Source organism: Diadema antillarum, unplaced genomic scaffold (assembly GCF_040938485.1).
Source record: "Diadema antillarum isolate AM-2024a unplaced genomic scaffold, OU_Dant_1.0 scf00000154, whole genome shotgun sequence".
NCBI lineage: Eukaryota > Metazoa > Echinodermata > Echinoidea > Diadematoida > Diadematidae > Diadema > Diadema antillarum.
Genome location: NW_027271043.1, coordinates 1,015,571 through 1,087,659, shown reverse-complemented (window position 1 = coordinate 1,087,659; position 72,089 = coordinate 1,015,571). Strand labels below are relative to the sequence as shown.

The 72,089-nt window shown below is 38.8% G+C and overlaps 3 protein-coding genes and 1 pseudogene across 4 annotated transcripts; 2 read left to right on the top strand and 2 right to left on the bottom strand.

Annotated features, from left to right (window-relative positions):
* The first annotated feature begins 2,537 nt into the window (after positions 1-2,537).
* Positions 2,538-22,203, top strand: LOC139721989 ((E3-independent) E2 ubiquitin-conjugating enzyme UBE2O-like). The gene is made up of 18 exons (XM_071633316.1): positions 2,538-2,738; positions 3,798-3,968; positions 5,017-5,175; positions 5,720-5,863; positions 7,260-7,366; positions 7,784-9,408; positions 9,715-9,814; positions 10,540-10,684; positions 11,419-11,514; positions 12,754-12,908; positions 13,561-13,732; positions 14,317-14,539; positions 15,401-15,498; positions 17,299-17,361; positions 18,101-18,304; positions 18,697-18,876; positions 19,815-19,894; positions 21,696-22,203. Exons 1-18 carry the CDS (start codon positions 2,538-2,540, stop codon positions 22,201-22,203), a joined length of 4,431 nt encoding a protein of 1,476 aa, XP_071489417.1.
* Positions 15,609-16,222, bottom strand: LOC139722009 (uncharacterized; annotated as a pseudogene).
* Positions 22,204-30,877: 8,674 nt separating the features above from the next.
* LOC139722003 (ADP-ribosylation factor-like protein 6-interacting protein 1) lies at positions 30,878-44,487 on the top strand. 2 transcript variants are annotated; one of them, XM_071633331.1, is made up of 6 exons: positions 30,878-31,100; positions 35,171-35,310; positions 37,628-37,747; positions 42,824-42,941; positions 43,516-43,600; positions 44,200-44,487. In XM_071633331.1, the coding sequence occupies exons 1-6, from the start codon at positions 31,092-31,094 to the stop codon at positions 44,313-44,315; spliced, it is 588 nt and encodes a 195-aa protein (XP_071489432.1). In that variant the 5' UTR covers positions 30,878-31,091; the 3' UTR covers positions 44,316-44,487. The 2 variants fall into 2 exon arrangements, with proteins under 2 accessions (XP_071489432.1, XP_071489431.1); XM_071633330.1 differs by lacking the exon at positions 30,878-31,100 and having other exon boundaries at positions 35,114-35,310.
* Positions 44,488-55,238: 10,751 nt separating this feature from the next.
* LOC139722002 (probable flavin-containing monoamine oxidase A) lies at positions 55,239-65,972 on the bottom strand. Its single transcript, XM_071633329.1, has 12 exons — positions 65,925-65,972; positions 64,092-64,226; positions 63,634-63,721; positions 62,872-63,049; positions 62,055-62,169; positions 60,940-61,097; positions 59,795-59,975; positions 58,362-58,462; positions 57,788-57,961; positions 56,980-57,066; positions 56,430-56,527; positions 55,239-55,608 (listed from the first exon to the last, which is right to left on the bottom strand). The coding sequence occupies exons 2-12, from the start codon at positions 64,216-64,218 to the stop codon at positions 55,239-55,241; spliced, it is 1,677 nt and encodes a 558-aa protein (XP_071489430.1). The 5' UTR covers positions 64,219-64,226; positions 65,925-65,972.
* Positions 65,973-72,089: the final 6,117 nt, after the last annotated feature.

The following is a 72,089-nucleotide window of genomic DNA, read 5'->3' as shown; positions in this document are numbered from 1 at the left end:
AGACATAATGGGCCAGACTTCTGGAACGCACTTCCAGATTATCTTGAATAATGTAAAACGGTGTATATTCGTTTAAGAAAACTATCATACTACAATCTGTGAACATAGTTTTTGTATATTGACATGGCTCTTTCTTACATTTTGTGAATTCAATTTAAAGTTCCTTCGAAATATGCACAATATTTCTGTGACTACCCATTTCATTTTGTCACCATCACTTTCATCATCACCACCATCACTGTCATCTTCATTGATTATCATTATTTTCATTCATCATCACCCTGCTGTCATCATTATAATTATAATTTACCATGTCTTTGTTAGTATTTATGCACTAGAATATAAAGTCTATAATGCATAATTTTGTTTATACTACATAATGCTAAACAATATGCTCTCGCCCTGTCCCCTCCCCTCTTCCCCCGTTAGGTACATGGGCTGCCACGTGTTAAAACAACCGCTTGTATCAGTAAACTTGCTTGTATGATAGTGACAGTCCTATACATAACTTCATAGTTAATATTTTGCTAATTTTTGGTATGATATGAATTTTGTCGGTGTAATTTTTCTATACATTCATGTACTTTCTTTGAATCATGTACATTGTATATTGACGTTTTCGGTTATGTTACTGAAACGAAAATTTGATTAATATATGAAATTATGTTGAAGAAAATCAAGTTAAAATCAAATCAAAATAATTCATGCCCATGCACGATCGTCAAAGGTGGCAAAATGATTAATTTTCTTGTGGAAGGTGGCGAATATATAGCAGTTCCATGACATATTGTTGGTTGCTGTGTTTTTCTTTCAATTTCAAAATGTAATTTGCATTATTGCAAGCTCCATTAAATTATAAGGGAACACTCTGTCTTATTAAAATGGGTTTAATTATCTATATCTCCGAAAACTGCAATGTCCCTGGGCGAAAAAAAAACTACAATAACATGACGTAATGTCGATACTTTGCCCTTTATGTTCTGAAACTTTCGGGTCACTATTTTTTGTTCTTTTTCTTTTAACGGTGAAATGGAATACAGTATTGAGAAAGGGCTTGGTAAGGACGTTTTGTTCTGTTCAGAAGGTTACACTCATGAAATTGAGCCAAATCTATCATTTTTTTTTTTGTTATTCATGTTAATGATTTCTTGTTTCTGTTTTGAAGTCATTAACATGTCACATCCTCATGAAAATACAGAGCAATCTGAAATATCATTATTTTATGAAGAAAAAAAAACAATCACTGTAAACTTGTACAGGCTAAAAAAAAAAAAAAAAAATGTCTGCACTCATCGGTCAAGAAGACAGCCTTTGACATATTTCTGAAGGAGTAATTTCTTCTTAATGTACTCACAAGCATTTTTACAATTGATATGGATGTTACAGCTGGGGTGTACGTTCCTGTCTGGAAACTTCAAAACTATAAGTGCCATGAAAACATATCTAAGTCTAGATCTGTGAAGAAAATTGTGTTGCCCCGACTGTTACAGTGGCATATAGGTGCCGATTCACGCGGAGAATGATCACGCATTGTCTCAATTGTGTTTTGATAAACTCATAACCTTAAAGAAAATGTGACATGGCAGAATAGAAAGTTAAACACGATCCATTGCAAATGTTTACCTATTGTATGTTATTTTCTTGTGCGAGTGAGCAGTGACTGCACAGAAACTTTAACAATTCATAACTTTTTAACAGATTGTCCGATTCTCCTCAAACTTTTACTGATGCGTTCTACGTATATTGCTCAATCTCAATCCACATGTTATATGAAGGTGAACTTGTCCTTTAAACATGAATGCGTAAATAATCCTTTAATAATTGCTTTAAGGTGTATAAATACAGCAGAGACAAGACTAACAGAGAAACAAAAAATATATACAAGACAGGCACAATCATTATCATGAGCTACACACCGAAGTATACCAACAAGAACACTATGCAAACGAAACAATAGAACGAAAATTGGGAAGGGCGTTGAAAAAAGATAAAAGGAAAAAAATGGTAGAGTCATTCAAATGCTCAGAACAGGCATTTGTTTGTTTGCTTGATAAGTTATTCATAATATGTTATTCATTATTTATTTACAAAGGCATTTATATATGGCATATGTTACACACAAATATAATCTGAAATATTCATGGCGATACAAGAAAATGAACAGATTTCTGTTTATCTATAGGCCTACCTACCTACTTACTTATTATACCTTTATACCTATCTATCTATCTATCTATCTATCTATCTATTTATCTATCTATCTATCTATCTATCTATCTATCTATCTATCTATCTACCTACCTGTCTGTCTGTCTGTCTGTCCGTCTATACGATCTATTATCTCTAGCTATGGTATAATATTCATCATACCTTTCTCCATAATATGAACCTTCGGACATGCATATCAACGTCTATATAATATTCAGGATTTAAAGATATAGGTACCACGGTACATTAATAAAATATTTTCTGATTGTATGATGTCATATCACGCTCTGAATGTACACGTGAGGTCGTCGTACTTTTTAGTTGTAAACATGGCGGCGACCTTATCTAAAGAAGATGTGGTGAGAAGGAAACACCGTGGGCAGATCCAGCTGGGACTTGTTACTTACAGCTACACAGGAGACAGCAGCTCCGAAGACGATGACGATGACGATTCCGATGTCGTCAGAAAGGGTGAAGTCCGCGTCTCATGGTATCCAAAAGGTCGTGTTGAGGTCCTCGCGGAAGATAAGGTGTGTTCAGTGCGAGGGTGAAATGTATACCGGCTGTTCGCAGTGTGGTCCCATACGTTGGGTAAATTGTTGGCAACTTTACTGCCGCCATCCATACCGTGCATGTTATGTCCAACGGTGGTCCAATGTCGGTGAAATCAGATGTAAAGTGATATCCTTTGCCTTGATTCATCACCGTATCCATGACAATTCATTCTAGTAATCTACGAAAGTAGATTTAGGGCACTGAAATAGTTTCGTGATCATTGACGTTGTGTCATTGTACTTGACATTGTAGGGTCTAATTTTATACTCCTGCTGTTTCCAGATCAGTCGGTTCCGGGATGGAAACCCGCTCATGATCATGCATGGATTCATGAGGGGGGCCCTGCCTGCTCTGAATTAATAATGATCCCTCCTCCTCATGAGCATGGCCAGGGTGCTGATGAAGCCCTCGGGGTGATATCATATGCTCATGTAGCCCGACCAGACACTAGTGTTACGCTATGCGAAAACAGACGTACCATGTACAGCGACTGGGCTGTGTATAGTTAATGCTCATGATGCACATGATGAGGCCCCTTGACGTTGTTCACTTATCATCCATCTCACATCTGACATAAAAATCGTTGCAAGTTCACACAGACTACACAGTAATTTTTGTTACACACACATACAATATGTATGTCCACTCTCAATGATGAAATGAAGAAAAAAAAATTCTGTCTGCGCTACTTGACAAAAATCAAGTTTTAATCAACTCATGTGCAGCGACCCACAGAAATGCAGGTGTCATCCCCATTCGGCATTGGGTTCACTCAATGCAGGGCTGCCGCACCTGTTATTGACCTGATCAGAGTCAAATTTTTGGTGCTTTTTTCTGTGTGTGAATTATGAATAATAATATGAAATTTTGGGGGAATTCTGTGTCTATTGTTCCACTACTGTGACATCATGGACTGTTGTAGGGGGGCTATACCGCTCAAGAAGGGAACAAGAAGAAAAAGAAAAAGAAGAATTACTGTCAAATGATGACAGGAATGTCTAATGCTGTGCATGCTTTCTGATATCTCAAATTAGGTAACACTGCATGACCGTTCCCTGCTGCCAGGAGACATTGTGAGGTACAACGTCGAGGACCAGCCTCAGAAGGGACTGGTGAAGACCATTCATGTCAACTGCCATCTCCAGGTTCTCAACACCAGACAGATGGTTTACAACATTCCCAGCCAGCAACTTACTCCCATTGAGGTGAGAGCTGTACAATTAACCCTCATGGCCCAGCTACTTTAAAATTTGTACGCAGTAAAGTTGCCAGTAGTAGTGACAGACTTAAACCCAGCAGAAAGACAAACAAGAATGGTATTGGCAGCATTGAAATTCCAGTGGTGAATGATATTCATTGAAAGTATAAAAAAAAAGCATAAACACAAAAACAAAAACAAACCCAAAATTAAAAAGAGCAATTCAAAATTCTGTGATATTTAGTCTCTATAGTGATGTTGTGTACCTTCTACACAGGAACCTTTACTTAGCTACTACTGTAAAACATGATATATTCGCGGCAAGAAATTTTCGCGAATTGGAGCCGAAGGCCTTTTTCGTGGCATAAAATTTTCGCGAATTGCCACTGGCATTCAATGCATATAGTGTAGATAAGTAATTTTGCATGCATTTTAATTTCGTGAATCTTGGCACTCGCGAAATTAAAGTGCATGCGAACATTCCTCGTTTTACAGTAATCTATTGAGATCAATGTTATGTCAATATCTTGCTTTTTGAGATAATGTAGACGTAATGAATAAAATAGAGTGTACAGGGCGTTCCTGTTACAGTGAAGTAAAAATTCAGGTTCCAAATTTTGATATAATGAAAACTGCTTGTCCCGAGGACTTTGCTATATTATGGGAGTCAACTGTCAGTATGCTGTAGGATATTGTATGCATCACATGTCCAATGAAGATGCCAGGCAATGAGGACAAGTCACACTTTTCCATGTTCGTCTTTGAAAGTTTATCTTTTTCCTCAAATAATCTGTATAAATTCTTTGCTAACACTGGAATTATCCGTTTTTGAATTCCTATCTTGAAAAATATTTATTAGTGTATAAAAAACAAAGTGTATATTTAAAAACAATCAGGCAAAATCATGATGTCTTGATAATTTTTGTACCTCTGCCACAAAGTGTTGCTGGAGGCAGTATTTCATATAATTCCATGAAACTGCTATTCAAAATCTATGACAAGACAACCTTGTTCATAGATGAATGAATAATCTGTCTTTTCATCTGTCCATACAGCGATTCCAGCCCAGTGACCATGTTGTGTTGGACGACTGGGTGGGCATCGTAAGGGACAACTACAACAGCATCGTGACAGCCTTCAAGAATGGGGCCCGTTGCGTTTTGTCAGACGAAGACGCGTGCCGACTGATTGACATTCATGACAATAGCGATGAGGTAATGTCTCCTTCGGGGTTTTTCCGAAATCATCTGGTATGTTGCTTGATTGTTCTGCATTTATCTCACTATGCTATATTGTAGGGAGATAATCGTAAGTGTACTATACACAACTATATGCACAAATTTAAAAAAAAAATAAAAAAAAATGTAAATCACTAGTCATTTACATTTTCTATCTATCTATCTATCTATCCATATATATCTATCCACCCATCTATCTCTTTATATGTTTGTAATTCAATCATTGATTTGCCATCTAATGCAACAGCAAATCAACTTTTGTGATGTCCTAATAAAAAAAAAAAAAAAGCAAATAAAGGAGCATACTGTAAAAGTGGAAATTTTCACGCATTTCATGCAACCAGAAGCTAGCGTGAAAATAAAAGCACATGAATATTTTTGCATGCCATATATTCCAGTAGTTAATGTCCTGATCGAGCTGAATTAAAACACCCCAAATTCAACTTACCTGGCTAGCACAAAAAATTACTTGCGCAAAAATATCCACTTTTACAATAGGTGATGTCTTCATTACCCACAGGATTCTGTTTTTGGAGAAGAGGTGGGCTTCTTTCCGGGCCAGACACTCCGTGGACCTTCTAGTGTCTTCAAGGGGGCCAAGTGGCTGAGTGGACCCCGCCCAATCCTTAGCAGCAAGATCAAATTCAGGGTCATAGTGGAAGAGGTTAGTCTTTTCTTTCAGGAAAATGATGCACTTGTGTAAAAAGTTGATTAAAAAATGTTATTTTGTTATACACTGCATTCTCCACAGACAATTGTCAGAGTTTATTTAGTGCTGGACAAGAGTATGAAGTAGCAATAGCATGATAGAATTCACTTCTTTAAAAGTGAAAGACAGCGGAATAGGATGAAGTTCATTTTCAGAGGTGAGTTGTCATTATGGAAAGTTTGCATACATTACATGGTGCATGGAATGGATTTGTGCAGGAAAAACTTTTTTTTTTTTCCCATGGGTTACCATGCTCCCACAGTCTTTTGCTATGATACTATATAATTATAACAGCTTTTCAAGGAAGTGTTGTAGTAGATAATTGATATTTAAAAAGACACACTGGTAAGAATCATATTCAGTGTTTTCATCTTATATGTTGCTTTCATTTCAATGTTTGCATATTATGTAACATATGATATGATGATATGTACATGTACCAGCAGGACTCTTCATTAGCCTGTGCAACTGTCACCAGCTAATATAGAGGACACCCGACACCAGAGTAACATGTGTCCAACTCTATTGCTAATTATTTACATCTTGAGCATTATCTCATGCAACCTATTTTGCTATGCTTTTATCTATATCTTGTAACCACATCAAGCTCCTGTAGGATATCTTATCGAGCACAAAGTTCTTGTGAAACCAGAGAAATGTTATACTTTCTGTCTGATCTGTATTAAACTTAAAGTGTTCATGTTGTGTGACTTTTTTCAACATGATTTGGTGTTCCTCTTCAAGAGGAGGTTTCCATAAAAATGCAGGTGGATTCAATGAGCATAGAAAGATCTCAGTGAACCACTCATTGAAAATCTATGGAATAATTGAGAATCACCTCCTTTAAAGGGTTCTCTTTTTTATACCCTGCCTTAACATTGAAACATCAAATGTAAATTAAATCAAATTCAATTCAATTCAATTAAATTCATTTCAATTTCTCAGCATAAAAATCATGACAAGTATAAAAGACACAATGCAATGTGTTATACAGAAATGTATAGATATTAAGTAAGATTATAGAATGTCATTACATTTGTACTATGTGGTCATTCATTGTTTCAGATTACAATTGGCCATTTTCCATTCCATAATCCCCCTTCCACTTTCCCCAGCCATTGGCTATAAACCTTCCAGAAATAATTTTCCCTCACACATACGTGTAGGGATTGATGGGGATGTTTAAAGTGACCATTTAGTATTTATTGAGAGTGAAATTTGTAAGTACTGTTATTCATTCATATATCCATTCATATTAAATGTTTATCTCTTTATTCTTTCATTGATGAATTCATTCCTTCAGATATGTATTCCTTCATTTTAATTGCTTTGTCTGTGATCCACATTCAAGGTGAAAATAGTCGGGGTTGATGTGCAATGGTGTACAAGGGCAGTCAGCAAAAATGCCAGTGATCTGAAACCACCTCCATCTGTCATCAAGGGCAAGAACCTTGAGAGGTGAGTGAATAATCTTTTTCTTTTGGTACACACCCTGGTTTGAATGCAGGGCTGGCTGAATACTTTGTTTTGTCATTGTATTTGTGGTCCCACCGCCCCCCCCCCCCCCCCCCCCAAAAAAAAAAATAAAACAAAAACAAAAACAAAAAACAAGGCTACGATCAGATTGAAGCAAAAGAAATGTTAACAAATTATCCTCTTTTATGTGTAGGTCTAGTGCTACCACACTTTCAGAACTGAGATGATTTCATTCTTGAACTGTAGTCACATCAGTTTGACTCTGTGTGTACTGATCTCTGTTCAAAGGCTTGTATAATTAGTTCATTGTGAAAATAATGACAGCAAAAACAACAGGTGAAAGTGGGCCGAGTTTGATTTCTGAAATCTGTTTTGATCCTTTTAACATTGACTTGACAGGTTAAAGCTTTTAAACTTCAGTGCACATGCCAGTGTGCAGATAGGGGACAAGTGCATGTACACCCTGGATGAGGGTGATCTCGCCCATCCAGATCCTGTGTCCAAGGGCGGGGCCCTTTGCTTCAGGAGGCCGGACGAGGCAGCCACCTTTGATGCCCTTTCTGTGCCGGAGGAGGGGGATGCCGACATGGAGGTCTCCCAGCCAGACCCAAGCCTCGTGCTGCAGCGGCTGATTCGCAAGTACAAAACTGTTGCTGCAGGGAGTGGAGCCAGGACAGTCTCTCCTCTCTTGTCGTCCCTTCTGAGACTGTTGATGCCCAAGGAGTTTGAGCCTGGGTCAGATGGCAGGACAGGTGGTGATGGAATGGGGGACGATGGTGTCAGCGAGATGCCAAGACTGCAAGATGTGTCGTCATCTGAGCTGCAGAGTATTCTCACAGAGGTTGTTAAGTCTGATCAGGAACACACTCATGTCAGTGATACTGTAGACCAAAAGACATTTGATAGTTTAGAGAGTAAAGATGAGGAAAAAACCGATGCTCAGAGCCAAAGAACATCTGGAGGTCAGACTACCACCAACCCATCTGCCTCTCATGACTGTAATGCAATGGAAGATCAAACTTCTGATGATGGGATGAAGTCTGCATGTGGTGCATCTGGAGGAGAGATTGAGAAGCGCAGTAAATTCAGCATCAATGACAAGCATCTACATGATTTGCAAAGTTGTCTAAGTAGCTACATGAGCAACTCCAGTCTCTTTGGAGATTTGGCATCAACGGCGACCTCTGACAAGCCACTGCTGAATGGCGATGTTGAGTCTGAATGTGACAAGTCCAGCAGACTAGCTGCCTCTCAAGACTCAGATGCAACTGCCCTGCAGGCACTGTACAAAGAGCTCCAGGAACTGTACCAGGATGTCGACAAGCTCCGCAGTCCAACTGCAGCTGAATCCAAGAGCGACGCGAGAGTAACCAGAAAGCTGCTGGTGCAGATGTTGAGAATGATGTATGGGAAGTTGTCAGGCCAGAGTCAGGGATCCAGAGACTCTATCCCCTCACCCAGACCACCTCGATCCAAAGTCTCTTACAAGAGACGAGGGGAGCAGACCGTTGGCAAGGGATCAGCGAGGAGTGAAAGAGGTGGCAGTAAGAGGTCCTGTATGACGAACAAGAGTGATTCCTCAGCAAACGAAACTGATGATGACGAAGATGATGATGATGAGGAGGAGGCAAAGTCTGATACCAGTGATGAAGAAGAGGATGATGTGCTTGCAGATGATGCCCTTGATCAAGATGAGGAGAAGGAGAAGGAGGGGGACGAGGAGGAGGCAGAGGATGGCATCGATGGAGTTAAGCCCTCAGCTCCAAAGACGTCCAGCCACGGGGCAGCGAGGAGACCAAAGGCAGCTGCCCACCTGCAGAAGAAGCGAAGGGACCCCGGCAATGTGGGGCCGTTGAAGGCGGGCCAGTCGGTCTGCGTGGAGGTCACACACACTTTCACCAAGGTGGATGTCCTTTGGCAGGATGGTTCTTATGAGAAGGGCATCATCTCTACGGATGTCATCCCGTGTCGGCAGCTGGACGAACTGGAGTTCTTTCCTGGTGACTTCGTGACACAAGGGAAAGGTGAGCCAGCTTCTTTCTTCATTTTCATAGTACAACTGAGACAAAGAAAACAAGGTTTATTATCTGTCAGATTGACAAAGGCAGTAGAAACCCTGCAGCATTGTTAGATATTCTGAAATTGGCTTCATCTCCAAACAAAGTAGTGAATTGAATGATTGATACTCAGAAGTGTACATCGGGTACCTCGCACATTGGTCGTAGGTATTTTATTAATCATCACATTATTCCTATTGATTCTTAGGGCATCAGCATTTGCACTGATGAAGTATGCCTGTGTATGTACTTGTATATTGTGACTGTTCACAGGAACTACTGGCCATGTGTATGGAGTGGTGACCAGAACAAACAACAAGGAGAGGACATGCGATGTAAACTGGGTCAACAGACAGGGTGACCCCACATCAGAGTGAGTTTTCACTTCCCACCAATGATGGAGTAAAGCGCTTGTCTAGTTAACAATTGCTGTAATAGGTCTATTCATTGAAAGAAAAGACCCCTGAAAAGCAGTGTAAAACAAATAAATGAAAGCAGAAAAAGCAAACAAACGTGGAAATTTCAGGGCCAAAGCCAAACCCAAAGCTGTGTACTGGTGTGAGTGTATTTCTAGCCTTGGATATGCATTGTCAAACCAGATTGTAGGTCATTATATCGAGTAATCATTTTAGGCGTTTTGTTTGTACTCCAGTATTAGTAAAATCAGATACAGCATCTGTCAAAATATAGCCCAAATACTGGGTTGGACAAAGATTTAATAAAAAAATTAGGAATGTAATATTTCTAGTTTATTTTATGTCCATGTAATGATGACATTTTCCAGTCACCATAAAATGAGGTAAAATGCTACGTTATAACCTGAACTTCTAAGTTCCTGTGTGTGTACAGTGCAAATTGTCGTGAAAGCCACAGTAAGATCATTTATTCATTCCTTGTGACACTCCATGTTTTATTTTGATTTTGAATTCGGGCTAGTCCTCAAGAAATGGTTTAAAAAGAAAAAAAGGATGAGAGCTACTAAGAAACTCAAAAAAGCAAGGTGTTGTCATTGCCATTTTTTCTGGGAGGATCTTTTATGATCAAGATGTCAACATAGTGTCACCATTTTTAAAATGTATCCAATTGCTCTCCCAGTAGACTGGACATAAAGACGGAGGAACTGAGCGTGTACGAACTCACCCCTCACCCCGACTTTGTCTTCAGTGTGGATGACGTCGTTGTGAGGATAGCTCACAACGTCGGGGAGGACGACGGTGATGGCAGTCTTCCGCCCGCTGGACAGGTATGGGTGGTATCAGAGCCTCCACTGCTGCCCCAGTTGAGATAGTTTTATGGGACGAGATTGATAAGGGAGTTCCACTGAAAGTCCTAAGCTTGAGTGAAGCAATCCATCCATGAATTGTAATGTGCTGTAAAACCACAGATTTTTGCAGGACGAAACTTTCGCAAATTGTAGCCAACAGCCTTTTTCGCAGCATGAGACTTTCACAAATTGATGACTGGCATTCAATGCATAATGTAGATGAAAAAAACTTTAGCGTGCATTTTACCTTCGTGAATCTTGCTCCTCAGAAAATTCATGAAAGTTTCATGAACACATTTCATGTATTAGATTAATGTTGATTTTCATGCCATGTGGTCAAGTGAATCATATCACTCTCTGAGAGCAGTAACCATCGTTCTTTGAGAGGTGTCATGAGAACAAAATTTCATGATGAAGAGATGAACAAACTTTGTCTCTGTCTCCGTAGCTTTCATTTCTATTTGATGAGATGAGAGCAAAATGAGACAACAGTTCTCTTTAACCCACTGGTTTGAACCACTTCACCAAACAACCATCCATTTACAGAAAGAGAGGAGAGAGAGAGAGAGAGAAAAAAAAAGGGGGTAGGTTTGTGAAGACGGTAGGAAGATTCACAGTATGAATTAAAGAGTTTGGCTGGGTGTATCTTGAATATGCAGAACCAGGTCGATGCTGACCAGCTTTTCACTCTTCAATTTGTTCTTCCCGGTCAGGTCCAGGAGGTGAACTCGGATGGCAGCATTTCTGTGCGGTGGGTTGACGACACAAGGTCAAAGGTCATGCCCCACCTACTCTACAGAGTTGAAGAGGTGATTGCGCTACAACATTACCAGCTTGTGAAACAAGTTTGAAAGGGGATGGTGACTGCCCTAGTAGTAAGAAATTCCCTGTGTGTACAAAGAGAAGGAGAAATCTTTGAGAGTCTAAACAACATCACGTAATTGCTAATAAAGTTATGATTTTGCACTTGTTGGGATTTTGTATAATTTGTTGTGGTCTACAGGAGTATAACATTGACATTAACATGAAACAAATCTATTTTTGTACTTTATTCTACAGAAATCATATAATGGCAATGATTATACATCTAACAACAGCTGTTGTTATGACTTCTACTGATAATGATAAGAGAAATAATTCCTGGTCCTTGTGATTATGATATAGTTGTGCCGTAAACAATATAATACTCATTTTTATCATGGTTATAAGCTAGTTCACAGTTACAATTTTAGCATTTGTAGATGAAGGTCCGTTGAAATTGCCTTTTTACTATGGTGTTTGAAAACTTACTAATAGGTCTTTATGAGAACTATGTTATAGATATTCATGTATGAACAGGTACATATTGGAATGTACAGGTGACTGTGTCTTCTTTTCAACAACACAAACAAAAAGCAGCACTTACTCATCTCTTTTTGCTTCAATTGCTCATCTATCCATATTTCAAAAAGTTTGCAGTTCAGAGGTCATTACAGACTATTGCTAACTGTGAACTGGCTTATAAGCCAGTTTGTAATTGGCTCATGTGCACATAGGTACAAATGACCGTTCCTTTTTCTCAGTTGGTTGGGCACTTCATTCATTTTAAAAATGATGTAATGCATAAGGTTGTCTGACGTAACAATTTATGGAATTCATGTTCAAACAAAACTTGTTTAGACTAGGTGACCAGAATGGTCTGTCAATAAATGACACTGAGGTAAGCATCCTTTTCATTGTTTTACATTGAATGCATTGGCAAACTTTTTCTGTTAATCTCGCCAAATACTAGGTTTGCTATCAGGTGGATGTGCTGGCAAGCATCATTTTAAGGGATAACATGAATAATCATAGCATCACAGAAATGCTCATCTCGGTGAATTTAAAAACCATCATGCCTGTTGGTACAAATGACCTTTTTCTGCTCATGCACAAACTGGAACTACAAACTAGCTTATTGTCAGTGTCGTCATCTTGCAGTTATTCGTAACGTCATAATAACCATCATGATCAGTCATCATCATCATGCTCATTCTCATCGCCTGTATGCCACACCCTGTTCTCTACAGGACTTTGACTCGGAGATTTCCTTCACCGATGACAAGGAGGAGGATTGCAAGGAGAGGCTGCTGGAGGTTGGAGTGAACCACGATGGGACGTCCTCCGACAGCAGCTGGGAGACGGCCAGTGAGGACTCGGGTTCTGGGGAGGATGGACCAGACAGGTAGGGCTCTATCAGATGTTGAGCTAGTGCCTCATCTGAACCATTTTTTTTTTTCAAGATTGTCTTTCGTGGTTGTTTCAGTGAAATATGACATATGTATTTAGTATGTTCTGCCAGATCCTGGAATTCAAAGAGATGACCAGTCTTGTCTGGTCTGCTTTACTTCTTTGAAAATGGTATTTTATAATTGATTGACAAATTGCCTTACATCGTCATAGATGAACACTGATTATTCAGTGTTTTAGGAGTAGCCATGATAAAAAAAATGGACATACCTATTCAATTGGTAATTGGTAATTTACAAATAATGAAGCACAAATTAATTAATCAATTAATTAGTCCAAGGATGTTCCTTTCGCAAATGAAATGGGCCGTAGCCAGTGGCGGATCCAGAGGGGGGTGCACCGGGTGCACGCCCCCTCTTAATTTTTTTTTTTTGGTCAAAACAAAAGACATAAAAATAAAAAAAATGGGGGGGGGGGGGTGCCTGCACCCCCTTTTAATTTTTGCAAAGGCGCCTCCCCTTTACGGAATCCCTGGATCTGCTCCTGATACCCCCCCCCCCACTTTGTGAAGACAACATTGCACATACCACTTTTGCACCAATATCAATATTTCTGCTATTCAATATGAAATATGCTTTCATCTTCAGTGACAAAGAGGACATCTCAGCCAAGGAAGACCCAGATGGCGGGGATGAGGAGTCGGCCGCCGGGAGCAAGATGGAGCCCCATGACGATGAGGCAGAGAGGACCGGTGAGGTGGAGACAGGAGACCAGACAGAGGAGCCCATCTCCTCCACCAGCGACTGCTCCGTACTCCAGGTGAGTCCCATGAGTGGGTATCACCCCCCACCCCCCAAGTTTCTCTTCCGCTAGTACAGTCAACCAAATCTATTTGGACTGAAGAAATAGCTTCAACTTGGAGAAAATTTGACTCATGAGGGATTGAAATCAACAGAATATAAAGAGAAGAGGACTTGAAAAGACCTTTGACTTAGGCAATTATTCAACTTATGCAAGGTTGACGTAAGCAAGGTTGACTGTATTAAAGTTTTGATATTGCGCTTCATTCATTTGCCATTCAACAATTCTCTTTGTTTATTGTGTACATAAAATGACCTGAGCTAAACCCCTTGCTCTTCTGTTGCCAAAATAAGGCACAACCTCTGTGTTAGACTTATGGAAGATCACTTTACCTGATATGTCTTTACAGAGTCATGAAGATAGAGTAGTTTTTTGAAAATATTGATAATAGTAGCACACCATCAATGCAACAAATGCAAAGGATATCATTTGAAATGTTATTGAACGAGATCCTTAAAACAATAGATTTGCGTTGCCAATGAATCTGATGCATTGCCACTGAATCTGACGGTAAAACATTATTTACGTCATACTCTGTACAGCAATCCATCACGGAAGTTTCAGAGCAGAGGAGTCTTGACCAAACCACTCCATCCGAGGGAGTGCAGAAAGATGGGAGTGAGGATGTCAAACCAAAGACACTGAACAAGGATGGATTGAGAAAAGTGGATGGACTGAAGGTTGGAGAGCTGCATGCCAAAGAAGGAGAGGGAGAGACTGCAGAAGCAGAGGACGGTGACCTGCAGAGTCCAAACGCTGCCAGTAGTGAGTTGGATTTTTACTAAGTTTTCTTAGTGTTGGTCAGCAATTACATACTGTTTCCATAATGTTAAGGCCATCCTGTGGCAACCTGAAAGCCTACTCTACAGTTTGTAGTTTAACCCATTAGAAGCTGACACACCCAAACCGCCCGTCTTATTACTCCCTCCCTAAACCGCCAGAAACCGCCTGTCCATTTTTTTGAAGGTTTATGCTTTACCATTCTTTGTTTTCATGTAGAATATGTAATTCGAAAGAGGTCAAAGGTCAACAAAAGTATGTCAGACTTAATTTACTTCTGTGACACACCATTCTCTTTTATAGTAAAGTCTTAATAGGCTCTCAGATAAACATAACTTATGATAGACAAAAATAAACATGCAGTGAGCTATTTTACATAATTTAGAAAGTTGTCGAAATGAGAGTAATATTACTGTACCTTCCAGGGAACCATAGGCCATTATGTACAGAATTTTCAGTTGCTAAAAGATTAAGGCTTGCCTGATGATACCATGACAAATGTGAGCAAAGTCCAAATTAGAATTTGAATTGAAATTGATTCTGTGCAGGTGAATATGAATGACTCTTTTGCAATATGCCATGCACCCTGTGATGTGATTACATTGGTGACAATAGTTGTGTTTGCATAGTATTTTCCTTCAATTCTTTTCATGCCTCCTTTCTGAAGGGTGTCAGAAGCATTATTTACAAACAATGCCAGCATTTGTATATTGCCTCTTTTTCATCACCAAGAACCTTTCACATTCAAAATGACTTTGTTGGTGATTAAAGCATTGCAATGTCTGAACCAAGAGATAATGCCAGCAGCATATTGATTCTATTTCTATTTATTTCATGTTTTAACAGGATTCATCATGGAGGGTTCCCTTCCTAGCACACACTACTTCAGCACTGCCCTTCAGCCCACAAACAGGAAGCAGTTCCTTCAGATATGGAAGAAAGAGGTGAGGCATGGCTCCTCCTCCCCTTCCACCTTCCCCTGCTCTTCTCCCTCATCTTCCTTCTCTTCCTTCTTCCTCTCCTCCTCTTCCTTCCCCACTTCCTCCTCCTCCTCCACCTTCTCCTCCTCCTCGCCCTCCACCCCCTCCTCTTCCTCCTCCACCGCCTCCTCTTTCCCCTCCTCCTACTCCTTCTCCTCCGCCACCTCCTCCTCCTCCTCTTCCCCCGCCCCCTCCTCCACTTCTTCCTTTCCCTCCTCCTCTTCCTCCCCCTCTTCCTCCTCCACCTCTTCCTTTCCTCCTCCTCTTCCTCCTCCTCCACCTCCTCCTCCTCCTCCTCCTCCTCCTCCTCCACATCCTCCACCTCTTCCTTTCCCTCCTCTCCCTCCTCCTCCTCTGCCTCCTCCTCCTCCTCCTCCGCCTCCTCCTCCTCCGCCTCCTCCTCCTCCTCCTCCTCCTCCACCTCCTCGTCTTCCTCCTCCACCTCTCCTGTTCCTCCTCCTCCTCAGCCTCCTCGTCTTCCTCCTCCACCTCCTCCTTTCCTTCCTCCTACTCCTCCTCCACTTCCTCCTCCAGACCTCTTCCTCCCTTCCTCCTCCACCTTCACCTCCACCTTCTCCTCCTCCTCCTCCTCCCTCTCCTCCTCCTCCTCCTCCTTTTCCTCCACCTTCTCCCTCTCCTGTCCTCTTCCTCCTCCCTTCTCACTCTCCTCCTTCTCCTCCACCTCCACCTCCTCCTTCCGTCTTCCTCTTGTTCTTCTCTTTCCCGTCCCTCTCCCTCTCCTCTTCCTCCACTTCCTTCTCCTCATCCTTCTCCCTCTCCTTTTCCTTCTCTCTCTTCTTCTTCCACCTCTTCCACCCCCTCTTTTTCCTGCTCTTTCTCCTCCTTATCCTCCTCCTTCCCAATCTCCTCCTCCTCGTTCTACCTTTTCCTTTTTCATTTACCAATTATCTTTTCTGTAATGCAGTGTGTGCTGAGTACTGTATACGCTATAATTTTTGCGTACATAAATTTTCGCGAATTGCCGCTGTCACACATTATCGCGAGTGGTTAAATTCGCGATTGGGGGACCAGAGAAAATATGAAGTGGCAAAGAAAGTGTGAATTTTCAACTTACTAGCAAATAAGAATGATACTAGTTATACACTGCATGAAAAAGACTTGCCAAACTCTGCGAACTAGTAAGTTAGAATTCAACATTTTTGAAGTGGTTAAGTCCATCGCGCTAGATTTCTGACGAGTGGTCCCCTTGCGATAATGGATTGGCTCTCTACAGTATTCGTAAGTAGACGTGGACGTGCATAAACAAGCTTAGCCAGTATGGTCTGTTCGGTAAGCCGTGACATGGCATACTAGTACATGTACTGAAATGTTCGTATCATCAAGGCAAGGGATTCATTTTGGAAAGTAATATTTTCGCGTGTTGTTAATTTCGCGAATAGCTCCCAACTCGCGAAATTTGCGAAAATAAAACCCCCACGAAATGTATAGCGTATACAGTATATGTGTTATGTAATCATTCTGTATTTGTTTTCATGCATTGATAAGAGTGCGAAAATGAAAAGATACTAAGGTAGACACTCAGTTTTCTATTGTCTATGAAAATTGTCATAATTAATGCAGTCGAAGTTAGATCACAGGAGTCAAATGAGATTATATTCAAAAGTTGAATTATTCACATATGAACAGATTTAAACGATGCTTTGTATGGACTCTTCCTGCTGCCTTGCATGATTTGTGTTTCCACAAAAGTGACAAACTGTCATGATGAACAGAGAAATTTGTATTTCACTGATCAAAATTCAGGTTCGTCTGCTCCAGACGGCCCTCCCCCAGGGAATCTTGGTCAAGGCTTTCGAGGACAGAATGGTAAGACTTGTGCACCATCTCCTATCTCACTGAGGTTGTCACCCACTTTGTTTGTAATGGTAGTTGAGTCACCCACACTCTTCAGCAGTTTTTCACATACTGGTTTAATACTGTCGATGCCAGGTGTCTGATTGGCTAGTCTTGTGAGTTTTAGTGGTGATGCAGCTCTAACTGCTTTGAATGAACCACATTATCTGAACTTCTTGGAACGATTCAGTACTCATAATTCTGAGAGTAAAAACAGGATATCATCTTCTTTTGTCACCTCTACAGTCATAGATTGTTTTTTACAGTCATTTCAATACAGTCTGCTCTCAATTATCCAGCCATCTCTTAAAAAAACTTCTGTGCTATCCTGATGTGTTCGTGCAGTGAAGACCAAAAAAAAAAAAAAAGAAACAAAACAGTGATTCCAATCTCAATTAAAACTCCTACCAAACTCACATGATTCACATGTAATATTCCCAACAGAAATGTATTTGATATACATTTTACATTAAGGTGTTGCAATTTCTGGAAAAAAAGGATAACAATTTTGATAGGCTAGCAAAGCATTTAGATAACAGCACTTTTGCCATGTGTGCTTCCTTACTAGCTACCTCTGGGTTGGCAGCTACATGTACATGTACATAAACAGAAACATTGTTTCTCCCATATCCGGCCATATTGCTTTATGGCCGGATAACAGCGCTCGGACTGTACGTCATAAACTTTCCTATTGGTATGTTTCCTCACCCAGGACATGTTCTCGGCCATGATCGAAGGTCCAGCCAACACCCCCTATGAGGACGGCCTGTTCTTCTTCGACATCCGGCTACTAGGTGACTACCCCCACTCCCCTCCCAAGGTGCACTACCTGTCGTACTGCAGCGGGCGCTTGAATCCCAATCTCTACAACGATGGCAAGGTTTGCCTCAGCCTCCTCGGCACATGGACTGGAAAGGTAGGTCCAGAGGTCCCAAATGATGATTGGATGATGAGTGAGTGTTAAAAAGTAGGAGAAATTTAACCAAATACAAAAAAATTGTGGTCCTTTAGAGCTTAGGCAACTTGCTATGCTCTGCAGCGTATTGTGTTTGAGTGCATACAGTATTATCACTCTGTAATGCAAACAAACAAAATTTGTCTTATTTGGCACATGGTGATAAAATCAACTGCAAAAATGTATACTAGCCAGTTAAGTCACAAAGAGTTGAGCTCACTTAATCCTTCACTTGATAATATCTTAAAACGTATGGAATACAATGCATGTTATATCAAATGATGGATGATGCAGTGTTCACTATATGTGCTTACTGTGTCTCTCTTCTATTACTACGCCCTGCCCATTGCCAGGGAAACGAGATGTGGACGGCATCGTCAAATCTGCTGCAGCTGCTAGTCTCCATTCAAGGCCTGATTCTGGTCAATGAGCCGTACTATAACGAAGCGGGCTACGAGAAGCACCGCGGCACGATGGAGAGTTTGGAGAACTGCCGCATGTACAATGAGATGGTTCTGGTGAAGATGGTGCAGGTATATATGTGCCTCTGGTCAAAACTCTTTCTGACCAGTGGTCAGTTAGATTTCTTGAAGGTCAAAGATCATAGGTGTCATAAAGGACATAAAATAAGTTTAATCTCTCAATAATTCAAGAGTGGATAATCAGATTTTCACTAAATTGGCAGGGTGTGTTTATAATGAAGTAAGAAAGAAATATACTGTATGCGCCATATATTTAGCGAGTCTAAATTTTCGCGAGTCGGAACTTTCCGACGATTTCGCGAGTGGTTAAATTCGCGATCGTGGAGTCCTGTACTGAACGGGGAAATGTGTACTCGCAGTGTATGTCACATTCATAGCGTGATCAGAGTCAATATTTTTGCGTGTCTTTAATTTTGCAAATAGAACCTGACTCGCGAAATTCGCGAAAATGAAAACCTCGCGAAATATTCGGCGTATACAGTATGTGAATTTGGGGTCATGAGGTCAAAGGTCATTTGGGTCATGAATATTCAACAATGGATGATCAAATTTTCCCCCAAACTTACTTCTGAATGTATTGGTAAATGTCCCTACACCTCTATGTTTTTGTTAACGATGCTACTCATGAAATGGTGATATTTTTATCATGGCTGCTGGGCGAAGGTCTGCTCTCTCAGAGTGCTCCTCCAATTCCCTCATGACTTTGCCTCATATTGTGTTGCAATATCAGATGCAGTAAACATTACTTGAGCAACTATAGACACTGCCATATATTGCTGGAACTGATTACCTTACATTATGAATAGTACATTTATCCCTTCTCCACCTTCAGTCTAACAGAAACCTGCAGAGCACTAACAGAAGAAACAATTCTATGCAATGCTCATTTATCTCAAGATGTCCTTCCAATTCTCAATTGAGCTCACATGATCTTTAGCTGTGTATTTTAATGCTCCATGCATCTGTTTGTTTTTCTCTTGTCAATACAGTGTATGACCAATATACTCAATTCACCACCTGAACTATTTAAGGAGGAGACTGTAAGGTTTTGCAGGAAGCGATGCGTCAGGTAAAACAATAGAATTTCACTCTTTTTGTAGTTTTGCTTGTGATACATGTATGATGTTCTGTTCAGCCTGCTGTTCATGGTTTTGTTTGTTCTTTCCTGATGTTGCCTGTTTATGTGTACATTTCAATTGGTCTTTGCATATTTCATGTAGTAGGCATTTAAATGTGTGAATATGGGAGTCAATTTCAAACTCTTGTAAATGACAGTTCTATGGGAGTTTTCTTCTTTTTTTTTCTCTCTCTCTAAAGATATTACTTTTGCTAAATATAGTGATCTAGATGAAGTTGATTGCATTTGGTTATGGGAGAATTTATTGTGTTAAGGTATCTGTTGATGTTTTGTTGTCCCCGCCGAACGAGTTCGAGCAGGGGACTATGAAACGGGCTCCGTACGTGTGTGTGTCCGTGTGTCCGTCCGTGTGTCCGTCCGTCCGTCCGTCCGTCCGTCCGTCCGTGTGTCCGTGTGTGCGTCCGTGTGTGATCAAAATCTTCAATTTGCTACTTCTCTGTCATTTATGAGCCAATTTTGATTCTGTTTGCTTTATATGATAGCACTACATGGGAGCTTTGAAACTTCTACACAGAATTTCAGTCGTGACCTTTGACCTTGACCTTTGACCTATATTGTACATTTTGCTACAAAATGCTACTCCTTCGCCATTTCTAACCCGATTTCGATTCCGTTTGCTTTATGTGATGGCACTAGGTGAGGGCTTCAAAACTTCTACACAGAATTTTGACCTTTGACTTCTTTGACCTTTGACCTTGATTTTTGACCTGTATTGTACATTTTGCTACAAAATGCTACTCCTTCGCCATTTCTAACCCGATTTCGATTCCGTTTGCTTTATGTGATGGCACTAGGTGAGGGCTTCAAAACTTCTACACAGAATTTTGACCTTTGACTTCTTTGACCTTTGACCTTGATTTTTTGACCTATATTGTACATTTTGCTACAAAATGCTACTCCTTCGCCATTTCTAACCCGATTTCGATTCCGTTTGCTTTATGTGATGGCACTAGGTGAGGGCTTCAAAACTTCTACACAGAATTTTGACCTTTGACTTCTTTGACCTTTGACCTTGATTTTTGACCTATATTGTACATTTTGCTACGAAATGCTACTCCTTCGCCATTTTTAACCCGATTTCGATTCCGTTTGCTTTATATGATGGCACTAGTTGAGGGCTTCAAAACTTCTACACAGAATTTTGACCTTTGACTTCTTTGACCTTTGACCTTGATTTTTGACCTATATTGTGCATTTTGCTACAGAATGCTACTCCTTCGCCATTTCTAACCTGATTTCGATTCCGTTTGCTTTATGTGATAGCACTAGGTGAGGGCTTCAAAACTTCAACACAGAATTTTGACCTTTGTCTTCTTTGACCTTTGACCTTGATTTTTGACCTATATTGTACATTGGCTACAAAATGCTACTCCTTCGCCATTTCTAACCCAATTTCGATTCCATTTGCTTTATGTGATGGCACTAGGTGAGGGCTTCAAAACTTCTACACAGAATTTTGACCTTTGACTTCTTTGACCTTTGACCTTGATTTTTTACCTATATTGCATATTTTGTTACAAAATGCTACTTCCGGCGGGGACATATGTTACGCACCGCGTAATTTCTACTTTTCCTTGTTTATCCTTGGTATAAAAAACTACAGCATTGTAATGATTTGCACATCCAAGCATTCATATGTTTTATCGTACGTACTATATTTTGAGCTTTCTTTGGAGCATGAAAGATGTCTTATTGCAAAGGACTATAAATGATTGTCTTTTATGGTACACAGACTCTTGAAGCGCCTGGAATCCTGGTTAGAAGGTGCCTCAAGGCAGACAAATTATCCGGACTCAGAGGGGCAGTCGTCTCGACTGATCAAAACAGAGAACAGTTTGGCTGCTGGCTCTCCATGTCCTGCCGACCTTCCTGTGGAAAAAAGAACAGATCAACTTGACTCTACACCAACCCCAGTCTCTGGGTCAGACCAGGCGCTGCTACCCACGACAAAACCCACATCTCAACCACCATCAGACTCTGCCACATCTAGCCCAGCAGAGACCCCATCAATCTGTCCCTCAAGCCCAAATGATACAGCGCCCTCGCTGGCCAATCCAGTAAATGCCAACTCACAGCCAGTAGACACAGGGAAAGCCCCTGATGGGACTGGGGATGTAGATACGACTCAGTCCTCCCCAGCCCCCTTTATACTCTTCCCTTTATCCAAGGGGTTCATCATAAGCATAAACCATGCCCTAGAAGAATTCAGGGCAGCGCTGACAAAGGCAGGCATAAGTTAACCCCTCCCTACTCATCCACATTAAACCTTTGAGCCTGGAAAAGATTGCCCTGATAGATTGAACTAATCCGTGAATTTAATTTTGATTTGACCCTTAATGTTTTTTTCTGTCATTTTCTCTTGCAGTGATTTTACCTGTTTTCCATTGGGAAAGCAAATGTGTGTGTGCTGCATGTAGAGTCAATTTGAGCGAATGTTGATTTTGTTTTTGTTGACTTCTCTCACCGTGTCATATTCCATAGCTTTGTTTTGATATTTGTTGCAAAAACATGTAATTGCATCATTTTCTATTTACACTGATTTGCCTTAAGTCCATCTTGTGATGGCTTTCAGATGCAATTGGTTATTCAAAGTCATAAACCTGAATTCGCAAAGGTGATTTGAACAGAAATCCATGGTTCAAATATAGTGCATGGAGGAAAGCAAACATGTGTCAGTGCGTGCTCATTAATGGATTTCTGTTGGTCCACATTAAATGCATGCTCATTTATGCAGTCAAAATTTGCATAATCCATGGACTACATACAAACAACCTTTGTGAATTGCAGCCATTTTTGTTTAAATGTACATTATTTTCTTCAAGTTTGTCTGTTGTTATAATGATATAGACAAATATATCTTTTGCTCATAAGTTGTGAGAGATACTTTATTTTGTTCTGCATATTTTTTGAACTCTATTTGTAAGGAAAATGTATTGCCTTGTGTGATTTTGGGTTTTACAGCACCTCTCTACATAATGAGGTATAGGTTCATATCATCTTCCTATTGACCCAAGGTTTGAAGACATTGTTCCCATGTACACTATACTCGTCATATAATCTTGTAACCCCTTTGATATATCAAAATGAGTCGCATCTGCCATCTTACTTTAATTCACAAAAATAAGTGGTGGATGGCTGAACAGAAGTGACAAGACCTTGTATCTCAAAGTTAGGTGAAAATCACTTTTTTGGGGGGATCAATTGTCGAATATTCAATTAAGTGATGTCCTGTTCACATCCAAGCTGTCTTACACCAAAAACAAAGTCGCCACGGCATGCCAAAGGAAAGGTGATCCCATTTATTAAAGTGTTTGGCTGCCATGTTTGTCGCTGTGCTGAACATTTGACATTGAGATCCGAGGTTTTGTCGCCCCATCAGTGATATGCTGCTGTATCACATACAATCTGGCGGAAAAAAACATACCCTCGACCTCATGGTATGACTAACCCTTGGGCTGGCCCCTGCCATCTGTACTAACTACAATGATAATGATGCAATGGTTTAGTCATATAAAGGTAGCCTCTTTGAAAAAAAAACAGAAAGAAGAGAGCAATGTTGTCCCAGAGGGCACTATCATTACTATTTTCACAGCACTGCTACATATATGCTTTGGTCAAGAGAGACATTTATTTATGCATTATTTATTAAAATATCATTCAGGACAGCTTGATCAGTGTTGCTGATTTGCATCAAGGCCCTAAGATATAAGCAATAGTGTACTGTATACGCCGAATATTTCGCGAGGTTTTTATTTTTCGCGAATTTCGCGAGACAGGTGCTATTCGCGAAATTGAAGACACGCTAAAATATTGACTCTGATCCCGATGCGAATGTGACGTACGCGTGTACACTTCTCCGTTAAGTACGGGACTTCACGATCGCGAATTTAACCACTCGCGAAATCGACGGGAGTTCCCGATTCGCGAAAATTTAGACTTGTGAAATATATGGCGTATACAGTAGTAGAAATGCGCACGTTGTAATTTTACATAAAATTTCACCAAATCATCTGTAGATTTGACTATAGCAATGAAAAAAAAAAGGTTATTTTTGAATGACAACAGTTCTGATAATTATAGATTAAAAAAAAGATCCTGATATGTCTTAGCTAATCGCAAGAAATATTCTATATTTAAATTCACTCTGGAACCAGGTATGTGAGGTTGAGAACAAAATGTACTCACAAACACACACTAAGCACACCCATTATATACATACTTTATTTAAGACCATTTTTGGGATGAAACATCTTGTCAAAGGTTATGAGCACCAGGTAGGAAGTAATCTCCAGAGCTAGAATTTAGAGCCTTATCTACTGTACAACAGAGCTTTTGCCCCGGGGACGTATACTCTGAGAACTTTGTGGATAATTCTGCAAAGTTTGATAACAACTACAGGGTACAAGAAATATACTAATTTCTCCTGTCTTTTATATTCTGTGTTTTAAACAAAAAAAGAAAAGAAGGAAAATCTGTGAAGGTAGCATCTTAAAAAGTAGCTGTCTAATCAGCTGTTTTTCAGATACGTATGCAATGTCTTTTAAAGCACTGGTTGCATGTTGCTTGTAACGTCTGTGAATTTTGCATGCTATCCTGCAGATTGTGTGCACCAAAACGTTTTGTAAGAAGTTTCCCACATGGCCCTACATACTTCATGTGGAGAGTACTGTAGAAATGATGCAAAAGACAACTTTGTATGTTGTCTTTTCTTTCTTTGGGTAAACTAGGTGTAGTGTTAAAATGAATAGGACACTGATATTCCTTGTTGATCAGATGATAATTTATCGTGGAATGAAATGATATTTGCATATTTTTCACTATAATATATTCACCTTTTGCACACAAATGAAAGATTTTTTCTTCTGATTATCAGTGAGTGTAAAATGATGAAATAGTTCAAAAATGATAGACAAGACAAGTGCTTTTATAATCACACAACAGAAAGTGTTTTACAAAAGTTTTGGTGCCAAATATTTGTCGGTAGGCTGGACGTTAATGTCAATGTGAAAACGTAAAACTGTAGCAAAGTTTAAATTCTGGGGTGTCATGATACGAAATGGCACTTATAATTTGAGAAGAAAATGAGTTGCTCTTTCCTGTAGTAGTACTTAACGTTTCGTTAATATGTGCAGTACTATTTGGGGACCAGTGACATACAGTATATGCCATGTATTTAGCGAGTATAATGTTTCATGCGTTGGGATCTGTGAGATAATATTTGTGAATGGTTGAATTCGAAACCCAAAATCACATTGATGGAATGAAAAAATAAATATCATCCCTTTGCAAGAGAAAAGTTGTTGATTTTCCATCTTGGAGAAGATATGAAAATACATATGTGCTACAGGATGCAAATATTTCCCGAGTTCTTGATGTCAGATGACTTCCGAAATTCAAGAAAATCTAGAAATGCTGCAGCATGTACCGGGCGTACAGAGGGTGAGGAGTGTGCTGGTGTAGTGTGAATACTAATAAATGTATTCTGTTGTCTCTAGTTATTTGCAGTCCACTTTGCACCAATTTTTTTCGGGACAAATATTTGTCACAAAATGGGCCAACTCATTTGACGGTCTGATCCATTGTGTTACCAACATGTTATCGTGCAAATTCACTACACTTGTAATTGGAACATTGAGTAATTGATTTTGATTTTTTTTTTTTTTTTTGGACTCATGGTAATCTCAGATTGAATTTGGTACATGGTGAGCTCACAATCACCGTTGCCCTCCCCATCATCAGGGAAATGTTCAGAAAGTACTTAAATACAAGCAAGAAGATGAAGTTGAAGATGCTTCATCATGAGGTTGGTTCTAGAGTAATCAGCTCTCAAACATGTCATTATTGTCCACTGTTGCAGTGAAGTTGCGCTGTTACAGTGAAGACTTTTTCATTTTTTGATCCATAATAGTTAATGGAATATTTTGAGTGCCTGTGATTGAAATGCTTGTGGTTAAATTCGTGTCACATGCTTCGCTGTAACAGTCATTCATAATTCAGTCATTGAGGTAAAAAGAAAAAGTCTTATGGAGGACTATTGATGTGGAGCTACAGAGGAAAAACTTGCTAGTAATATGTGATATGACATACTGGGCATTTCTTTATACAGTGTATTAAGATGGTTATTTATCTGGGTGTGATTTTGTGTGAGCAATTTATTCCTGTTGTTGAAGAATGTTGGCTTCCTCTGTGTGTCTGTTTACCTGTGTATTGGTCCATTTGTCTTCATGTTATCTGTAGTATCTATCCATTCATCTGTCTATTCATCTCTCTCTATCAATCTGTCAATCTATCTATCTCTATCTATCTATCTATCTATCTATCTATCTATCTATCTATCTATCTATCTATCACTATCTGTCTGTCTATCTATCTATCCATGTATATATCTATCTATCCATCTATCTATCTATCTATCTATCTATCTATCTATCTATCTATGTATCCATCCATCCATCTATCTATCTATCTATCTATCTATCTATCTATCTATCTATCCATCTATCTATCTATCTATCTATCTATCTATCTATTTATCTATCTATATATATATATATATATATATATATATATATATATATATATATATATATCCATCTATCTATCTATCTATGTATCCATCCATCTATCTATCTATCTATCTATCTATCTATCTATCTATCTATCTATCTATCTATATATATATATATATATATATATCCATCTATCTATCTATCTATCTATCTATCCATCTATCTATCTATCTATCTATCTATCTATCTATCTATCTATCTATCTACCTATCAATCTATCTATATCTTTTCTGTCTATCACTCTACTAATCTACTTCACCATCAGTTTATTTATGTCAACATGTATTTGTATCTGTCTATCTATTTATCTATCTTTCTATCTGTCTGTCTATCTCTATCTATCAATATATCTATCTATCTGCATTTCATATTTCCTTGTTGCATCCCTCTATGTTTGGTGCCACTCATTGATTATTCTGTATGTTCTATCATTGTCTTTCCAGTCTTCGTCTTTTTCTGCAACACTTCTAAAAATGTGCAAGATACTCTGATGGAGGGAATCCTACAATTATGAGATATCTTAAAAGTATTCCACTAGTACATGATTCATTCTTGAGAGTATTATCTGATCATCTGTGTACCACTTTTAAAATGTAAAAACATGGTAGATGTGAATGTTGTTTGTTATGTACTCATGCTTCTACGATCTCATTTACTAGTCATTTTCACCTTTGTAAATCCATTTCAAATGACGTCATTTGGAATTCTACTGTTGAGTTCAGACGAATCACAAAATTCAGCCTGTGACTCGTCCTGCTACTGAGCAAGTGTGCAAAGCATGCAAACCAATACCAAGCCATTCAGCAGGATGTAGATTTCTAGTGTTGATGGACAGGGTAGATTTTTTAATGTCATCTTCATAATTCTTATCTAATGTGCATAGGTCTTAGCAGAGCACAGAAAGGTATCGTCTGTGGTGGCTTTATCCTGTGTTGCTGCTAGCTGTTTACAGTTTCAAAAGTCAAATATTTACACAAGTAGCTCTCAGGAAAGAGGACCTGGCTGCACTTGGATTATCGTGTAACTTTCAAGCCAGTCAATTACTTTGTCAGAGTTTTGTTTTGTTTTGTTTTTTGTTTTTTTTTAATCTTCAGTCACAAGAAAAATGCATGTATGACCCATGTATTCATTGTGGCATGAATTGTGGTCATGACAGTAATACTGCGACAATATTTTCTCGGCATGAAATTTTTCATGAATTGGAGCCATCAGCCTTTCTCGCAGCATGAAATTTTTTCGTGAGTTGCCTCTTGACATTCAATTCATAAAGTGTAGACAAAAACTTTTGCGTGCATTTTAATTTTGCCAATCTTCCCTCTTGCAAAATTTGTGGAATGAAAATGCACGCGAGCATTCCTTGTTTTACAGTGTGCAGGGGAGATGCATTACACTTTAGTTGTTTGTTTTCTCTCTTTTTTTTTTGGGGGGGGGAGGGGGCAAACCTTGGGTAACTTGATTTCATTTAAATCTAGTACTTACAAACAAGGTGTGGAGTTGTACTGGAGGATATTTGGGCTCTGTGTACTTAAAGCACATTAGGATATATATCTGCTGGAGTATCTGCATCTCACAATATAACCTTTTCTTTCAGAGTCAACCAAATTGTAAAAGGAACTTTCAAATAAACCATAGCCTTTTTTGTTTGTTCATTTTTGGGATTTTTTTCCCCTTGCACATATATTTCTGATGTAAGATGAGTAGGAATATCATATGACTTTTTGGAATCACATGTGTAAGAACAACATGTTAGGCATATTTCTTAGAAAAGTCAGGTTGGCCACCAACCTGTCTGTGGTGACCACCTAGTGCCTGTTTCATAAAGAGTTGTGATTGATCTTACGCTCGATTTATTGAGCATAACTTTGTGAATCGAGCGTAATCTTAATATTGAGCGCAAGTCCTGATTCTTAAAGACACGCTTGATTTGAAGAAAAATCAAGCATATCTTTCAGTAGACTGAGCGTTACTTGCGATCAATCACAACATTGTTTATGAAACGCAATTTGTGATTGATTGCCACTTACGCTTAATCTTTATGAAACAGGCCCCTGTTATGATATCTACATTTCATGTTTCCCTACAAGGATTACATGATGCAGCTTTACTGTAACTTTCACCATTCAATGACAGGCAAAGTTATACTCATGCTTCAAATCTCCATGTGCAATTCTTTGATGACATGACGCAATGTGTTGATTTTGTATTGACTGATTTTTTTTTTTTTTTTACATTTTCCCTACATTAATAACTTGTATTAAGATATGTGTAGGAATTATAATAAATTAACACTATTTATAGTAGTACTCTTGCATTGTGCTAGGTGTAGATAGCCAGGATTGAACCGATAGTTTGTTTCACAAGTATTTAAAAAGATATTGCAAGAGGAGATATAACTACCTATCAGATGTATCCTAAACAATTACATGTGCTGTCACTGCAGCAAAAAAGGCTCTACATTAGTTTGATGGTACTGCAAATTAATTGTGTATTGCAACAAATGCATCATGTGGTTTGAGATGTTTAAGTTTACACATTAAATGAATTGTGATCAAGACAACAATGTTTGTGACATAATCTCTCTGTTATGATATTTGTGAAGACAGACTAATTAAGTTTAGAGCTAGAAGAATGTTACTGTTCTAAGATTGGTGCACAATTATACTTGGTCACTTAGGTAAAATATGTCACAGCTCGGAAGTGGCCAGTTGTTTATGATTCTACATTTCGATTAACCTTAGAGGAAACCCAGATCCAAAGAGAAATGTGGATTGAGTGAAAGCAACAACATTAGTAGAACGCATTAGTGGAAGTTTGAGGAAAATCAAACAATCGATGCAAAAGTTACAAATTTTTGAAGTTTTGGTGTTGGAACCACTGGAGAAGGAGACTACTTAAGTTTATGACATGTGTGGACAACAATAATTGTAAAGAAAATATAAAGAAAATTTAACATGCTTTCAGTTTTTTGGCATTATGAAAGGGCACTTTACTAACTGCTTTTAGAAAGCAGGGGGAATCATTACTACCCTTAACAAATGTCAATATCAAATTGATGGAATGTGTAATTTTCATGAAAATGAATTTTTGTGGAATTCCCTTTATATTTTCTTTATATTGTTGTCCACAATGATGTCATAACCTCCAGTACCCCTGGTAGTCAAAGTTGTTGATTATAAAATAAGACATCTGGGATGGGTGGATGGATGTGAAGATGGATTGAGAGATGAAGGGATGAATGGATTGATTGATGGATGGATGGATGGATGGATGGATGGATGGATGGATGGATGGATGGATGGTTGTGTGGCAAAGCTTCTGAGGTGAATAGATTAATGTTTGATGTACATGTATTTTTTTTTCTCTCAAAAGAGATGTGGAGATTGATTAATTGGTGGATGGATATAAGAAAGCATAGAATGAAGAATACATGGTTAAGTGACTGTAAGAATTGATTGGTTGATGATGGATAGATGGATATCTTCAAGATGAGGGGTGTTGGTTGCATTTCCAATAAATATCCTCATAGAAGGATAGAAGGATAGAGCAGCTAGGATATTGCAAAGAAAGATTTTTATGGTCACTTGATGGTTGGAAGGATAGATGGCTTGCTAGATAAATAATTTCTGGATCGACCATTGACAGGAACATTAAAATAAAGGACAGACAGTGTTGAATGGACAGATTGGTAAAATGAATCGAGGGGGAAAATGTTTGGTTGAGGTGGTGGGATAGCAGTAATAGATGAATGATTATTTTTAGGTAATCGATTTGCAAAAAGAAAGGGAAAAGAGTGATTAATAGAGACTGAGCAATAAATATGTTACAGGATCAATGATAGGGATAACTGCATGAGAAATTGAACTAATGCTTTTAATATGCTGATATTTTTTAATCAGGGCACTACTGCAGCTGGGTAATCATGTACGTGGACATGATGTTCATGAGTGAATAGTTTTGTTTTTGTTTTTGTTTGTTTGTTTGTTGTTGCTGCTTTTTATTAAGTAGTAGTTTTGATTATGTGTAGGCGCAAGGTTTGTCATCATCACTTCAGTGGTCATCGACATCACCACCAACGCTAGCGCGTTTTGTGGCTTATACACGTCCAAGGCCGGAATTTTCATAGCGCCATCTGTGAGTACACAGCCAACATTCACACCGGCGTTTACACATCAGCTGTGTGCATCTAAAACTAGCTCGGCGAGTGTTTACTGTGTGGGTGAGTTGAGTGTAAACAGTGGCTAAGTGTAGATATTGAGTATTACAGTTGTAAACACTGCGAGTCGACGTATACGTAGGACGCTAAAAAGAATACTGACTTCATATTCAGTGGGCCAAAAGTCAGCGAGTTGTGCGTCATCCGTGGACGGACGGTAACATTTTAAATTAAGTTTATTTACTTCGCCAGTGAAACTTCTTTTGCCTTCCTCCAATTTGTCATTGATCAGCGCGCTTGCGTAGCTTGCTTGTCGACCGAGAGGTGGTGTAGGCTGGCGCCTACCGTCTGTTTCACTGTTGCAACAACATAGAAGAGAACTAAATCTAGGAACAGCTTCGTAATAATGGTACCGGTAAGTTTTACAGCTATCAGCAGGACAGTACCAGATTATCAAGTAGGCCTAGAACCTCTTTAACAGTTAATGAGACTTTTGATCTTTTGAGAGAACGAAGGTTGAAAAATGTAGATAGTTGGGACACAACCACACATAATTAATGACTCCAATGTAACAACAGTGCTGTGCAAGGTGAAGTATAGACAGAAAGATCCGTCTGTCCGGAGGACTCTTTTATATTTTGCCATTAACGCTGTCCTCCGTAGACAGACGGAAGGTTGCAGTACCCATTGCTGTGTGGATGTTCTTAACCACTGTCTCTATGGAAAATTGGGTGAGGTACCTCACCCTTCTCGATTGCGTCTAATTCACGGCCCTAGGTCGGCAAATTTAAGCTTGTATGGTGAATTTATTTTTTTAAGAATACGTTACACTCACCAGATTCATGAATAATCCAACATTTTAGGAGAATTTTCAACGTAAAACACAGCCTGTCGCGTCGTCACATTCAAACTGCAGAAACATACACTATGAATCTATTACCGTGAGTATTAGCCAATCACATGCGAGGTAGTTTCTACGTGTTTGTTTTACTAAAACACGTACCTCGCATGTGATTGGCTTAGCAATTGTTATAGATTCAAAATGGCGACTTACTGCTCGCGAACGGCGATGTTGCGATATCGATAAAATTTCTGCATTATAACCGAGGTTATGTGAGTATTTCGATTGCACAATGTGAGAAATTTACCCCAAATATTGCTGCATAATGTGTCGTGTCATGTCATACTTGTTTGAATGTAAAAAAGCTGTCTGAAATTTGGTTTATCGTAACGTTAGATCTGTGCGCGACTGCTCCACACAGGAGCCGCAATCATTGACTTCGGTCTGTATATGGAGGGGATCCGTGAAGCCAGACGCAGTCTCCGCGGAACATTCCCCGACGGACAGATACAGACCGATCTTTCGGTCAAGGTGAAGTATAACCCCGGCGCGGGGCGCTGTAACTTAGTAGGGTTGGACCTACTACTCATCGACCGCCTAATGTTTATTTGCTTGATAAGAATATTTAACACTGAAATTCACGTAAAAAACTTGACTTACGTGATTGAGAAAATCCAGCTCTATCAAATGCCGTTGTTCCCGTTTCGATTTGAAGTTTCAGTGCAAAAATATCGCCGACGAACTAGCGTGGCCTCGTTTCAGCTCCCCGCGGTAAATCTCGTTATTAGGATCAACCGCTGTTTTTGCATTGACAATGCACGCAAACCGAGTTGTATTGAAAACCGTGTTGTAGAAAACGTCTACGAAGCTTTTTAGAAATTTCCATAGACATTACATTGTGCTGTCATTACGATTCGGTAAAAATATTCATTCGAAATTTTGTCCTTGATTAAAACCATTATCAAGGCATTAATGAACAGTGAATTATCGCGTCTTCCCACACCATCCTCATCTACATTCAAAGCCAATCCATTTTTATGTGCTTTGCGCGCAGAGAAGTGCGTACTATGTGTTCAGTGCACCAATTATACGCGGTTGGTTTAAAAGAAGGTGGTCGATATGTAGTAGGGCTACCATACATATTGGGGTCGCTGCTGCAGTTACATTGTAGGTGAAGTGCAGTGATGATGTGGGCAACCCAGAAAGGGCCCACACACAATTTTGACCTCTAACGTTAGCACATGGTTAGTAAGATATTATATTCTCACATGTTTCAGCTTTTTTAAAGATGTCAGTACGAACGAAACAACTTTGGCCATAAATAATATTTCTACTGCCATACCGGTAATTATTGCAATAAACATTGCTGCGTGAGCATGCGCATGCAGAAATAACTAGGACACTTGAGAGTAAAATACTCCGTTTGCAGCAGGTTGAGGGTTTTTCCACACTGTAAACAACTCAGGCAAATTATCTTCAACCATTTCATATATCATAGACAAGATCATTCATTAACGCTATTGTTTTCATAAAAAATTTGATCAATGACAAACACAGTTTTCATGATTTACCAGGGCAAAACCCGGCACAATTTTCGCCGATAACTGTAGTAGCTCTGCTTTGCGGCATGATGTACAATTCCTATGCAATACGCGTGTGTTCCGCGATCTTCAGCTGAACGCCTTCACATGTCTCGCGAACATTGCGTAAGCGCCAATTCCCATTGCGAAAGCACATGAAAATAGCGGGCACACATGCACTGGCTGCAAAGAGGATCGCAATTCTGGCAGTGTTGTTGATGTGTTTCTCGTGTTTTACTAATTTTTTTTCGATGGTAACATCCACTTTCCGAAAAAAATGGCGGCCCACATCGGCTCACGAAAGTTCTATTTCACGTGAGGATATGTTTTCAAAATCCATGAACATTGAGAAAACGACAAAAAAATCCAGTTTCTTGGACCATTGTTTCTTAACTGTTTTGTTAAGAAGTACCGAATATATTGGATGCGATATGTTGTCATTTAGGTGAGAAAATTTCACTTTTGTCGGAGATTGTGCCTATTTTATCGGTTGGTTTTCATTGATTGGTAGTGTGTTAGTATATGTGTAGTGTGCATGTAACAGTGCAATACTGTGTTTAGCGGTATATTACCGAGTATGTTGTACCTGCCGCGAACGGGCGCATGGCTGCATACTGCAGCAGTTACTCTAGTAGAAGTAGAAATAGAATTAGAAATGTGTCTAACCAGTTTGACATTGGGGTTCATTCATTACTCATCAACATCGTCATTGTAAACACAACACTGCACACTGGTCCGACAGTCCAGGACCAGTAAAAATCACTGTCGGACCAGTAACTTTCAGGAATGGACCAGTAAAAAATGGACTAATTGGGTAGGCCTACCTAACACTGTAACAGTGATACTGGTCCGACAGACAAGTTGGACCAGTAGCTTACATAGCCATAGGAAAAATGGGTTATAGTGAAGCCCTGCCTAAATACACGTTCCAGCTGCATATTTCTGATGGAGGTGCACATTCTGCTGAAAGCCAGCAAATGTGATGAATTATCAGGGTATGCTGGCTTCTGTACAATGCTTCTGGGCCCCCATTGGTAGAAACATGACTTGCGATTAAATGCAACTTCACAAACGTAATCATGGTACATTTTGTAGTTGTGTCTAATTAAAAGACAAAGTGTCACCCGTAACTTCGACTGCATTTGATCAGAATCAATTACAATGCTGCATTTGATTCATCCAAATTGCATTCGATGTTTGCATTTGAAATTAAATGCTGGTCCTTTCAGCAATAGAATTGTGTTTAAAAAGCAAAGAAAAGAGAAGATTTGTAGATAATTGCACTCTTAAATACTATAGTGTTTGAAAGGGCATCAAGTGAATGCACATGATATGCTAATGTTGCAAAATAGACATTCTTGTTAGCAATATATGGATTGATCTAAATCTCTGGTACGCCCTGAAACGTTGTGCATGTACAATGTATGTAGTAAACTAGATTTAGGTCTAGATCTGAATGTCTAGTCACACAATTCTCCATTCCATATTGCTACATTGTATGTGGAATACCCCCCACCCCACCCCCCCCCCAAAAAAAAAATTAATAATAAAATTTAAAAAAAGAAAAGAACCCACAAAAAAAATCATCAAAGGAAACAAAATTACCAGCCTAGATATGACTTTGTTGGACTTGCCATGTGCACTTGTAATACAGAAATGTGTTTTCACAGCTTTGGCCTTTTAAAAGAATATTTAAAAAAAAATAATAATAACAATAATGATAATAATAATAATAATAATAATAATAATAATAATAATAATAATAATAATGATAATGATAATGATAATGATAATGATAATGATAATGATAATAATAATAATAATAATAATAATGATAATGATAATAATCATCATCATCATCATCATCATCATCATCATTTTTTTAATCTGAATTTTGTACATTTTGTCAATGTAAGGTAGCAAATTTAGCAAGGACATAGGTCGAATTCTATGATTCTGTTTCCTCCTTTTTTCAGTTTTGAAAAGTTGTAATTGTGCAATGCATGCCATACCACACAAACATTACACATTTCCTTCTTGCTCATGATCCGCTGCCCCACCCAGGAGATGGGTACAGAGTTGGAGCGTCTCCAGCGAAGGCTGGTTGACTGGAAACACATCGTGGTGGAGATGGACACTTGGCTGAACTGGGACCACGAGACTTATCCCTACATCATGTGCTGCGTCATCACCGTCATCTTTCTGTAAGTTGTGTGAAATGATGTGTGTGATGTGTGACATCTGCTCTTGAAAGCACATTTCTCCTGCTTGTTTTGATACATATTTGCAGAAGAAATGTGAAGATGTCAGAATGAGGTCACATTTTGGCCCCCCTCTCCTTCACCCTTCACTTTGTCTTATGCTTCTTGCCTTCCACTCAGACTGTATTTCATCTCGTGTTCTCGTAATATGTTCAAATTCTACTTTTAACAAGTGTTTGCTTTGACTATCCATGGACAAAAACTTTTGGGACTGGTAGTCAGAGATACCCTCAAAGAAAAAGACAAGATAAGCACTTTGTGGTTTCAAAACCACATTAAAGGTGCATAGTCCCGGTAGTGTAGAGGGCGCTGTTGATGAAACTGCCGATCACCGTTAGCATTGATACGAAGATTGCCGAAGTTTAGCTGTCATCAAGTAAAGCGCGTAGGTGTTGCTAAGTAACATTGCCTTGGTCGTCTTCTCTGCGCATCACGCAGTCTGTAGTAATGCCAGGGTGCGTGCATATGTGCTTCTTATTATGACATCACAAAAGAAGTTTGCTAAAGCCGTCATCCCTGCTCAGCCAAATCATGAGCCGTACTGTGATCGGACCACTGACTACAGTGGATCGGACTTCTTCGGACTCGGGGAAGTGGGTCACAGTGTAAGCGCTAAAGAGGAGTCGATAACGTAGGTCTCTATAGGAAACTTGTGCCGTGCGCCCGCATACGCATTTGACTAAACCACCAGGACCATGTGCCTTTAAAAAGTGTTAACTTTAAATGGCAAGAATGTGTTCATTCTGAGTCAGTTTATTTTCTACACTTAGATTTTTCTTGGATGGTTATCTGCTGCTTAAAAGTTTGGAACAGTTGATGATGCGAGCTATGATGATGATTTCAGTGACAACAATGATTAATTGATAGATAAGGATAATGATAATAATTCTAATGGTGATGACTGAGGTGACGATGATGACTGTGGAATCAGTGACGATGATGAGAATAATAATTATGATGACAGTGATAGTAATGATGATTAGGATGATGCTACTACTGCTACCTTTAAAATCATGATGAAGGTACCCGGTACAATGTATTGCTACTGTTGCTATAGTGGTGTTAATGTTAGTGACAGTGCTAATAGTGTCTGATATCCCATGTCATAATGGTACTGTAAGTGTGATGATGTTGCTACAGTACTACTGACATTGATGCTGAGACTCCTACAACTTGTGATTGAGGAGCTGTTGTGGCTCTGTGGATAGACTCATAAGACTATCAATCACGAGGTCCCCGGTTCAAGTCCCCTACCTGGAGCTGTTGTGCCCCTTGGCAAGGCACTTATTGCCTTGTCCTATGGACACGAATTAACACTGTCCATCCCATGGTTGATTTCTTTCATGCAATTTATTGCTTCTGTGGAGGTCACATAAAAATGAGTAGATCTAATGCAAGTCAAGTCATACTATAAACTTCGATAATGATGTGATGATGTTGCATTGTTGTTTTTTTTTGTGCAGCTGATAATGTGTACTGCTTTAGCTGCAATGACTAATGATGATGATGAAGATGCTCTTAATGTTGATGCAGTGGCAATGATGAGGTTAGTGTGTATAAATCGGTATACTGTATACGCTATATATTTCGCGGGGGTTTTATTTTCGCGAATTTCGCGAGTCGGGAGCTATTCGCGAAATTAACAACGCGCGAAAATATTACCTTCCAAAATGAATCCCTTGCCTTGATGATACGAACATTTCAGTACTAGTATACCATGTCACGGCTTACCGTACAGACCATACTGGCTAAGCTTATTTACGCACGTCCACGTCTACTTATGAATACTGTACTGTAGAGAGCCAATCCATTATCGCAAGGGGACCACTCGTCAGAAATCTAGCGTGATGGACTTAACCACTTCAAAAATGTTGTATTCTAACTTACTAGCTCGCAGAGTTTGGTAAGTTTTTTTCATGCAGTGTATAACTAGTATCATTCGTATTTGCTAGTTAGTTGAAAATTCACACTTTCTTTAACATCACTTCATATTTTCTCTGGTCCCCCAATCGCGAATTTAACCACTCGCGAAAATGTGTGACAGCGGCAATTCGCGAAAATTTATGTACGCGAAAATTATAGCGTATACAGTAGTTGATGCATAAGTGCTCCTTGAGAAGACAGTCAGGATAACGATGAGGTAAAAACACATTGATAATAGCTGTTATTACGATCATTTGACCGTAATATGACAAGTGATAAATTTTGCTCAGTAGAGCAATTGACTACATGGCTTTTCCATTGATTTACATGACCACAGGTTTATTTGGCTGCTTCAACCCCCACTTCTCACCATTGCATCTATCTTTGTCATGCTGGTGTGTCTACTGGATTTCTTAGTGCCTAGCATGTTCAAAGAGTACTTCAGCAAACAGCCATGGTAAGTAATAATCATCCAACTGTCCTTGTAATGTCATCAGAATCCCTGACATACACACACACACGCACACACACGCACACACACAGTGATATATGCACAAATAGTCCTTCCACTTGCCTGAAAGCCTTCTTTTTTCGTCCAAGAGGCCCACATTTTTTACAGGCAAGTGTCTGTTAAAAGCTTATTCTGTTTGCTCAAAAGTGACCTTTAGTCGCTGTAAAAGTGTATAATTTCGCGCACTGCCGAGTAAGAAGAATTTTGCATGGTTTTAATCTAGAGGAATCAAGACATTACAAAGTGGTGCATATAGCAAGCAAAAATGTTTGCATGCTTTGATTTTCATGCTAGTTTCTGATCACGCAAAATGTGTGAAAATTTCCACACTGCAAAAATGTGCACTCTCCCAGTACAGTTGTACACTAGGCAAGTTGGCAATTAGAAATTTGTTTTGTTGTGCAGTGTTGTGGAGGGTATCATGGTCTTGTGATCATAAGATTGTGGGTGTAGGCTGTAGCCTGCCTGCAAGCCACTTGCCTAATGTAGGGGTTGGTAGTCCCAACACTTCACCAACAAGATGCAGAGTAGTCTATGTCACAGGCCCTCTTGCTGTAGTAATTCTCCCTATCGCATATAGCCGATATCAAGGGATATCACCTTGCGATACCAATATCTCATCAATCGCTTTTGGGACGTATACTTCCGGTTTTACGGTTCTGGAAAATCGTGCCAAAGATCCTACGTAGTGTAGGATCTTTGATCGTACATTCCTTTCTGGAAATGTCTTGAACAAATATGCGAGTTTGACTTCAGGTTGAAGTGGTCTTTCCTGCAAAGCAGATTTTTCCACGCTCTCCGCTGAACGTTGTCTGTTGGGAACTCAGCCATGTCGCATCCTTCATCTATGGATATTTTCCATAATTTTGTCTTTTGGCATCATCGGCCCGGCATTGGGCCGCTTCGCAGAAGAATCCCATTTATCAAATGTAAAGCTACAGATTAGAAAATAACTCTATTATTCGCGAGATTATAAGACAGAATTTGATGCAATCTATGAATACTAGCTAGTACTTCGGTGTCCAATGTGCATAAAAGCGTACATTCACACATCGTGCGTTCATAACCGGAAGTTTATATCCCAAGAATTAAAGGTAAGAAAATTAGAGCGCCACGCGCGTTCAGATTCGGAGAGCTGTAATGCAATAGGGAAAATTCCAAGCCAAGGGAGGAGAGGGTTGTTACTTGAGACTTTAGTCAGGCCATTTGTGAGAGGCGAGTCCCAGCCAAAGAGCCTGTAGAGACCTGTCCGAGTTTCTTAGGAAGTTTCACCTTCGAATAACCAACATTTTGCTACCAGTGTTTGGTAGCAGACACCATGCCCAGTCAGCAGAGCTCTACTCAAAGAGGCTTGTGCATTATACATTTTGCAATGTCAGCAAAATGATAGCAATTTCATCGGTCAAAGTGACAGGCTGCATTATCCTACAGGAGTGATGTGCCAGCCATTAGTTTAAAAGCTTTCTGCAAGCTCAATCTTACTCGCATTCATGGATCTTTAAAAGGCCCTCACATTCATGAGTGTAGCTTCAGCTTTCTTTGCTCCCAATTCTCGGTATCGCCAGTACCTAGGTGAGGTGCGCAGAGCAGCGTTTAGATGCAGCATGGGATAGCTCAGGGGACAAACTTGCCCCGGTTTTGGCTGCATGTGCACTCACGTCACGTTCTGTCTTTATCCAGGGGTATTTTTGCTTAAGATTTCTTCGCTTTCTATCATATGACCAGCACATTGAAGCCTTGCAGTAGTGAACCATGACTCTAGTGACCGCAAATCAGTAAAATTTAGAAACTTTCAAATCTTCTAAAGCTGAGTTATAGCCAAGAAAAAAAAGGAGTAACAACGTAAAAACAGAAAAATAACTCCATTGAATCATATGGGAACTGCGACGCGCGCAAGACAACCGGAAGCGACAATGGCACCGAGGAATCCCACAGTGCATCTGTGACAGGGCTCTTCAGCGTGTGCAGAATTTTTCTGCGCATTGGGGATACCGAGAATGGTTGGCACTGACTACAGTTGGAGGGGCTTTGCAAAAGGCTAGGTGCAGCAGGATGTTGCATTGGCTGCCAATTTCTCCAGACACTTTTAAAGATACCAGGCAGCTTTATAGTGTAAAGGAATAACTCAAGAACAGAGAGTGCTGACACTTCACAGATTTTGCATTCCCACTGACTTGTTGGCTGTGGGGGAGTAATTTTTTAAAAAGCATTTTGAACAGTAATTGTGTGAACTGACGAGGTCATGTGACAGGGTTTTTAAGTGCAGTTAATACTTTTATCATCATACCCAGTCATGAAATAGTGAATGATTTAATGAAAAATGTGTCATTCACATGTACTCTTATCGGAATCTAGCAAGCCTATGTTCTGTCTTTGTAGTTTGGATTGGAAAGTACAGTATAGCGATTCCTTTTCCTAAATATATAGCATGAAATCACCTTCGACTCAGGAACAGTTTCTGGCAAATCTGTTATGTGTGTATATACTCTGTGAGACACTTTCTGATATTTTATTGCAGTGTTCAAAAAACAAAGGTCAGTTTCACATTAGACGAAATATGTGAAGTCTTAAGTGATTATTTCTGGAAAATGGCGATGCTTGCATAGTGTCCCATGTACGAAATCATAAACAAGTGATGTTCCCCAAAATTAGCCCATTGTGGAAAAGCATTCTTGCTTACATTTTTAAGTTTTACAGTGTGTCAGGAATTGGTAAATGGAATATCCTAACTGTCACACGCTTCCCCCTGCTGAAAACAAGAGGCTTGGTAAGGTCTTGATATCCAGTTTCTCCATCACCGTCAATTTTTACCCTCCCTCCCTCCCTCGCTCTGTCCTTCGACTATCGTGTAAACAGGAATCATCAGGTGTATTGTATGAGACAGAAGTGTTGGTTGCCAAGCACACACAGGGCTGCTTCACCACAAATCCTCGTCTGAGTTATAAATAGAATGCAGAGTTTTGGGGAAGGGGAAGGGAGGCCGTATGCTGTCACAGCCACATGATGCGCACATGAGCAAATATTTTTAGTGGTTTATGATATGAAACATACTTTGTGTATATACTTTCAGGAGAAAAGAGTTGGGGGGGGGGGTAGAAAAGTGATCATAGCAACAGCATTGAGTCTTGTGTGTAGTGAATGCATGAATGTTTGTCACCGTGTTATGACCTTACTCATATCCTGCTGTTGTCAGGTAGAACTCAGTTAAATGGACTACCCCCTTATTTTACAGAGGATCTTTCAAAGCAATTTCCTGTATAATCCTTCCTTTAATCTACAGCTGTGCACCACAAAAGGGCTCTGTGTGTTTGCAACAATTAGTTTACACAACAGGTCAAAGTTAGAGGGTATTGCTGCATGTCAGTATCATACGTACAGTAGTGTGGAAGAAGTGCTCCATTGATTTGACTTAAAGTGAAATTATGCCCCTCAATATTTCAAGTTTCATTGACCTTATGGAAAGTTATACTAAGTTATTCAGTTACACAAGTTCTATTGATGTCCTATCATTTGGGAAAATAACAGCACTTTGCAGGGGAAATTACTTCAGTGACTTCAATAAATAGAGTAAACCTGGGCCCCGGTTTATCAAAAGACAAAATCGATTAAAAATTTCCTTACCACACAGGCTGCCATGGACTTACAGTTGAAATCAACTTTATAATAAATTTTAACTCTTCATAAAACAGGGTCCTGGTACATGTAAATCAAACAGAACAGTGGAGGTTCCAATGAAAATCAGACATGAAATAAAAAGTTATGGAACTTTAGAATTTTATCTGTTTCATGAAATGCATTTGAAGTAGATGAGATGATGATATTTTTCTTTTACTAACCAATATGACAGTTGCGAGGAAATGACATAATCATTTCAGCTAATTAGCATAAGTTATTCAGTAATGTCACCCTTTTGTGCACATGTTGAAATTCCTAAAATTTGCTTTAGAACCTTGAACTTGTTTTATGTCTTAATTTCACTTAAACTTGAAGTGTTCTGTTTGTGTGATTGTAATTTATGTTATGAAGTCTATCTTATTAAAGGACAAGTTCACCTTCATATACATGTGCATTTGAGTGAAAGCAGCAACATTAGTAGAACACATCAGTGAAAGTTTGAGGAAAATTGGGCAATCCATTCAAAATTTATGAATTTTTGAAGTTTCAGTTGTGCGATCGCTAGATGTGAGGACTACTACAGCTTGTGATGTCATATGTGTACAACGATATAAAGAACGAATAAAGAAAATTCGACATATTTTCACTTTTCTCGCATAACAAAAGAACACTTGACTTCTCTCTTTCAGAAGGCAGGGGGAATAATATTACCCTTAACATATGTCAGTAACAAGTCGAAGAAATGAACACTTTTTTCAAAAAGAGAAGTTTTGTGAAATTCTCTTTTTATTTTTTTTTTATATCGTTGTACGCATATGACATCATACACTGTAGTAGTCTTCTCATCCAACAGTGACTGTGCAGATACTTTGAAAATTCATAACTTTTGAATTGATTGTCCGATTTTCCCCAAACTTTCTCTGATGTGTTCTACAAATATTGATGCATTCACTCAATCCACATGTATATGAAGGTGGACTTGTCCTTTAACATTGAATGGCTTTTTAATTCATAGTTTATGTACTTTCACTTTCTGCAAAACAAATAGGTTTGTGTTGTGTGGGGTTTCAGTTTCCTTGTCATGTACATTACAAGCCTACATTTGTGGAAAGGAAAATTATCAGCTCTGTGATTGACTGTGACTCCACAAATCAAGTACATGGCTTCAACTGCACAATTTTGTTTGGCTCAAAGCCAAGATGCACTATCTATTTGTATTATCTACAGAAAAATAACATACATAGTGTACCTGCTACAGGCCTCAGCATTTCCGAATGAACTGATGGAGGAAGTTTGTAAGGGAGAGGATATTTAGAGATGTTCGTTAGACTTGCCTTATGTTAGCCTCACAATATTCACTTTTTTCCCCAACTTTGTTGTCATTTTAATTTTTCTGTTTCTTTACAGGTCAGCTTATAAGCAGGAGAGATATGAGAAGTGCTGCAAGCGCCTCCTGTCGACCAGAAACAGCTGCATCGCCCTCCTTCATTGGGTTGTGAATCTGAGGCAGGCAAGACCCACTCATGTAAGTGGTTTAGAAATTTCATGTGAATGGGGCCATGGAAAATAAGCTGAGAGTGATATAGGCTTAAAGTTAAATACAACACCCAAACTGAGTTCCATGCTCAGCAGTTCATCATAACATCAAAGGTAAAAACATTCTACCAATAAGACTAAACATGGAAATTATCCTATGACTGTTTTATAGGTCTTGTCTAACAATTTAAAGATACCAATGACTTAATGGCTGAATGAGCTAAAATGAAAGACAAAAACTGGCTTCTTAAAAGTCATAATTGATCACACATTTCAGTTATGTTCACCTGGTGGGGAGTTGTTGTTTTTTTTTTCATAATTGTATGAATAAACAGCCACACAAATGACCGACAGTGATATCAAGGAAGTGTCCTCTTTCAGGGAAGAGAATTTACATTGTATTCTACAGCTATTATTCCATGCTCATGACTGTATTTGCCAGTGGAACCTTTATCAGTGATGCATCCTTCATTTATTGTAGTTGTCATATCAATTGTGGTATACATATACATGCATGCTTCATCCAAGACTGACATACTATCTCCCCTTGTGTCATCTTCTAGTACTTCCTTGGAGCTTCCATTCTGCTGCTTTCGATCGCATTTTTGGGAAACGCAATTCCTGGCCTGTTACTTGCTTATTTTCTAGGTGAGTCTCCATTATAAGCGTAAAGTGAAGCCTTTTACCTATGGTGGTTACAATGATGGTAATGATGATCATGTTGGGGATGATGATGAAAATGATGAAGGTGTTGAGTATGATTTTTTGAAAATGATAATGATAATGGTGACTTTGATAAGGGTCATGAAAATGATGACCATGATGAAAACTATGATGATTTAAGTGACTATGGTAATGATAAAAGCAAGCAATAGTAGCAGTGCTATATGAAGTGATCATGCTGTTTTAGTCATGATAACGAGCTATATTATGTAGATTCGCTTGGTGCCAGTATTTGGTAGACACACCTCTATATATAGAGTTGTGAAATGAATAAGCAATGTTATAATGTTATCATATGATTGTATCTGTTCTGTAATGTAAATTTTTTTGTTATAAGCAGTTTGTATGTGATATTGTTACGTTATGTTGTATTACTGTGTAAACTACCTCAATTCGGCCTTGTTAGGCTGCCATGGTAGTTGTTTTTTAAACCATGAATAAATAAATAAATAAATAAATAAATAAATGAATAAATATACTGCTGACCGTGTTTTGTGTTTCCTTATTTTTTGCCTTTCTTCCAGCCATATTCCTTGTCCTCCTCCCCGGTCTGGTGTACCGAGGCATCATGGCCAAATACTTCGCCTTGCTGCTACAGGTCTTTGTGGATCTCATGAAAGGACACAGAAAAAAGGACTGATGCACGGTAACCTACCACCACCTCCCTGTAGAAGTTGCAATAGCAAACTGTAATGTATAATTCCTCACACATTCCCACAGGGGGCTGGGCAGAATGGACAGACTCTGCAATGGCCGCTTGGCAGTGACCAGTGGTCATTGGACAAACTGTGTGTGATTGGACATTTTGTTGGTGTGACGAGAACAGCGTTTCCCAATTTGCAATGGGACAGAATTCTCAGTTCATATGTTTCCACTGCATGTTGCTACATTATGGCTTCAAAGTATGTCTTAGAAAGTATTTGAGCTTTACATGCACAAGTTGGTATCATGTAGCAAGTTTTCTTCTTCTTCTTCTTCTTCTTCTTCTTCTTCTTCTTCTTCTTCTTCTTCTTCTTCTTCTTCTTCTTCTTCTTCTTCTTCTTCTTCTCCTCCTCCTCCTCCTCCAGCAACAGTTGAAAGTTTTACATCTACAGTTAGCACAATTCAAGTGTATAATTTTCATGTTGGTTGTATGATCAGCCATATGTGAAATGTACACTCGAAAGAATCAGCCATTTTGTGTGGAAACGTAGCATACAGCACTGTACTCGGTCTTGTCTTTTCTACCGGAAAGAAGCTGGCATGTACAGTGTAGCTACTTCTAAAGGTGAACACACTTTCCTGTCAATGCACGACACTGGTAGATTCTTGTACACATGGACTGTCAAACTTACAAAACCACAGTCTACTTCAACATCCTCCTTGTTGAACCAACACACTTTTCATAATATGATCACTTCATTGAACGCATCCCCGAGATACAAATTGCCTTGCAAATAGATAATCTTAAATGGGTGCACCACTGTTACAACAATCCTCCGATATCTGTGAGATACCATCTGTGGCACTGCTCCTATTGGCTAGATCAAACTGCAAAAGTGTGATTAGAAACCTCTTCAAACCATCTACTGATATCAGTGGATTGTGGTGTGAAAATTGGACTGGTTTGCAAAACAGGGCCATTGCTTGCACTCCCTGAGCATTTTTTTGGAAATACTATGAGCAATTCAAAGTGAAGAAAGGAGGTATGTGCAAGGGGCAGTATGTTGTGATTTTGTGGCATCATTAGTTATTGCCACATAGATTTCTTTATTGTCAAAATTGCCAGTAATAAAGGTCACAGTAAGTAAGCAAAGACATTCTTTATTGGATGAATGGCAGGTATATGAAGTAATTCAGACAAGATTCTTCAAAGGTGTCATCATGAGCTGAACATGTACTTTCAATATGAAAGAGTCTATGAAAGAATTTAAAGAGTGGTTGTAGTAGTTATACAGAGACATGAAATTCCTCTGCGTCGGACTAATTACTTGTGTTTGTTATTAAAAATGTTGAGTTAATCTGTTATAAGAAAGGAAATTAGAAATGGGACTTGAACATAAGCTTATATGAACTTCATGTTTAGATGCAGACATGTTGTGTTCCGACATGATTCATGTGTGTAGGGTCTAACCTTTCTTTAGTAGTCATTTGTCTCTGACAACCTCCTGTTGTAGTATCCGTTGAAACTTCCATGTTCATTGTTGGATCCTGTGTAGAGTGGACACTTACCAGTTGAGGTCAACATGGCCTCTTCTCTGTAATATATAAATCTGTAATTAGTTTTTCATTGTGTAATACAATTGTACACCTAGTGCCACTCCTTTCCCCTAGGATTTAAAAAAATAAAAATAAAAAAATGAGGAAGTTGTGATCAGATGAGTATCATTTGGATTAAAATTGTTTCAGAGTCCAACTTTTTCTTTTCAAGTGCTCTTTTTACACAGCAACATCCCAGCAGCAACATAACTGTCTGGATGATATTTTGTGTATATGCATGTGATTACTTACATTATGATGATGCAAATACATTTGCATTGAAAATGGCTCGCAATGGGTTAATTTCAATGTTAAATCTAGTTGCTTTCTATAAAGTCCTTACAATACATCGGTTTGACTTCGGATTGCATGGTGCATTGTAACGAGTCACAATATTTATATGTGACAGATGATTAGCATTTGTATGTGTGTGTGTTTGTACTGACAATAGTATCACCATTCTCCAGAAAGGAAAAAAACAACAACAACAAAAACTCGCTCAGGTGCAATTGTAAATATTATACATATGTATACTGTATATAATTGGATTATATTCAAACGAAATGCTGATATTCATTCCATCCCATGTCCTGCAAGTTGCAAAATCAGAAAGAAATATCAAGAAAAGATATGTCATCAAATGTATGTATATATTGATCACTCCAGTTTTGAAAACAGGATTACGTTGGGTAAAGTTGTTCTGTACTGTTATTTGAATATGTTTATTTTGTTAAATGTATGAGCAATATAGTTTGTGTGTGTGTGTGTGTGTAATCTGTGATAAGGGCTCACCATGTACCCAGGAAACCTGAAACTAAGGAAAGGGTGAAGACTGGTGTTCTAATCACACAGAAGGCAATTATCAATAAGCCAGTTTACAGTTACCAATAGTCCGCAATTACCTCTGAACCGCAGACTTTTCAAAACATTGATTAATAATCTGTTGATTCAATGAGCAGTTAAAAATAGCCAAGCAGAGAGAGGTAATTTGCATGTAAAGTGCAGCATAAATGGCTTGTTTGAATTTGGTTGAAAAGAATATACATTGTATATACATCATTCATCTGTACATTGCAGTATGCACTTGTTCACACCTGAATATATATATCGTACCCAGTTCCCATGAAGGCCTGTCCAGTTTTCCAAATACCTCGCTTACAAGTCAGCTTCAAGAGAAGGTTAGCAATGGCTTTTATCTGCACATGCTCAGATTGTAACTGTAAACTGGCTTATAGAGTGTAGATGCTGTAGGGTAGAAGCGGGAAAGTGGAAATGGATAAACATTATTTCAATGTAAATGTTGTTTTGTCACTATCTGTCATGTCTACATTCTGGTATTGATGTCTCCTTTTTGTCTTTAATACGTATTTGTCTTTGTGGTGTGTTTTGTCCCAATTATATTACTTTGTGCATACACTAAAAGTGGCAGAGCTCATGTCCCTTGAAGCGCATAGACCGTTTCCAGTCATCTATTCATATGAAATATTCAAGAAGCGTCAAGTCTGCATGCTGCAAAAATGAGTTGTGTACGTGCAACTGAAGGAATGCATCGATTTGTAAAAAGTATATTGTGGTGTATTGTCCACCCCATAGCAGAATGGCTGTAAGTTAAATCAGATCTGGACAAAGTAAATCAAGTAAGACCTTCATTTTTTCTTATATTCATTCTTTAAAGAATTTCCATGACCTTGTCATTTGTACGACAGCATGTGGTATTTTGCTTTGATGACTTTTGTTGAACTAATATACTTTCACTTTTAGTGATGGATACCATGACAAACACATTGGCCCGAATTCACGAAAGTAGTACAATTGAAACCATGGTTTAAACCATGGACAATTTGTATGGAGCGCCAAGTGTCGCATGGCCTATTTCATTACGAACACAGTCATTTCATCGACGAAATGACAACATTTCGTTGATGAAATGATCATTTTGTTAACGAAAGGAGTATTTTGTCAACGAAATGGTCATTTCGTTGACAAAATGACTGATTTCGTGACGAAATAGGCCATGCGACACTTGGCGCTCCATACGTACAAATTGTCCATGGTTTAAAACCATGGTTTCTATTGTACCACTTCCGTGAATTCGGGCCGATGGGTTTCATGTAATCAGCATGCCAGGTCTGCTAAAATGATGTAAACTAATCCATTGCACACACCAGCCAGGTGTGTTGCATATCAAATCTATGGGAAATTACTTTGTCCCAGACTCGAAGAGTTAATTTGTTCATAAAAGCAGAACTCCAATATGCCATATTCTGCAATGGATGGATAAAGATTGCTTTGTTTGATTCCAAAGATACATTGTATTATTGGTTACTTTATATTTATATGCAACAATATTAAATTTCGTTATTGGTGTTATAGAATTTTGTTCTTGTTCAATAAATCTATGATATGAAATTACTCGTGTTGCATTGTGTACGGATATGTATTACATAGTTAATGTAAGCCTGTATATGTGCGGGATGTGAACATGTGCATACGTGATGTACATATGTGTGTACATCTTTATGTAAGTGAATATGGCTGTTATTGTTTGTGAGTGCTCATGTGTGCTGTTTTAATGTAAACTTGTTCATGTAGAAATATATTTGTATGCATGAACACTCCTTTATATGTCAGTTTAAAAATGTATGTCTGTGATATAAATTGAATTGAACTAAACAGAGTTATAATTTGTCTGATGTGCCACTGAAGAAGCAATTGATACTTGGAAGCAAGCAACCAAAGGACAGAGCTTCAGTCTGAAGGACAAGGCAATTGACATGAGCACCCTGCCTAGGGGCACAACTGCTGCTGTCAGCGGGACTTGAACCACAAACCTTATGAGTGATAGTCTATGGTCTTAACCACTGTGACACAGGGTTCCTCAATCAAATTCTTGTGCCACTATTGTCAACCACACAACATATTCAGCATTCAAAATAACTTTTGCTAATAAAGTATAACATGAACAGAGTCATAGTTTGGGTTATTTGTCATTCATTTAATGCTCTCTCAACTCATGAATTCACCACACAGGAGTTGTCAAAAACCATGTAGCTGAGTACAGTGTTTCTTAAGATGATATCCTCTATCTGCAAATCAGCATTACTTGGTTTTCAAACACAGCAGTGTTTTGTTTTGTCAAAGAAGTTCAGTGGTCATCACATGTAGCCTCATGTTGCGTACTACAAGCAATAATGCATGGAATAGTGTTCGATAATATTGAAGTGACACTTTATCAAAACACCATCTGATGCAACAATAAGTTGTACAATTTTCGAGATCTGAAAAGTTTCCGAATGTTGCAGATTAACCAACATTACTTTTACAGCACTGGCACACACTGGAATGCACAGAGGAAAATAATGTAAACGAAGCACAGAATGTGCCATAATTATACCATTTTAAAAAGGCAAGGTGGGGGTTCTTTAAAATTACAACTTAGCAGCCATGAGTGATCTAACTCTACTTTAAATTATCCAGGGCAGTTTACACAGCAGTAGTTCCTGACTTGTCAACGTTTTACGGAAATCTTTATAAACAAGATGGAATGATGGTTGTGATAAATTGCCTATTAAGATTTCCCCAAGCTTCCCCTCCAAATACAAAGTTGATCATTTCTGCTGAGATTTCACCATAAAATGACGAAAACCCAATTGATTTGTCAAGGTACGTTTTAAAGCAGTACTATAACAACACCTAAAGCGGCAAAATCTGTGAATTTTCAAGATGTGAAATTTCATGCTCCTGTTAGTGCATAGTGTACATGATGCCTTTCAGATCATTACTGTTACAACTACATACTGTTTGCTTTTTTCCAAATTGACACGTTACTTAAAAGAAAAAAACAAATGAAATGATGTCTGTCATCTTTTCAATTAAATACCAGTAATAGATTCTAAAGGGAACATTATAACATCATAAATAGCTACATCTGTATTTCTATAATACAGAGTGAAAAGATGTATTCATATGTGCTTGCTTCTTTATTTGGTGATTTTGCAACAAGCATTCCAATGAGCCATATGCCTAGGTAGGTGCCTCTGTGGAGGTGGAATGTTAATAACTGTGTACAAATCTATCGGCTGCCACTATGCCAATATGCAATGGGGACGCCTCTGTGAGCATCGAGGTGTATCTTGAATACATTGGGTGCTACAAAACCACAAGCCCACTGGCCCGAGTCTAGCAAACTGCCCTGGTGGACCAGTAACATTTTGTTTCACTAGTCCATTTTTAGATACTTCTTTGCACATCAAACAACAAAGCTGGCTTCCATATACATTGTACCATCAAGTCAATGGGGCAACTTATTTCATTGATTCATGTATGATGTCAAATATGAAACATTTTTTGTTCCATATGACCCCCTTTACTGCTATCAAACACAACTTACTCATTTAGGAATATATAATGGAATTTACATTCTATGTATGTAAATCATCCAGTTATGTTTTTGTTTTCTGTTTTTTTATCGCACGTAGCAATATGTCAAATTTTACCAGAACAGCACACAATTACACTTTCATGGGCAAAGCAAGATTACTGAAATTAAGTGGTATTGCACATTTCACACATTGACATTTGGTTTTTTAATTGCAAAAGAAACACATGGAATATGAATTTATGTGAAGAAAATATATCAATGAAGAAACTATTTTTGTTTTTGTTTTACTTGCCAAAGTGGAGAAGGGCCTGTCTCAGACAAAAGGACAAAACCACAGAAAAGATAGGATTCCCACTGTCAGTGAAGCATGCTATCTCCTAAAGCACCCAAGCTATTATATTTAAATTTGATTTAACTGACAGCATATTATTCTTCCAAGATGATTCACACTTGTAGACTTTTTGTATTGTCACAAGCCAATGGATTTCATGAGAACTGCGTGCATGCATCTCAACGATCTCTCTGACATACAGTATTAGAAATACCGTTGTAATATTCATGCTACATTCATCAGAATACAAAGAGAAAATCTGGCAGCTTACAGTGTGATTATTTCAGTATTATAACACAGATTTTCATTTTAAAAAAACACCCCAAACAAACATATCTAATCCCCCCCCCCCCCCCCCCCCCAAAGACTAATAATTTATTGCAAAGTAATACAAACGCCTGATTTGCCTGATTTATTTGGGCAGGCTTATTCTGGATGGATTTTGACAAATAAATACGAATAAAACAATACGCTATTGCTTACCATGCATTCAAAACCGAACATACATTATGAAACAAATATGAACGACAAATATCCTTGAATCTTTTCATGCGTAAAAATTCCTCACTGACATTAACAAAATGGTATAAAAGTTTTATACTGAAAAGTAAAAATGACTTACATTTACTACAACAATTTGATCATAAAAAGAAAGACCACTGGGAAACTCTTTTTCTCATTAACATTCATAGTCATCATTCACAAGGCGGCCATGAGTGTTTTATGGAAGTCAGAAATCATTCTTTACTTTTTATGTACCCTTGAGGAACAAATTACTTATAAAAAGAAAGTTATCTTCATATCCCAGAGGGAATAACTAATAGTTTACAAATAGTGAATGGTCACAATTGCAATGGTAAAATATTTCACACGAGGTGATAGATAGAGGCTCTCTAGTCAAAGGCTGATGAGTGGCACAGTTGAACGCAAATGCGATCGGTTGAAGTTGTTGATAATGAATTGAGTGACTGAATAAGCACTTGTAACAGATTGAGTTCGCATGGCCAAGGTTTGTTTACTCTGATTTCAGAGGTGTGAAATGGAGCAAAAACTACGAATTGATCACGAGCTTGAAACAAGAGTCAGCTGTGGACTATCCATTTTTGCTCGAACAAAATTGTATGGCTCAACAGCGACAGCGTGCAATGTTACTGGTAACTGTATGTCAGAGGTGTTGTATAATACTTGTTAATCATGACTTTCTTATTGACCAAACTGTGGCTTACAGTAAGAAGAAAAAAAAAGGAGATGGAACAATTGATGAAATTACTACTTGTCTGACCCCATCTCTGCCACCCCTCCCCCCCCCCCCCCCCCCCCCAAAAAAAAAGACAAAAGAAGGAGAAAGGTCCAGGGGGTTAATGAGACAGATTACCATTAAATGTTGATGGTATTTCTGTCGGATTCCCCTTTAAACTGCTCGAAAAATATTTGATTAAACATTAGATATGGCTACATAGTTACCCTGTGATATGTAAGACCCTAACTTTCTGAATATAATAATGTAATAACTCGAATGACAAATGAGAAGTATCATAACCATTAAGTATAAAAAGATAGGACAACCAGAGTTTTGATTACTAGTACATGTACACATTTCTAAACAGTTAAAGAGGAGTCAACATTCCCAACTCCCCCCCCCCCCCTCCTTTTACAAATAAAAGTCTTACCCCTGTTGCATAACATTATCATACAGAACTTCTTCTTTCAAGACATACTGAATGATTAATCTAAGTTTTAAAAAAAAAAAGTTGCATTGCAGCATGCATATAAAACAGTCAAGGCAAATGCAAAGTCATTATGGGCATAGATACAAACATACATATCACACAAGATTTTATGCAGTATGAGTTATTTGGTTTAGGCTTTCACTGAACAACATAAATGACTGCTTATGCAGACAACACTGATGTTACAACGATCTATACTTACAATATACCAGCTTTAACAAGATACATAAACACACAGACAGTCCCACAGACACAGATATAGACACAAATACAGATGCATGTACAGACAGACAGACAGACACCCACACACATACATACACACACACACACACACACACATTAGCACTTTACACACGTCTGATTGAGGATGATATAATACAAAGCACTGTTTGGTCATTGCAATCATAGCAATGAAAATTAGAAAAGGCCACTTCAAGTGGACACATCTAAAAAAACAACAACAAATAAACAAAAAATAAAATCTCAAAACAGCAGACATTTCCTGAATTTCTACTAAAAAAGGAATTCCCTGCAAGCTCAAGACTCCCTGATACTCCATGGAACGTTAAATGTCCAACAACCAGCCCATGCTAATTAAATAATGAAATATTTTTGCATGTATTTAGCTGCAAACGAATGCCAGCACACTCAGAGTGAACAAATGACATAATCATCGCGTTGCAGCACATCATTTTGCCTTAACTTTTGGAAATGTGTTTGCTCCCAAAAGAGAGTTCATGAAAACTTCACACCAACTTGGAACTTGGCAACTTTCATACTGCTTTCCTTCATTTTAACTACTTGTGAAAGTGATAACAAATGAACAACCCTTTGTAATCAAATTCAAATGTCATTAGGGTGCAATACACCTTCTCAAAATATCTAAAGCTCCCTTAAACTTTAATCAACACAGATTTCATCAAATGTTTGTACTGATTGACTGAATATTATGCGTACGTCATACATGTACCACAGTAGAAGCAACATTATTTGTGACCGTGCACCTCAAAACGAACATAAATTCGAACGCACTGATTTTGCGTGAGGACAGAAAATAAGTGAAATGGGTCAACCTTGCCAAACTTGACTTTTTCGTATTTTCTGAAAGAGCGGGTCTTCTTTTACATTGTGCTAAAATTTGGTATCATAAAACGGGCAGGAAAGTGTTTTTTTAGCAGTTTGTCTCGAACATTTTTGGTAGAATAGTGTGATTAGGTGTGTCTTTAGAATCCCTTTTTCATTTCTGAAAAACCTTGTCCACGCTCTTCACTTTCAACTCTAATAACTTTTGAAAGGATAGTGCTACTGCTTTGAAAGTTGGCATAAATCATGGACAGAATGTGTTAATGAGGCATGCTTAATTTTAGTTTAATCTGATAATCCCTTCATTGTTGTTACTCTGGTGGTTTACTTCCTGTTTTTTGTCCCATTCATCGCACAGCCAGCACGGTTTGGTAAGATTAAGCGCTTGAATAGACACTGTACTTCAGAGCCTCTTTTCTCAGTTCACACTTTTCCCGAGTTTGTGCTTTCTTTCCAATATTTAGATAGGTTAGGAGAGTCCACTTGATTTGAGTAATACATCATTTTAAAGCTTAAAGTCTGCTCTTTCAGAATATGGTCTTAACTAAAAATTCGTGTCTGGCGACTTTTTGTTTGTTTTGAGGTGCAGGGTCAAATTTTATATGCATCCACCCAAATGTACACTGATTTCTGGTTTTGCATGCTCTTTCTTCTTTCTAGAAATGATGCAAAGCTTGTTTATTTTTCAAGCAAACATCCTGCAAGCTTGTCTGATAAGGCTTTTTATCTCTTTTCCTGGGTGATGCATAGAAATTGAGCCAGCTTGTTTAATCATTAAACATTCACTAACATTATTTCCTTTTTCACATCAGTGAATGCTTACAAAATATCTGGAATTTTAGTAGTTACTTCTGACAAGGCAGATACTTTTTTTAAAAATCCGTTATTATGCATTGTTTTCCAAAAAGCACATACAACATCGTGTTTATATTACCAATCAGCACAAACGCCCTGATAGCAACTTGTCAAAAGTCAAGAATAACACTTCACATCCCTGTGGCACCCATTGTATCACAGTAGTCTCTGAGGACTGTTGTATTGTTATGCCCGAGCAGGAAATGTCCAGCATTTGGCTGGGGCTAGGAAGGGGGTGAATTAAGTAAATATCACCGACACATTTTGTCACAGGTGCACAAGTAAACCATATGGAATACTCTCAGTCACACAAAATTGTTCCTTAAATTGGCAAATGTTAGCCTATCAAGAGACCTTGCAAATGCAAATGCGTAATTCACGAATGCAATGTATCTGCTCACACAAAGCACCACAAAAGTCATCACTAACTTTGAATTCAAATAGAACCAGTCTGAGTACTGCTCCTTACATACAAGTTCCACACAATAGGCCCACAACATCTACTGCAGGCTGACAATCAGTGCCTCGGGCACTCTCAGACATACAGTCAAATGATCGTTCATGGTAAAAGATGAGTTTTGTCAGAGTCTGCGATAGTTTAGGGCCAGAGCTAAACCTGGTGTAGTCATAAATTGTGATATAATGCTATCAATCTGATTCACGAAAGATGGACACTTTATTGAATCTTGTATGTGCATAGAGTACATTGATGGCAGTAGAGTCTTGCACATTAATGATGTCACTTACAGCCGGCTTGCAGTGTTCTTCTTACACAACTTACTGCATCTTTTAAAATCAGACTTAGAGCATGACTCATGCACACAATGTGCCATTCCAATTCCATTAGACTGATATACCATCTATAAAGTACACAAATAGAAATTGATCCATTGTATTAAATTCTGTATCCATCATCTTATATTCTCCCTTCACAAAATACCTTCTTCAGAGCCATGGTAAATTGATCCTCCCACCTGCCAGCCACACCCTCCTCACGGAGAAACCGAGGAAGGCAGCCACAAACGCCAGCTTGCCCAACGTCCAGATCAGCGAACTGCCCGCACAGCTGTCCTCCGCTTCGTATCGCCTGTTGTCCAGAGCGGTCAGGAGGTCGGCAGTGTTTGCTTGACCAGTGGCTGTTTCTCCCGCTGCTGCTTCTCCTGCCGTTGCTGCTGCAGCACCTAAGCAGTCAGGGTGGTCAGATATCGGCCTGAGCTGGCTGGACACCTCTTCAGCGGCCCTAAGGCCAGCCTGGACGGCCCCATTGAGGTACCCCATCCACTGTGTTGCTGTCTCAGTTCCTGCCCAGTAAATGCTGTCAAAAAAAATAATATTCCATATGACAACATTGACTGAATCACAAAAATGATTTTATTTCATATCAAAATTGACTTCATCAATTATAGTGAAATGAAACAAACCAATTGGCTGAAGTTTTATTGAGATGGGATCATAGAAGTATGAGTTTCAAATGTTTTCACCAAATAACTATGACATACATGCAAATTAGATGAAATGATGATGTCACTGAATCACAAATCTATCATTGGTTTCTACACAGGGATATTATAAAAATCAATGATATGAACACAAGGGGAAAAGAGAAAGGGAAGAAAGGAGTGGATGGAGAGAAGAGGAGAGAAGAACAGATGCAGACAACAGAGGAAAACAGATGGAAAAAAGAGGACACAATAGATGGAAAGTAGAGGGGAAGATAGAGAGAAGAGGAGAAAAGAACAAATGGAGACAACAGAGGAAAACAGACAGAGAGAAGATTACACAATAGATGGAAAGGAAAGAGGAAGACAGAGAGAAGAAGAAAGAACAGATGGGACAAGAGAGGGAAACAGGTGGACAGAAGAGGACACAATAGATGGAAAGTAGAGAGAGAAGATGAAGAGAAGAGGAAAGAATAACAGATGGAGAGAAGGGGACACATCAGATGGAAAGGAGAGGAAAAAGATGGAGAGAAGAACAGATTGATACAAGAAAGATTAACAGATAGACAGAAGTGGAGGGAAGAACAAACATGGAGATGAGGATGGTAGAAAACATACAGAGAGTGAAGAGGAGATAGAAGAATAGAGAAGGGAAGGAAAGAGAAATTGATAAAGTATAAAACCGGGCCACACTTACCGATCATGTGGCAACCTGATGGTATCCCAGTAGGCCATGGCACCCGGCAGCATGTAGCTGACTGGGCAGCCTCCATTGTACGGCTCACGGGCCCAATCCTGGATTGACAACAGACGATAAAATGACGATCACAGAGGGAAACATAGAATAAATATTCACACAACGTAATATCATCATTGTTGATATCATGAATTGAATTATGATTTTGTTTATGCCATGATTATCGTCATCATCATCATTATCATGAATTGAATTATGATTTTGGTTATGCCATGATTATCGTCATCATCATCATTATCATCAATACTATTACTTCTATTGCTCCCACAAATATAAAGTAATAGTAGTGGTAGCAGTAGCAACAGCAGTAGAAGCAGTTATTGATAGTAGTAGCAGCAGAACAAATTGAATTATTCTGAGCTCATACTCATTTTTCTGTCTTGTTGCATTTGTCTGAGTATTCCTAAGTACTCTAGACCCATGAGGTGATGTTACAATAAATCATGATTGCTGGGTTTACATTGTGAGTACTATCAACCAGTACCAGTACCTTTTCCATGTAGTCGATGGGGTTTTGCGCTTCTGGGCCCAAAAACTCTGCCATATGATTCAGGATGGCTGTCTTTCGAACTTCACTCTGAACAAAACAAAAAAACATGATGACAGCAATGTGAAAAAGTTATCAATGCATTGTGGCTGTAAAGAGAAAATGAATATTGTCCTCCAACCAACACAGATAAATGTTGTTTCATACCCTAATTAACACCATATCAAAGGCATAATGATATGATGGTAGAAGTTAACAGATTTTTTTTTTCTTAAATTCAAAAGATGTTGCATTTTGTCGAACCGTATATACAATGTATATTCATCTGGAAAAAAGATCACATAATATATAGGCTGTTTTGAACACGAGTACTGGCAGAAGACTGAATAATATGTTATGCAAAATTGTTTGGATATCAGCAAATCATGTAACCATGGCAGGTTTCAAGCATTTAAAAACACTGTAGCCTTCACAGTCACATGACTACAATCTCTTGACTAGCAATCTTCATGTGCTTTGGGTGGTCAAGATTTAGGAAATGATTTCAAAACATGTTGCAATATTAAATTCCAATACACTATATACTACACAATACCATACACCTCAAGGAACTAACTTATATATTGCACTACACCATGTACTAAACTAAATTATACTACACCTCTCTACACCATACACCTCGCTACGCTAAACTTGACAACATTATTCACTACACGAGAACACCATCAAACTCTTTCGTCAAATGTGGTATGAAGGAAGACACATTACACAAATGCTGCCTGTAAAGGTTGAACCACCCCACTCAGCTCACCTCTACTTGTCCCCAGTGTAAGCCATCGCCGATGAAGCCCACCAGGGCGGGGCTTCCCTCCGATGTGGTCGCATCCAGGACATACTGCACTGGTCCCTTCTCACATCCAGGCACTGTGGAGTGACTGCTGTTGCACACGATTTCTCCAGAGTATCCCTTTTCCCGCCAAAATGCCTACACACAAGGTAAAGACCAGCTCTCCATCATTAGTGTCATTAAAAACTGCACAATTACTTCTGAAACAAAACAAAGTTAGTATCTATTTCCATGTCAATCTTCCATTTTGCTCTATTACATAGATGTATCACTTTTTTTAGTTCATCCTTATCTTTATCAGAAAGCAGATAATAAGACAAATTATTATCTATTCAAGGTATTTAAGTGGCACATTTTAAAATAAAAAAGTGCGTATTGACAAACCTCAACTTCTCATCCTGGCACTTTTATTTAATTTCCCATTTTCTATTTTTGTTCTCTCTCTTTACTTTCTGAAAGATGGTTGGCACCTCCACCTTTTCTATATATATGCAAGATTGTATGAGGGATCAGGTAGGCATGAGCTTTGATGGAATACCTTCTTGTAAGTGGCCACAAACTTGAAGAGATGTCCTGGGTTCATGTGCCTTAGTAATCTCAGTCGCCTGCAAGGTGGGTCGGGCAAGTACTGTATTGAAGCTGAGGTGAGAAAGGACAAATTCTTGATGTTGGCGATAACAGACATGAATGTTATAATAAGCTCGATCGAGAAAGAGAGAAAGAGAGAGGAAATGACTTCAAGAAAAGAAGGCTACTCAAGCCTGAAGTAAGAAGACAAGAGTATTAGAAGCAGATCAGAAGATTGTAGATCAGAAAGGAAACATCTAACTCTGATATGATACTGCAAAGCAAGATATTTTCACAGCATGACATTTAGCAAATTGGAGCCGACGGCCTTTTCACAGCATTAATTTTTTGCGAATTGCCAATTGCGAATTGCATATGGTGTGGACAAGAACTTTCGTGTGCATTTTAATTCGCCAAATCTTGGCTCTCACGAAATTCGCGAAATCAACATTTCTTGTTTTACTGGTACACTCAGCACATACGGCAGAGATAAAACTCAGGTACATGTGTTTGTAGAAGGGAAAATATCTGAACACTCCCACAACAAAATGTCACAAGAAATAATCAGCACAATTCAAATTCGAGATATTCTTTTGTAGAGTTGTTTTTATTGCAATTGATTGACAATTTGCCCTACATTGACATTGACATAAATAAGCACTGAATTGATCAGTGTTTTAGTAGTAGCTGTGACAAAAGAAAGCAACAAACTACTATTAAACTGTAAATTTTCGTGAAAAATTGTTCACGAGTGAGATGAATTTTGTACATTTTAAATTCCGCAGAATCAAAATAGTAATTAGCTTTTTATCATGACAAGGAGAAATATTTGTGTGCTTTTATTTTTGTGCTAGTTTCTGGTTGCACGAAATGCAAAAAACAAAAAAAAAAAAAAAAAACTTTGATGGTATTGGGGGCATCACCGACATGAAATTGGAGTAAAACAAGTTACATATCTATTCAGTGAATACTACCAGACGTAACATTAAAACACTTTTTGACATTTAAATGCACACAACTCTACATATTTTAACATAACTGGGTGTTCAACCATTTACACTTTCATAGACAAACTACTGTAAAACATGATATATTCGCAGCATGAATTTTTCGCGAATTGGAGCCGACGGCTTTTTTTGCGGCATGAAATTTTCGTGAAATGCCACTGGCATTCAATGCATATAGTGTAGACAAGAATTTTCGCGTGCATTTTAATTTCGCGAATCTTGGCACTCGCAAAATTCTCGAAACTAAAATGCACGCGAACATTCCTCGTTTTACAGTAATATTTTGCTTCAAAGGCTTTTAAACAAGATAATTTCCTTCTACTGATGTCAATCAAATATTTGTTCCTTAGGAGTTCAATTTTCAGTCTTGACAGTCTGCAGAGCATTGGTTGCTTACCTGCGCAGTGTGGGGGCGCTGCAACAATGACGCATCGACAACAGAGCTTCTTGCCCGACAACGTGTGTACCCTGACCCTGTCTGGCTGGCCCTGGTTGATGGCCACCACTGGTTCCGAGAGGAGGATGTTCTCGATGCCAAGCCTCTCCACCAGCTGATCGCTTAGACCTTGGGCGCCACCCTAGACAGTTAGATGACAGAGAATGAAAAGACCATATTACTGATTATATACATCACATTTGATGAATCCTTGGCTCTGATTGGGTGAAACTGGGGGAATGAATTCAGCAATCACCTTCAGTCCCACTTTACCCAAACTGCCTCTTACAGTGCACTCCCGTTATAACGAACATGGTTTATAATGAAATTCCGGTTACAACAAAGTAAAAAGTCTGGCGGCAACATTATTTGCTCGATGTTTTTTTTTTTTCTGTTTATGTGTTTGGTTACAATGAACTTTGTTATAACGAAAGAAAACTGCCGTTCCCAGGGACTTCGTTATAACCGGAGTCCACTGTAGTACTAAAACCCCCTCTTTTGGTTTGTGTTGGTAAGTATATACATACATGTACTGTAAACACTTGGCTTCCATAGCTCGAGAGGTGATCCATGTCTGACACAATCACAACACAAATGTCTATGGGAATGCAGATGACAATTTGTTTGCAATGCAATGATTTTAGAATTTGCTACAGTGATGGACCTAGTAAAATTTCATTCAATTCTATTCGGTATATAAAACAGATATGGACTGCTTCAATACACAGCCTTGCTGTTACTATTATTGTTCCACAGCAGAATACATCTGTATACTAGCAACATACCCAGTGATTAGAAAGTAATTCACATGTCATGATGATACAGCACTCCCTCCATGTAATTATACACAAAAACATGAGACAAACAAGAATACTTCCAAAAGCAGTTGGGATATGAAGCAGTAATAGGATCACCGCACTTTTAGCTTCAAGATATCTGATAACATGCACTATCATTACATTGGCATCTTGCTCAAACTGCCACATCATATGACAATGTATTGTGTAGCAAATGTGGATGCTCTTTGAAGTAACATTACTTACACATATCAATGATCACAGACATCTCATAAACAAGGTAACAATGAACATTACTGGAACACTAACCTTTATCCTAAGTTCCTGTGCTGTGCCTTTTGTGTTTTCCACCAAGTTTCTGTTGCTACCAGCTGAGCTGATATAGAAGATGTATGAGAGAGCGCTTTGTTCCCGCATTTTTCCACCATTTACGACCTGGAAACCTGTCTGTATGGTTTCCCTGGCAACTGGCAAAAGAGTAACAGAAGTATCAGAGTCATTTTACAGACAAAAAGAAACCGATCTCTATCTTGCATAATTCTTTCTTGGCACTTAACAATTTTCTGCCTTTCCTATCCTTTGTGGAACAGTGAATTAATTTGTCAGTGTTTATACTATTATTATCATCTGTAGTCATTACACTTTTATAATTAACATAAATCTGAATGAAACAATTATACCACAGTCAGTATTATACACACACACACACCACAGAAGGGTATCCACTATCTAACAGTCAGAAAATTGGTTTCACCACATCCAATACCGGTTGATCAATGAGCTGCCAGGCTAAGTGTTCAGAAATATCTACTTGCAAAATTCCTTAAAATCCACTGTGTACAATACTAAAAAACTCTTGGTCATTTTGAATCATGCTCAGTCTCTCACCTATCATGCTTACACAAGTACCTTGAGGAACTCTCCACTGAATGGTAATCAAATGCAATCCTGCATGCATTCAACCTTATTTGCATTCATCATTTCTTGCATTCATTCATCCCTATGTCATGTCTTCAAATCCAGCTCCCTACAAGCTGTTCCACTGAAATGACACCATCATATTAATTTGCCAGAGACCTTTTCAGAGCTGGTTCTGATGATGGCACTGCCAAACCCATCTTTTATCAATCTCATACATTCTTCTGTTTCTCTTCACTTATGTTTTCAAACTCCTCTCTCCAATCCCCACTCATTCACTCACATACCTGGTATCTATCTACATACAGGTAACAACCATAAAGTGACAATTAATCACAACTATAAGTAAACTGAATTGATTGTGGCCTATCCTGAGGTCCACTGAATGTAACAATAGAATTTTCAGTCATTTATTAAGACACTTTTCTGGTACCTTGGGGAGCCCTCCAAAGAGTGGCAATCAAACATGTATTCATCTTTTCCTGCATGCATTCATCCCTCCCTACCTGATGTCCATGTCCAGCTCTCCACAAGCTGCTCCATTGTCATGCCATCATACTCTTCAGCAATGGGTGCCTTCCAGGGTTCGTCTGATGGCACCTCCCTCGCTATGCTGTCCATCTGAAAGAAACATTGATTCTTGGGGCGATTACACAGCAAAAGTACAGGAAACAAGTGAAAGTAATAAAACGGGAACAACCCACTACTTCAACTCTCTAATAAAACAGGAACAACACACTACTTTAACTCTCATAAGACTATAAAGTAATTTGACCAATTGAAAATCAAGTTGCCATGTAATATGGTGTTCTGTGGGCTTTTCAAGGAAGACTTTTCAGAACCCAACTGGTAGGGGTTACCTTGCGACATCTACTACCCAAAACACAAAATGAGTTGTGGGAATGTTTTCTGGAAGGAAGAGGTTTTAGAGCAGTGAATCAAATAAAAATGCTCATTTTCAAGAACAAAAACCAAACAGAAACAGACTGAAAATGCAAACAGGATGTTTGCTTGTAACATTTGTATATCAGCAAACATTGTGATTTACAAAAAAACAACAAAAACAGTTGCTATGATGATGTATTTACGGCATTGCTTCAGCTGAATGCATCATTCTTCAACTCTTTTTTGGGTCCTTTCTTTTTATCACAGGAAACATTTTTACTACAACATCAGTCCTACTATAGATGTTCCAGAGTCCTCAAAATCAATCATAAAACTGGAGGCTACATTGAAGACTACAATGTGTCCTCAGACCTTTTACCCACAGCTTCTACGATGCACGATGCACAGGACAGTACGTGAGCACACCGACCAACTTACGTTAGACATGAAGCGGTTGACGTCCAGCAAGGACAGCAGTGGTAGAGAAGGAATGGCGTCACGATGCTCTGTGATACCAAAGTCCTTTCCGGCCCGCAGCAGCTTGGTACCCTCGTTGACCTGCGGGTAATGCTCCACTCCCAGCTCTTGCAGTAGCCACTGGATGTGATGCTGGGAACTGAATGGCAAAGGTGAAAGGTGAAACGTCGGTGGCAGTGCCAGGAGGCATTTAAGTCCTATTCCAAACTAGATGCATGCAAATAATAAAATGAACCTTCAGCACATACGTGTTTTTTTTCTTTCTCTCTCTCTGTGAGGGCAGTGAGGTGTCTCAGTCTACAATGCTTCTGCCTCAGAATGACAGGGCTTGGGCGAAAGTCCTACAGAGTCTAGTTGAGCAATGGTAAGAGGCAAAATACTTTTCCTCTTGTATAAGACATACAGTACAGGTCACTTTTGTGAGTGAGAGTCATAATTCACACTGGTAAAATATTCAATTTCACTTCTAGCAAAACCATTAGAATGAGAGTCTGTCTCAGGTTTCTTGATGGGGTCAGGGGTCTGCCCCCATCTAAATCCAAGTGTTTGTAAGGCTGTTGTTGTATTGTTTTCTATGCCAGATTTGTATTTTCCCCAGCCAAAAGTGTAGGAGTAGGAGCTGCAGCCCCTGCCCGCTTTTCCCATGTCTCTAAAGAAGGGAGGGGGCAGCTTGGGAGAGTGGGGAAGTTATAAGGGGTTTGGAAGCCTACCAAAGATACTCACCTTGACACCCACTGGCCCCCTAGGTCCCAAGAGTCTGGTCCATGGGCTCCCTGCATCTCCACTGTCATAGTTCTTCCTCCAACTCTATCTACAAGCAATAATAATAATAATAACAATAATAATAATAAAAGAAAATAATTTTTTTTTGTTGAAATCTTCATTCTGATGGGTCCAGGTCTTGGGAGACAGTGGACAAATAGCAGCCATCTTAGTCTCTACAGGGATGTACATAATCATATAAAAACAAGGCTGGGTAAGATATTGCAATAAAGACACATATCACAATGCACAATGTGGAGACTATACTAGTATTCTGTTCATTCTGCTTCGGTTCATTGTGCAAACTATTTCTTCAAGACACCAAAAATCAAGATCAAACACAACATAAGAATAGTGATCAAATCCTAACAAGTAGTAAGATGAAGAATAGTGCGAAGAAGGGGTCACTGATTTATTACCTTTGGCCTCTACAACCAACACTCTGCATCCTGGTACAAGTTGACGAAGTCGGTATGCCGACGTCAGGCCCGACAGTCCCGCTCCGACCACGATGACGTCGTAAATGTGATCGCCCCTGTCTGCCATTTTTCCACCTGTCAGATTAGAAGGACAAGGACACATACCCATCACAATAACCAGGTATCATGGCCGGAATCCGTTAAAATATAAAAAGATAAAAATAAAAAATAAAAAACGAAAAAATATATTCACATCGTGATGACTCAGTGGAAGCATGCCCAAGATTAACAATTACCGGTACTCTAACTTATTTGGCTCATCTTACCTCATCAAACTTCATTCTAACATTTTGCAAAGTTCATCATCCTTAGAACCTTAAAAGTACTGTGATACCAAGCAATCATGGACAATACAGAGAGATAAAGTAGACATATTTGTAGCATCTGAATTTGTATTACACATTATATAGTGATTATCAATAATCATAAATTGATTATATTTACTTATGGCCAATGATATCATAGATTCTTGATTTGGTATAAAAAAATATTTTATTTGTTCAGAATATCCATTCACAGACCTTATTTGCAATGCATGTTGATATCAGGGTTAAGAATTAATAATACACATGTGCATTTTTCAAAAACAAAACAAAACAAAACTAGAAAAGCACTCTGAGAGCACAGACGGACAGATCTCTGCCAAGCAGATTTTTCCACCACTGATCTTGTTCTTCTTCCATAGAGATCAGTGATTTCCACTGATGCATGTTGAAAATTGCCCACTTTCCCAGTATACAATTGTAGAAGCCTTGGCTTTCGTTACGTCATCAACCCTCAGCTGCACGGTGCGTCTAGAGCAACATCAACAACATTTTCAGGCAACCCGCACAAAATATGTAGGTAAATTACATTGTACTGGCAACAAGCAACACTTCATGAATAAGCCAGTTGACAGTTCACAGTTCCACTTTGTGCATGAGCAGAAAAAGATCATTTGTACCAAGGATCCAAGCTTCAACAGGCACGTTGGTTTTTAAATTCACTGTAACTGAGATAAGCATTTGTTATATGCATGATGGAATGAATCCTTATGTTTACTGTGCTTGCCAGCACCAAAATGGCACATCCACCTGACACTAAGAATTGGTATTTGGCAATATCAGTAGAAAGAGATTAGTAATGAAATGGATGCTTTTCCAGGTGTTATTTGACGGATCATTCTGGCCATCTGCTGTGCTGATCAGGTCTGTGTCAATTCTTTGTTTGAAGAGGATTGATGAATCCCATAAATTGTTACGTAAAGCTTATGCGCTGAAAACGAGTGCAGTGCCCCTATTAATTGCCATAAGGCATATTTATAACCGACTGAGAAAAAAGAAAGGCCATTCGTACCAATGTAATGTGCCCATGAGCTATAAACTCCGAACTGGCCTATCAGCAGCTACTGTACTCTGTAAAACAATGCACTGCAGACTTTATATTACCATTTCAACAAACACACCGAGTACGAGCGATTAGACTTTGTAAAAGTGCTGGCCGCCGGGTACTAAAGTATTGCGACAGCCGAGTGCAAGCGGCAAGCGATCGCGATCAGCTCAGTGGCCAGTGCAGTGCATAGCCACAGCACAACAACAGTGCGCAGTGCAGAAGCAGCATCATAATCAAGACAACACCGCATCGTTGACCATGAATTTGATGCCACTGTCGAGTTGCTCTGCTGTGATGTGGATGATCAGCGTAACTACTGCTCTTCATCAGGTTAAATGAGCAATACATACTGTAATTCCATGTAAATAGCATTTAATCAGCCGATGGTTAATATTCACTCACCAGCCAACGCAGTTACGCAATAGTTCTTGTATCAGATCAGTCGCAATACAAGTGTATTATTATAGGTTGGACAACTCGACCGCGGGATAAGTCGTCCCTGGACAACTCGTCCCTACCCCTGGACAGCTCGACCGGGTCGAGTTGTCCAGGGTCAGGTTTGCGATTGGACAACTCGACCCAACTTTATTTGTGCCAGATTTTTGCAGAATAAAACACATTTTAGTCATTAAAATGGCATAGGTTGGTGGAATGATGTATGAAAAAATGTTTTATCGCATTTTTAAGGCAATTCCTATTTATTTTCTGATGCTGCGAAGCAATATTTCACGGTATCTTCCCTGCTCTGAGAATCTCGGTGACGGAGCTTTTTCTTGTGACGACAGCCTGTATGGTAAGGTGACATTTGTTGAGAAATTTCCATTAAATGCTTATAACCAGCAATAGAATATAGTATTTTACATAGGTATATGTGTTTTCTATCCTTAGTGACATTTTCATGGGCAGAGGAATCATTTCAGTATGAAAAATGAAACAAATGTCTACAGTATGTCAATTCGTCTTCGTTCGTACTTGTTCGGTTTCCATATCGTGGGACGCGCGCTGCCAGCTAGCTGCTAGCTGAGAGGCTAGGCTGAGCGTGGCGCTCGCTCGCTCCCTGGCCACCAGACCCCCTCCCACCGATACCAGCCCAACTTGTGACGACAGCCTGTTTGGTAAGGTGAAATTTGTTGAGAAATTTCCATAAGATGCTAATAACCAACAATAAAATATAGTATTTCATATAGGTGCATGTGTTTTCTATCCTTGGTGACATTTTATGGGCAAAGGAATAATTTCAGTAAGAAAATCGAAACAAATATATCTAGATATCTAATCTATGTCGAATCGTCTTCGTTCGGTAGATGTCCACACCGCGGCACGCAGCTGAGAGTGGCGCACGCTACCACCGATACCAGCACAACGGGATACCGGTCCGCGGGCCTTGGGGCTGGCAGTGGTGCTGCTCGCTCGATGGGTGGAGCGAGCTGTGTCGCTGCGTAGCTACGAAGTCGACCGTGATCTTTTCTTCGACATTTGGACTAAATTCCAGTCAATGAAACAATTTCATACCTTTCTCTTAACTTTGAACGATGTTATACTGACTAAATGATTTGAAAAGTGTCTGAAAGTTCACCGGCACTGTATTGAATCATAAGTAAGTCATCAACAACATGACCAGTCTTATCTTGCAAGCCCAAATTCTCTGTACTACCACACTACCCACCAAGCTAGTATGGAGAACCTGACTCCATATTGGTACACTTATTGTTGTCTACTGTACTGTCAACAAATAATGGGGGAAAAAAGATAGTGACAAAAAAGGAAATAAAATTTCTCACTCTTTTTCTTTTACTTTTTTTTGTGGTTTGTTTATGTTTTTGCCAAAAAAAAAGGAGAGTTGCTTTGCATGTCCTGCAATCTGCATGAAATTCATTTTTTTTTTAAAGAAAAAAAAAAAACGGGGTGTAGGACCTACTGTAAAAGTGGATATTTTCGCGCGACTAATTTTTCGCGTTTGGCCGGGTCAGAAGAGTTTCGCATGTTTTTAATTCCGCGGAATCCAGACATCATGCACAATAACATATGGCAAGCAAAAATATTTGCAGGCTTTTATTTTCGCGCTAGTTTCTGGTTGCACGAAATGCGCGAAAATTTCAGCACCACCAAAATTTCCACGTTTACAAATATTTTCGCGTGTCATTAATTTCGCGAATAGCACCTGACTCGCGAAATTCGCGAAAATAAAAACCTCGTGAATTATTCGGCGTATGCAGTACTGGCTGGGCATGTCTTGGCTTGTCTGAAAACTCTTTTCTTTTTCTATGCACTTCTCTCTCGGTCTTTGCCGAATATATTATTTTGAAAAAAAAATGCCTAATACTTACACTTGAACACTTGTAACTTATATTTACTGGTGATTTTTGACGGTGCTTTTCTGAAGTTGATGATAAGATCTGAAATAACCCTTTTTAAGAAAAAAAAAGGGATGAAAGGGGGGGGGGGGGGCATCCCAGGCCTGCGTAGAACATCATTCTAATACCCTGGACAGAATTGTGTTAGAAAAACAGAAATGTATAATTCTTAATTTCATTTTGTTACGTACGCATCATACAGGTTACATTGTCTCTCTCTGTCAAACTCAAAGGTTTTTTTTTTCCTTAAAATAGAATTATGGTCATAATAAAAAAAAAAAATTCTGTATGGTACGGTACTTAAACTTCTGTCTTTGCCAAAGATACAACCTGCGAAAACTGTTTGACGTTACAGACACTTCACTACACATTAGTTACGATGTAACATTATCCTAAGGCCACGTTAAAGTCCATCAAACCATCCAGATCTCTCTAAACCTTAGTTTCATCACAGAAAACAATGTCTCACCTTATAGCAGCACGTACCCACAGAACTCTTTCTGTGCACGTACCCCGTTAGTTTGACAATAAGTCACCGGCCGAGAGAGGGCGCCATTTCAATCGGTAGTATAATCATGTTACTCTCTCCGGACGCTCTCCGATGGCAAAAAGAAACAAAAGAGCTAATTTTTGATGACCAGTCCTTTGACCACGGTTACGTAAAAAGGTACACGTAGGCTTATCCTATAATACTTGCCACGTAGCCCCTTTTTCCTAACATTAACCGTGGACGAAGCTCTTTATCTCACTCTCCAAAGGAGATGGACATAGACCATCGCTCTCCTGCGTCCAATACAAATAGGAGATGCAATATTACTTTCCAGAGTCACGTCCTTCCCTTATTGAGATGGTTTTGATAAATTCTCTAAGTTCATACATGTCTATTTTACACCACATCGGTGAGGTGCTTGGTTCCAGCAACATTGATTTGAAATAGTTTTGGAACAATTATTACGGAAGAGGAGCTGCCTTCCTGTCACACTTGCGGACGCTGCATGAGGCTATTGCATCAGAGCTCGTCTCGCATCTCCTCTCATCGTCAACCCTGTCGTCAATGACTGAGGATGAACTTCATCCATTTCCAGCTCACGACGAATTAGCGCGAATGTGAATCTCCAAGCTGGGATCGCATCGTTGACAATCGCATTAGTGTCAGCGCTTAGTGATGTGAGTGCCAGGCGACGACCAGGCGACGACCAGGCAGCGAACACCCGTTCTAAACAGTGTACACGTCAGCATCTCGACCGGGAGCTCATCGTGGCAGTGCGCACTGCAGTTCGCGATCGTGATCGAGATCCTCTTGGAGAGTGACGTGGCCATATTTCACCCTTGAAGCGACCTGGCCGGGACTCTGCTTGGACTGTCGCGGTGGTTCGTACCTTGTGCACATATTGATTTGTATCACCGCTCCTTTACAACTTTTAATATAACCATATGTATTACAACCACAAGTTTAAAAAACCTTCGTTTAAACGTTTGAGCAGGTATAATTTAGTGATGCTGTTAATTGCTCATTGAAAGTTGTATAATCAACTCATTGATTAATCCATAATTTTGAGGAAAATACCCTTTAATTATCACCTGCGTGTGATACATAATGTACACTGCAATAAAGCGTGCATATTAATAATTGAACATAATATTCTGTTGTCAATGTCTGTTATTATAATTGGTAAATCAGGAAGTTGGAATATGGCTGTATGATGAGAGTGTGTTTGGTGTGTAGTCTTGTTACATAACGATAATAACATCTTGCCTCTTTTAACATGTCCTGAGGCCTACCTTCCAACACCTTTCTTCACAACATATTTTGGGTCTGGACATGACAATTTTCATCACATTTCATTTATCAGGGCATAAACAAAGGTGCATTTTTAATTCCACCTTGTCTTATTTTATGTCCCAGTTTGATGTGAGCTCATCACTCTACTCATCTGGTATCTAGATAGAACAATCTCAAATTTTGCTGAATTGCACTTCAAAGAAGGAAGTAAACAAATATCACTGTCAAGATGATTTATACTCCCACTTTAAATACCGGTACTTTCCATTAAAGCCTATTCCACCTCAAAAAATATTTTGTAATTATCATAATCACTATTGCTATTGACTGACTGTGCACAAATTGGAAAAGAATTTCACCACTCTGTATGGCTTCCTGATTTTGAGGCCATCAAAAATGTCCTGTTACCATGACACCACACTTTCCTCTTTACGAATGTATCTTGCACTTCAAATATCATTTTTTTTATGTGTCCTTTTTTCCTGTCATTTCAATAAAAAAATGAAGAATTAAGTCTTATTTGCTAGTCCTTTACCGCATTTAAAGGGTTATAATTTGTTGTTGCCATGACAACACAGTTTCTACCACTGATTAAAATGTGTCTTTCTCTTCTTCTGGCTAATGCAAACAGGACTCCACAGCTGGGATATTCAGTTGCAGGCGCAAGGTTAGCAGTGCATCAAAAAGGGACCCCCAATGGATTCCTTGTGCATTTTTGTTGTTGTTGGTCTCATCAACAATGGTCAACGCAATTCTATATCAGGGATCCCTGTATAATTTTGTCAGGTAACTTGACAAACAGGTCACAGTTGGACTTTTTTTTTGTGATAGGTAACATAATAAATTGTATTAACCTTCCCCATCACCACCACCTCATCTCCCTTTCCAGGCTCTCTCCCTTGTATCTCTATCTCCCCTTCAAATCCCCCCCCCCCCTTACACTAAGTTACAGATTAAAATAGTTTTTGAATACCAATTCTGTGAGTTATAACTATGTCATTTTGGATGTCAGGTAGTCAAATCACATTCATTTGCAATCTACACTATACATGATTGAGGATTTTTTTTTTACTGTAATGTTCCGATTGTTCGACCATTTCCTTCCTTTTGTGTGTATGTGAGTGTGTAACAGTATGCAATATGAACTTTAATGAGGAAAAAGATTGTAAAGTCAATGAACCTGGTATGTTTGACATTTTTATGGGGGGGGGGGGCAACATGACTGTTATATTCTGATGATTGAAATGATCACATGATATTTCTTTGCTGCTAAAAGACATTATGTGGCATACACACACATGTGCATGCACAAATGCAAAAAAAAAAAAAAAAAAAAAAGATTCCGTGACATCATAACTTGACCAAAAATTTACCATCTATTTTCAGCCTTCTTAGTTAGTTTTTTAAGAGTACTGATAGTCTTTTAATCAAATTGTGTAATGTTATCAATTGTATATGTGAAAACAAACAACCATATAGGCCCTATGGGTTAGAAATGTGAAATTGCTCGTATAAAAATGCTTGTGTGTTTGTCCTATAGGCATCATAAAATGAAATGTTTTCCTAGTTCTACAGCATACTCTTATGTACACACTTTGTTTTTTCAGTGTAGCAAAAAAAAAAAAAAGAAGAAGAAAAAAAAAAAACTGCTGTTCAAAAACTGCTTAAATCCAATTGTGGAGAGCCAGTGGAGTAAAGTGGAGTCAAATGGGCCTGAGCTTTCAATCCTAGCAGAATCTCTGTCAGAGGCAAAACGACAAACAGGCAGGGTAAGCATAGAACTTCACACATAAAGAACAGACAGAGACTCGCTAGGGACACAGAACAAGGAAAACAAAAGGGGAGGGTAGGAAGTCATGGCAAGGAGCCCAACAGGTAAAGGGAGGGGGATTAGAGCAGGAGGATGGACAGACAAAAGGCAGGGGAAGGTTAGTAATGGTCGCCATGAGGGCCAGGGGGCAACCATTGAAGGAAAAGGATGAATATGGAGGCAACATCAAACAAGATAAGGAACAACAGAGAGATAAAGAAAGGTAAAGAGTGGAAAGCATGGGGGGGGGGGGGCTGAGCAAGCAATGAGCCTTAATAAGGTGTACCAAGAGGAGGCAACAAAATGAAAGTGAGTGTCAACCAACCAATGCAAGTTCTCAATCATATCAAAGGCAATGATAATAATAATGATAATAATAATTATATTTGATAATGATAATGATAGTATTAATAATGAAATGATAATCATAATAATAATAATAATAACAAAATAATAACAATGATAATAATAATAGGGACCTAATAATAAAAGTAATAATAATATTGATGAAAGAAACAAAAATGATAATTTAAAAATAAAATGTATAAATATGAACAAGGGAGGAAATACACAAAATCCCTGCGAGAGAAAATGCATTTTAGGTTGATGCTGGCATAAAT

Coding starts and splice junctions, on each gene's coding strand:
- LOC139721989 (XM_071633316.1), top strand. CDS start 2,538: ATGGCGGCGACCTTATCTAAAGAAGATGTGGTGAGAAGGAAACACCGT. Junction 7,367..7,783: donor AAGGGCAAGAACCTTGAGAG/GTGAGTGAATAA, acceptor TTGACTTGACAG/GTTAAAGCTTTTAAACTTCA. Junction 9,409..9,714: donor CTTCGTGACACAAGGGAAAG/GTGAGCCAGCTT, acceptor GACTGTTCACAG/GAACTACTGGCCATGTGTAT.
- LOC139722003 (XM_071633330.1), top strand. CDS start 35,150: ATGATCCGCTGCCCCACCCAGGAGATGGGTACAGAGTTGGAGCGTCTC. Junction 37,748..42,823: donor TACTTCAGCAAACAGCCATG/GTAAGTAATAAT, acceptor GTTTCTTTACAG/GTCAGCTTATAAGCAGGAGA. Junction 42,942..43,515: donor GGCAGGCAAGACCCACTCAT/GTAAGTGGTTTA, acceptor GTCATCTTCTAG/TACTTCCTTGGAGCTTCCAT.
- LOC139722002 (XM_071633329.1), bottom strand. CDS start 64,218: ATGGCAGACAGGGGCGATCACATTTACGACGTCATCGTGGTCGGAGCG. Junction 57,962..58,361: donor TTGTGGCCACTTACAAGAAG/GTATTCCATCAA, acceptor CCTTGTGTGTAG/GCATTTTGGCGGGAAAAGGG. Junction 56,528..56,979: donor CCATCGACTACATGGAAAAG/GTACTGGTACTG, acceptor TTGTCAATCCAG/GATTGGGCCCGTGAGCCGTA.